The sequence below is a fragment of the Capricornis sumatraensis genome, chromosome 7, assembly GCF_032405125.1.
Source record: "Capricornis sumatraensis isolate serow.1 chromosome 7, serow.2, whole genome shotgun sequence".
In the NCBI taxonomy this organism is placed as follows: Eukaryota; Metazoa; Chordata; class Mammalia; order Artiodactyla; family Bovidae; genus Capricornis; species Capricornis sumatraensis.
This window is the reverse complement of record NC_091075.1, coordinates 100,352,897-100,424,985: the sequence shown is the minus strand read 5'-3', so window position 1 is coordinate 100,424,985 and position 72,089 is coordinate 100,352,897. Positions and strand designations below refer to the sequence as shown.

The 72,089-nt window shown below is 42.4% G+C and overlaps 1 protein-coding gene across 2 annotated transcripts; it reads left to right on the top strand.

The window, feature by feature from the left end:
* The first annotated feature begins 36,009 nt into the window (after positions 1-36,009).
* On the top strand, positions 36,010-69,618 carry LOC138082380 (placenta-specific gene 8 protein-like). 2 transcript variants are annotated; one of them, XM_068975667.1, is made up of 5 exons: positions 36,010-36,041; positions 57,176-57,303; positions 59,816-59,940; positions 67,234-67,348; positions 69,512-69,618. In XM_068975667.1, the coding sequence occupies exons 2-4, from the start codon at positions 57,204-57,206 to the stop codon at positions 67,336-67,338; spliced, it is 330 nt and encodes a 109-aa protein (XP_068831768.1). In that variant the 5' UTR covers positions 36,010-36,041; positions 57,176-57,203; the 3' UTR covers positions 67,339-67,348; positions 69,512-69,618. The 2 variants fall into 2 exon arrangements, with proteins under 2 accessions (XP_068831768.1, XP_068831767.1); XM_068975666.1 differs by lacking the exon at positions 36,010-36,041 and adding an exon at positions 39,319-39,429.
* The last annotated feature ends 2,471 nt before the right edge of the window (positions 69,619-72,089 follow it).

Below are 72,089 nucleotides of genomic sequence, written 5' to 3'. Positions count from 1 at the left end.
CTTGATTTATAGCTTTTAAATATTTAGACGTTATGTTGGCATCTCTTTACAGGCATACCTCGTTTTATTGTGCCTCACTCTATAGCACTTCACAGATATTACATTTTTTTTTAAACAATTGAAGGCTTGTGGGTTGTCAGATGATGGTTAGCATTTTTAAGCAATAAGGTATTTTTGAAGTGAGGTAAGTACTTTTTTTAGATGCAATGTTATTGGACACTTAACAGACTATAGTATAGTGTAAAAGTATCTTTTATATGCACTGGACAACTAAACAATTCATGTGACTCACTTTATGGCCGTGTTTGCTTTACTATGATGGTCTGTAACCAAAGCCACAATGTCCCCGAGGGTAGGCCTGCATATACTTGTCCCACACTCAGATGTGAGCTGTGAAATAGGCTCTTGGAGGAGGGGTGAGCTTGGTGACCCTGGTGTGCAGTGCTCACAGTGTCCTTGGAATAAATATTCGCTTCTACCACGGGTCTTCTGGCCTGAAGAATTCCATGGACAGAGGAGCCCGGTGGGCTATAGTCCATGGGGTCGCAAAGAGTCAGACACCACTAACACTTTCACCAGGGGTTATTTTAAGCTAACAACACGATGACGCAGCCAGAGTTGCACAACTGGCTTTCCTAAGCTGGCCGGGACACACCACATCCCTGCCCCAATCCACAAATATTCTGGGCTGGGCTGGCCTGCCTTGTGCCAACTTGCTTGCTCATTTTCTCTTCCTGCTCTTTCTCCCCAGCCCCTTTCTCCTTTCTCCCTCTCAGGAGTAATATAACTTCTCCTCGCTGATGGGTAATAATTTTACAGCCATCTTCTGTTGCTCAAGTCTCGCCTTGGGTCTTTACCGTTCATCCTCACTAGTTTTTCAAAGTGTTTCTTTTAACATATTTCTTGATTTTTTTAACTTCTTATTTTGTTCAGTTCAGTCGCTCAGTCATGTCTGACTCTTTGCAACTCCATGGACTGCAGCACACAGGCATCCCTGTCCGTCACTAACTCCCGGACTTTACTCAAATTCATGTCCATTGAGTCAGTGAAGCCATTCAACCATCACATCCTCTGTCATCCACTTCTCCTCCCACCTTCAATCTTTCCCAGCATCAAGGTCTTTTCCAATGAGTCAGTTATTCACATCAGGTGGCCAAAGTATTGGAGTTTCAGCTTCAGCATCAGTCCTTCCAATGAATATTCGGGATTGATTTCGTTTAGGATGGACTGGTTGGATCTGCTTGCAGTCCAAGGGACTCTCAAGAGTCTTCTCCCACACTACAGTTCAAAAGCATCAATTCTTCTGCACTCAGCTTTCTTTATAGTCCAACTCTCACATCCACACATGACCACTGGAAAAATCATAGCCTTGACTAGAAGGACCTTTGTTGACAAAGTAATGTCTCTGCTTTTTAATATGCTGTCTAGGTTGGTCATAACTTTTCTTCCAAGGCGTAAGCATCTCTTAAATTCATGGCTGCAATCACCATCTGCAGTGATTTTGCAGCCCCCCAAAATAAAGTCTGTCACTGTTTCCACTGTTTCCCCATCTATTTCCTATGAAGTGAAGGGACCAGATGCTATAATCTTAGTTTTCTGAATGTTGAGCTTTAAGCCAACTTTTCCACTCTCCTCTTTCACTTTCATCGAAAGGCTTTTTAGTCGCTCTTCTCTTTCTGCCACAAGGGTGGTGTCGTCTGCATATCTGAGGTTATTGAGATTTCTCCCAGCAATCTTGATTCCAGCTTGTGCTTCTTCCAGCCCAGCGTTTCTCATGATGTACTCTGCATAGAAGTTAAATAAGCAGGGTGACAATATACAGCCTTGACATACTCCTTTTCCTATTTGAAACCAGTCTGTTGTTCCATGTCCAGTTCTAACTGTTGCTTCCTGACCTGCATATGGATTTCTCAAGAGGCAGGTCGGGTGGTCTGGTATTCCCATCTCTTTCAGAATTTTCCACAGTTTATTGTGATCCACACAGTCAAAGGCTTTGGCATAGTCAATAAAGCAGAAATAGATGTTTTTCTGGAACTCTCTTGCTTTTTCCATGATCCAGCAGATGTCGGCAATTTGATCTCTGGCTCCTCTGCCTTTTCTAAAACCAGCTTGAACATCTGGAAGTTCACGGTTCACATATTGCTAAAGCCTGGCTGGGAGAATTTTGAGCATTACTTTACTAGCCTGTGAGATGAGTACAATTGTGTGGTAGTTTGAGCATTCTTTGGCATTGCCTTTCTTTGGGATTGGAATGAAAACTGACTTTTTCCAGTCCTGTGGCCACTGCTGAGTTTTCCAAATTTGCTGGCATAATGAGTACAGCACCTTCACAGCATCATCTTTCAGGATTTGAAATAGCTCAACCGGAATTCCATCACCTCCACTAGCTTTGTTCATAGTGATGCTTTCTAAGGCCTGCTTGACTTCACATTCCAGGATGTCTGGCTCTAGTGAGTGATCACACCATCATGATTATCTTGGTTGTAAAGATCTTTTTTGTATAATTCTGTGTGTTCTTGCCACCTCTGCTTAATATCTTCTGCTTCTGTTAGGTCCATACCATTTCTGTCCTTTATCGATCCAATCTTTGCATTAAACATTCCCTTGGTATCTCTAATTTTCTTGAAGAGATCTCTAGTCTTTCCCATTCTGTTGTTTTCCTCTATTTCTTTGCATTGATCGCTGAGGAAGGCTTTCTTATTTCTCCTTGCTATTCTTTGGAACTCTGCATTCAAATGGGTATATCTTTCCTTTTCTCCTTTGCTTTTTGCTCCTCTTCTTTTCACAGCTATTTGTAAGGCCTCCTCAGACAGATATTTTGCTCTTTTGCATTTCTTTTCCATGGGGATGGTCTTGATCCCTGTCTCCTGTACAAAGTCATGAACCTCTGTCCATAGTTCATCAGGCACTCTATCTATCAGATCTAGTCCCTTGAATCTGTTTCTCATTTCCATTGTATAATCATAAGGAATTTTATTTAGGTCATACCTGAATGGTCTAGTGATTTTCCCCACTTTCTTCAATTTAAGTCTGAATTTGGCAATAAGGAGTTCATGATCTGAGCCACAGTCAGATCCAGGTCTTGTTTTTGCTGACTGATTAGAGCTTCTCCATCTTTGGCTGCAAAGAATATGCTACTGCTGCTGCTGCTGCTGCTGCTAAGTCGCTTCAGTCGTGTCGACTCTGTGCGACCCCATGGATGGCAGCCCACCAGGCTCCCCCATCCTTGGGATTCTCCAGGCAAGAACACTGGAGTGGGTTGCTAGTTCCTTCTCCATGCAAAGAATATAATCAATCTGATTTCACTATTGACCATCTGGTGATGTTCATATGTAGAGTCTTCTCTTGTGTTATTGGAAGAAGGTATTTGCTATGACCAATGCATTCTCTTGCAAAATTCAATAGCCTTTGGCCTGCTTCATTCTGTACTCCAAGGCCAAATCTGCCTGTACTCCAGGTGTTTCTTGACTTCCTACTTTCACATTCCAGTTCCCTATAACGAAAAGGACATCTTTTTTCGGTGTTAGTTCTAGAAGGTCTTGTAGGTCTTCCTAGAACCATTCAACTTTAGCTTCTTCAGCATTACCAGTCAGGGCATAGACTTGGATTACTGTGATATTGAATGATTTGCCTTGGAAACAAACAGAGATCATTCTGTCTTTTTTGAGACTGCATCCAAGTACTGCGTTTCGGACTCTTTTGTTAACTATGATGGCTACTCCATTTCTTCTAAGGGATTCCTGTCCACAGTAGTAGATATAATGGTCATCTAGTTAAATTCACCCATTCCAGTCCATTTTAGTTCGCTGATTCCTAGAATGTCAACGTTCACTCTTGCCATCTCCTATTTGACCACTTTCAATTTGCCTTGATTCATGGACCTAACATTCCTGGTTCCTATGCAATATTGCTCTTTACAGCATCAGACTTTGCTTCTATCACCCGTCACCTCCACAGCTGGGTGTTGTTATTGCTTTGGCTCCGTCTCTTCAATCTTTCTGGAGTTATTTCTCCACTGATCTACAGTAGCATTTTGGGCACCAACCAACCTGGGGAGTTCATCTTTCCGTGTCCTATCTTTTTGCCTTTTCATACTGTTCATGGGCTTCTCAAGGCAAGAATATTGAAGTGGTTTGCCATTCCATTCTCCGGTGGACCGCATTTTATCAGAACACTCCACCATGACCCATCTGTCTTGGGTGGCCTTACAGGGAATGGCTCATAGTTTCATTGAGTTAGACAAGGCTATCTATATTGTCACCCTGCTTATTTAACTTCTATGCAGAGTACATCTTGAGAAACGCTGGACTGGAAGAAACACAAGCTGGAATCAGGATTTCTGGGAGAAATCTCAATAATCTCAGATATGCAGATGACACCACCCTTATGGCAGAAAGTGAAGAGGAGCTAAAAAGCCTGTTGATGAAAGTGAAAGAGGAGACCAAAAAAGTTGGCTTAAAGCTCAACATTCAGAAAACGAAGATCATGGCATCCGGTCCCAACAGTTCATAGGAAATAGATGGGGAAACAGTGGAAACAGTGTCAGACTTTATTTTTTTGGGCTCCAGAATCACTGCAGATGGTGACTGCAGCCATGAAATTAAAAGATGCTTACTCCTTGGAAGAAAAGTGATGACCAACCTAGATAGCATATTCAAAAGCAGAGACATTGCTTTGCCGACTAAGACCCGTCTAGTCAAGGCTATGGTTTTCCCAGTGGTCATGTAAGGATGTGAGAGTTGGACTGTGAAGAAGGCTGAGTGCTGAAGAATTGATGCTTTTGAACTGTGGTGTTGGAGAAGACTCTTGAGAGTCCCTTGGACTGCAAGGAGATCCAACCAGTCCATTCTGAAGGGGATCAGCCCTGGGATTTCTTTGGAAGGAATGATGCTAAAGCTGAAGCTCCAGTACTTTGGCCACCTCATGAGAAGAGTTGACTCATTGGAAAAGACTCTGATGCTGGGAGGGATTGGGGGCAGGAGGAGAAGGGGACGACAGAGGATGAGATGGCTGGATGGCATCACGGACTCAATGGACGTGAGTCTGAGTGAACTCCGGGAGATGGTGATGAACAGGGAGGCCTGGCGTGCTGCAATTCATGGGGTCGCAAAGAGTCGGACATGACTGAGCGACTGAACTGAACTGAAAAATAAGTCAATAATGATGTTTCTGTAAATATATCTCTTTTGAAGCAGATCTACCTATGAATTTAAACATTTTGGTACACATTTCAAAGATAGATTCTAAAAATAAGATAATTTGTTTCAATTGTCTTAAGCTACCCGAGACAAAGTCTATTATTTTCTAAGATTTAGTAGTTTGCTTTAGATTTATCTCATCCGGCTTCTTCAGATTTTTTGCTTCTAAAATGAGAGGAAAAAGAATTGCCTCTGTTAGTGTTACATTCCCCCCCAAAACTGAATGCAAATAGCTTAATTTTAGATGATTACCCACTCCAAGATGGGAGTGGAGGGAGGATAAAGATGGAAGAGACATAGGTTACTTATGTTAATCTCAGTTTGTGTCAAGTGCATATACTTTTAAAAATAGTTCCTTAGTTTTAAAAAATAAATATTTCCTTAATACTTATTGATTTTTCTGCCTGCCTTAGGTCTTAGTTTCGGCAAGCAGGATCTCCTAGTTGCAGCATGCGAACTCTTAGCTGCAGCATGTGGGATCTAGTTCCCTGACCAGTGATCGAACCTGGGCCTCTTGCATTGGGAGCACTGAGTCTTAGCCACTGGACCATCAAGGAAGTCCCAGTAGCCCCTTCATCTCATTGGATCTTTCCATTCACATCATTTCCAGTAGTGTAGCTGCTAATTTACTTAATAAATGCTTAATCCCAATCTCTTCTGATCATTACCAAATCAACTTTATCCAGTACTTAAGATTGGTATTAGGATAAATTCATGTAAGATTGGCAGTGCTTCCCTAGAAGTAGTAAATAGAGTCTAGGGATTGGTTAAAATGTTCAGTACTTATAATTTTGAAAGGAAGTTAGTAATATTGTACTTCTGTCAGTTAGTAAATCAGTTCTTAACCTGATAAACTGTTTCCATATGTATTACTATTCTAGTTGTATAAACTCCCTGGGGACAACAACAGTTATATTTATGTTTCATATCTTACCTGTCATTGTGCCATCATCCAGATTTTCTTCTTTTTCTTTTTTTTCTGAGGAGAGTTAAGAGGAAGCTTTTTTCTTTCCTTAAAGATTTGTATGCTTGGGAGATGGCAAATTGTATAAAAAGTCCACGTTTTACTGGCATTTACTGGAAGGAAAGGAGATGAGACCGAGGTCTTTGGGGGCTGGGGTGGTGCCGCTCCTCGTTGTGGCACGTGGGCTCTCAAAGGCTTTTAGTTTGCCCAACATGCGGAGTTCCCTAACCAGGGGTTGAATCTGCATCCCCTGTGTTGAGAGGTAGATTCTTAACCACTGGACTACCAGGGAAGTCCCCGATGTAGAGGTCTTAATGGCAAAATTAAAAGACAAACTAATCTCTGGGGTAATCTTTGGTGGTATCATAAAATAAGATAGTTCTCAGTAAGATAGTAAAATCCCCACCTTGCTTCTAAGAAAGACTTGAATGCTAAAGAATTGGAGTGACAGAAAAATAGTTTCATCCATGCTAAGTCTTGAGAAATCTGTATGCAGGTCAGGAAGCAATAGTTAGAACTGGGCATGGAACAACAGACTGGTTCCAAATAGGAAAAGGAGTACGTCAAGGCTGTATATTGTCACCCTGCTTATTTAACTTCTATGCAGAGTACATCATGAGAAATGCTGGACTGGAAGCAACACAAGCTGGAATCAAGATTGCTGGGAGAAATCTCAATAACCTCAGATATGCAGATGACACCACCCTTATGGCAGAAAGTGAAGAGGAACTAAAAAGCCTCTTGATGAAAGTGAAAGAGGAGAGCAAAAGAGTTGGCTTAAAGCTCAACATTCAGAAAACGAAGATCATGGCATCCGGTCCCATCACTTCATGGGAAATAGATGGGGAAACAGTGGAAACAGTGTCAGACTTTCTTTTGGGGGGCTGCAAAATCACTGCAGATGGTGACTGCAGCCATGAAATTGGAAGACTCTTACTCCTTGGAAGAAAAGTTATGACCAACCTAGATAGCATATTCAAAAGCAGAGACATTACTTGCCGACTAATGTCCGTCTAGTCAAGGCTATGGTTTTTCCAGTGGTCATGTATAGATGTGAGACTTGGACTGTGAAGAAGGCTGAGTGCTGAAGAATTGATGCTTTTGAACTGTGGTGTTGGAGAAGACTCTTGAGAGTCCCTTGGACTGCAAGGAGATCCAACCAGTCCATTCTGAAGGGGATCAGCCCTGGGATTTCTTTGGAAGGAATGATGCTAAAGTTGAAACTCCAGTATTTTGGCTACCTCATGCAAAGAGTTGACTCATTGGAAAAGACTCTGATGCTGGGAGGGATTGGGGGCAGGAGGAGAAGGGGACGACAGAGGATGAGATGGCTGGATGGCATCACTGACTCAATGGACGTGAATCTGAGTGAGCTCCGGGAGTTGGTGATGGACAGGGAGGCCTGGCGTGCTGCGATTCATGGGGTCACAAAGAGTTGGACACGACTGAGCGACTGAACTGAACTGAAGCACACTTACACACATATGAGTACTTATTGGAGGAGAAATTCTTTCTACCAAAGGACACCTTAGAGATTCCTGATCCCCAGTTATTATTCTCTTACCATTTCCTTGCAATGCTTAGTCCAGAGGTAGGTCTGGGTTCCTAAGATGGCAGGATATTCACATCACTCAAGATGGTTCATCGTGTCCTCATTGATACATTAACCACACGCTTCAAGTCAGAGGGGACAGTGAGATAAGAAGTCATGTCTCCTAATCTCAAAATAGACTTGAGACACTTAACAACGGTGACACTTTTATGAATTTCTGCTCGATGTCTGTTTATTTTTCTCCTTCAAGGAGAGTCCTCTCCTTGATATGCTATAACTTGGATAGAATATTTGGAAATTCCTGAATCTCATACTTGAAGATATTTTGACTTTTTTGATAGCAAATCCTTTATGAGGCCTTTGGTCCTGAGATCAGAGCCAGCTGTCACAGGGAGGGTCCCTGCTCCACTGCACAGGACAATAGCAGTTATTTTTGCTGAATCTCACATTGACAATCTTTGAAGTCTATTAGGGAGGTCCAGGGTCTTTTGCTACCTCAGCCAGCATCACCAGGGCTGATTATACCTTGGTTTCCTCCACTCTCAGTGTCCTTACTCTCAGAGCAGGGGACATAATACAAGATTTCTTTCCAACTTCTTAGAACACACTCATAGCAAAATAATGTCCACATTCAATTGCAGTTGATTTGGTCAAGTAGTGTAGATGAAAAAGGAAAACAGAACAAGTCAGATCTTCAAGTCTGGTGAATCTTAGGCAGCCATCTTCCTTCTATGACGTCTATAGCCAAAGCTCTCGAACCAACCCTCCAATGCCAACTTTAGCAGTTCCACCCTGTTTTTTATATAAATAATCTCTTACTTCCCCCTCCCTCTCCTTTATCATGAAGTTTATGGAGCAGAGACCATAGGCTGATGATGTGTTAAGAGGTTGAACACACTGATCACCAGTTTTAAGGTCTATGGGCTTTGCCCACATGGTTCCAAAAGTCAACATTCATTGCAGAGCATTCTAGCCTATCACAGAGGAATTCCACATTCACTCATTATTGATTTACTCAGGATCCTTCAGCTCAAGGGACAAACTCTACTCTTTCTTTGCTCGTAGTTCTTTTACATTATTCTAAGAAAACACAGGGATGCATGCAGACTGGGTTTTTTTTAATTAATTTTTTATTGGAGTATCGTTGCTTCACAATACTGTTAGTCTCTACTGTACAACAAAATGAATCACCCATACATATACATATATCCTCTCCCTTTTGGACTTCCTTCCATTCCAGTCACCCCAGCGCATTAAGTAGAATTTCCTGTGCTATACAGTACATTCTCATTAGTTACCTAGTTTATCTCAGTATGAATAGAGAATCTCCCAGTTCCTTCCACCCCCCTTTCCTCCTTGGTATCCATGTGTTTGTTCACTACATCTATGTCTTTATTTCTGCTTTGCAAATAAGATGACCTATACCATTTCAGACTGTTTGATTCTATGTATATTGAATTCTAGAATCAGCAAAATGAATCTATAATAAAAATCAGATCCATGGACACCTAAGGCAGGGTCAAGGATGACCGACTGCAATGGGGCACAAGGATACTTCTGAGGTTGTTGAAAATATTCTATATCTTGACAGGTGTGTACATTTGTTGAAGTTCATCAAGCTGTCCAATTAAGTAATATGCTTTTTTTGTATGTAGTATCTCAATAAATTTGATTTTTAATTCCTTTCCATTGCCTTTAGAAATTTTCACAAGTATCATATCATTCTGAAGATTGAGCTTCCTGAAACGTGGCTTTCAAAAAGGCCACACTTTAAATTTAACCCTCTTCCATCTTTTGTGCATGTCCTTTGATATCTGAATTAAACTCAGATTTTTGTAGAGAATTTACTAGACTGCCAGGTTTGTCTCTTTAGATAACTCTCCCTTTTCTTCCTATCCAAGATCATCCATGTTTGCAAGATTTGGAATTGGATGTCAAAGTACTTCTCCCAAACATTTGTCATCTTCCTTTTGGGGGTCTCTATCCAAGAAGTCCTACCATTTATCAAAAAAACTTAAGATCTGCCTTACCAAAGTCTAGAGTATCTATCTGACCACATCCAACTCTCCCTGACTATCATGAACTCTAGATAACTTGGTCATTCTCTTCCCATGAATTCATATCACTTCCACTTCTCTGCCCAGTTCTTTCTTGTGGCAAGCATTTGATACTTACTTCCTCTACACTCTGAGAAAACTCCCACTTGAAAACAATTGGTGGCCCCTGGAGCGTGGCATTCTTAGATAAAAAGGACCTTATAGATCAGTAATGACCCATTCATGTGTTATATGAGACATCCAAGCTTTTAAGGACTGATGTGTTTGCCCAAGTCAGGCAGTTAATAGAACTCTGCATTGAAATAGCATCTCTCTCATCTCCTGTACTGTTGGGCAGGTGTTCATTTCATGAAAGCAACCAGCTGCTGGATGGATAGGGGCTGAATTTAGCCTGTGCAATGGCACCCCACTCCTGTACTCTTGCCTGGAGAATCCCATGGATGGAGGAGCCTGGTGGGCTGCAGTCCATGGGGTCGCTAAGAGTCGGACATGACTGAGCTACTTCCCTTTCACTTTTCGCTTTTCACTTTCATGCATTGGAGAAGGAGATGGCAACCCACTCCAGTGTTCTTGCCTGGAGAATCCCAGGGATGGGGGAGCCTGGTGGGCTGCTGTCTATGAGGTCACACAGAGTCGGACACAACTGAAGCGACTTAGCAGCAGCAGCTGTTTACTTTGCTAAGAGGAGTCCTGTTTAGGGCCATACCCCTCCGTAGAAGAAAGGACTTCTCTCTAATTTTCATAAAAGTATCATTTGGCTAATAGTAGCTCTGATCTATGATTACATTTTCTTCCAAATTATTTCAAATTTAAACTTTTATTAGAAAAAATTTTTATTAAGAAGAAATTTTTATTTTGAAAGAATTAGTACCTGTAACTTTCATGTTCCTAACAATTCTTATTGCATCATTTTCAAAGGCTATTGTGTGAATTTTTAAGCAATCCAGGACATTCCCAGATTGGATGTCTTTCACTTCAACTTCTTGAGAAACAGGGGCCCAGCTGCAGACCCAGTCCAGAATCTCAGGGCCCAAGACAGCTGGAAACAAGAAGGGCTGACCCAGGGCTACAGCAGGGGAGCCAAGGAAGAATTAAGTCCCTCACCACATAAGGCAGCTTTCAGTTTGACATAAAGGGCCTAGTCCAAGGAGACCAGAACTTGATCCTAAGGGAGAGGTCTTGAGTAGAAGACAAGCAGGACAGACAGAGCAGTTTGGAAGCAGAGCCTGGAAAAGCTCCCTGAGACCATGAAATGTATCCTTGGGTAAGGTGCCTCCTTGTGCCTTGGATGAGTCAGGAATAGTACGGAAGACCTAATAGATTAGTAAGGTCAATGCAAAAATGCCGCTGGAGGCCAGGAGGATTCAGTGTGAGCAGATGCCCATGTCCTGAGCTAAGTGGGACAAGACCCTGCAACCAGAGCCCAGGAAGGGCCCACTGGGCCAGACAGAAGCTTGCTGTGGGCCTATCACCACTCCACTCAATGTTATGTGGATGCATACAGCTTCCTTCTCCCAAGCACCATTTTGGCTAGGGGAAGAGGGAGAGAGGAGCATGATTGAAAACCTGAGCTCTTACCCAAAAGAGACTGGATGAACACAAAGTTGCCTCTGGTTACCTTTAAATGGAGAGCTGATGTTTGGTGATCTACCCTCATTCCATCACACCATCTCTCAGAACGAGAGAGAATAGTTATAGAAAAGAAGGATGCCGTGTTTTTCTGACCCTTGAGTGCAGTTTACCCCAATACACTGGTCCTTCTGATTCCAGAGGACGTGCTGTGCACAATATCCAGGGATCACAGAGTCAAATTATCAGTTGCCAGTGAGTCTAGATGCTCTTGAGGTTGTTTTTTGTGTGTTAAAAAAAATTCAGAGGTTACATTTTTTTTTAATATGCGTGATCTATGGTGATCTTCATTTATTTATCGCCATGCCACACGTGGGATCGAACCAGCACCCCTTGCATTAGAAGCTCAGAGTATTAACCACTGAACTGCCAGGGAAGTCCCTACATCTGTTTATAAAATTAATAGTTAATTTACTAAAGTTGAGTCTAAGAACTTAGTTTGCCTTAGGATTTTAAGTTCAACTGAAAATTTGTATTTTTCTTTTATAAATATAGCAAATTTTAAAAACCACTATGAAAGGCCTTAAATGTTATTTGATATCATTTCTGCTGCTGCTGTTAAGTCACTTCAGTCGTATCCGACTCTGTGTGACCCCATAGACAGCAGCCCACCAGGCTCCCCCATCCCTGGGATTCTCCAGGCAAGAACACTGGAGTGGGTTGCCATCTCCTTGTCCAATGCATGAAAATGAAAAGTGAAAGGGAAGTCGCTCAGTCATATCCAACTCTTAGCGACCCCATGGACTGCAGCCTACCAGGCTCCTCCATCCATAGGATTTTCCAGGCAAGAGTACTGGAGTGGGGTGCCATTGCCTTCTCTGGAGAATGGCAGCCTACTCCAGTGTTCTTGCCTGGAGAATCCCAGGGATGGTGGAGCCTGGTGGGCTGCCATCTATGGGGTCGCACAGAGTCGGACACGACTGAAGCGACTTAGCAGCAGCAGCAGCAGGTTGGTCATAACTTTCCTTCCAAGGAGTAAGCGTCTTTTAATTTCATGGCTGCAATCACCATCTGCAGTGATTTTGGAACCCCCAAAAATAAAGTCTGACACTGTTTCCACTGTTTCCCCATCTATTTGCCATGAAGTGATGGGACCGGATGCCATGATCTTCATTTTCTGAATGTTGACCTTTAAGCCAACTTTTTCACTCTCCTCTTTCACTTTCATCAAGAGGCTTTTTAGTTCCTCTTCACTTTCTGCCATAAGGGTGTCACTAGGTCCACCCTAAACATAAGGGGAGGGGGCATGAAATACCAAGGCCAGGATCATTGAGGATTGCCCTAACAGAAAGCTACCATAATTTATAACTATGAAAGTGAAAGTGAGCTGCTCAGTCATGTCCAACTCCTGGCGACTCTGTGGACTATACCCCACCAGGCACCTCTGTCCATGGAACTGTCTAGGCAAGAATACTGGAGTGGGTTGCCACTTTCTTCTCCAGGGGATCTTCCCCACTCAGGGATCAAACCCTGGGTCTCCTGCATTGCAGGCAGATTCTTTACCATCTGAGCCAGCAGGGAAGCTCTTGAACCTAGCATAATTGATAACTATATTTCAACACAATTGTTTTTTTTTGTAATTCAGTGTGTTTTATTTTTAGCATTAAAATCATTACTCTAAGAAAGGGTCCAAAGCCTTCTCCAGCTATATGTAGCATGTATATAGGCTAAGAGATCCTACTCTAATGCCAGACAGACCAGGGTTCAATCCCTGCTTCACCTACCAGCCATGCAGACTTTCGGCAATTATTTCACCTTTGCAAGCACTGGTTGATCCAACAATAAGATAAAGATAATTATAGTGTAGGCTTCCCAGGTGGTGGTAGTGGTAAAGAATCTTCCCACCAACACAGGAGATGTAAGAGACGTAGGTTCAATCCCTGGGTTGGGAAAATCCCTTGGAGGAGGGCATGGCAACCCACTCCAGTATTTTTGCCTGAAGAATCCCATGCACAGAGGAGTCTGGTGGGCTACCACCCATAGGGTCACAAAGAGTTGGACATGACTGAAGCAACTTAGCAGGCACACAGTAATAGTAAGTATCACAGACATGTTGTGGGGATTAAATGAGATCCTGCATATAAAACATTAACATTCTGCTTGGGTATATTCAGTTCAGTTCAGTTCAGTTGCTCAGTCATGTCTGAATCTTCAACCCCATGAACCGCAGCACGCCAGGCCTCCCTGTCCACCACCAACTCCCGGAGTCCACCCAAACTCATGTCCATTGAGTCGGTGATGCCATCCAAACATCTCATCCTGTCATCCCCTTCTCCTCCTGCCTTCAATCTTTCCCAGCATCAGGGTCTTTTCAAATGAGTCAGTTCTTTGCATCAGGTGGCCAAAGTATTGGAGTTTCAGCTTCAACATCAGTCCTTCCAATGAACACCCGAGACTGATCTCCTTTAGGATAGACTAATTGGATCTCCTTGTAGTCCAAAGGACTGTCAAGAGTCTTCTCCAATATATTAAGATCCAATAAATGATAGCTACTATCAGTATAGAAAACAATGTGTCTAAACCTCACACACATGCGTAGTCTTCTATTTCACATAATTACAAAGCCCCAGGTCATGTTTATTAATGATTGTGATCCACTGTTTCCCCCTGTTATATTCTTTAAATATCTTAAGAAACATATGTGATGAAGACCAATGTCTGTACCTGCTCCTGCACCAAGAAGGCCATGTATTAACAAAACGAAGTATTATTGCACCCAGAAGTGTGACTACAAATGACATCAGTGTAAGAACCAAAAGCTGGGCCTTTGGTTCTTCCATTGGGTGAGAATGTATAACTCAGAAGCTTCTTGCTGACAGAATCTCAAGCCTGACAATTTGCATTTTCAATCAGTAGAACTCCTGCTACGCAGGACATGGGTAAATAGTGGAAGGAGAATTGAGGGAAGATGAGTCTTTCCAACCCACTCCAGTATCCTTGCCTGGAGAATCCCATGGACAGAGGAGCCTGGCAGGTACAGTCCATAGAGTCTCAAAGAGTCGGACACGACTGTAGCAACTTAGCACCCACAATTTTGCCAACTAGCTGTTCCTCCCTGCCATTGCAGTTCAGAGAGGAAGAGGCCAGGAAAGGATCGCAGCTACACTGTTATCATGTCATCTGTTTGTAAAAGTCCTTTAACAGAGGATACTGGAAACCCGAGAGAAAGTCAGGAACGGTTCTCCATGTGTTCACTCTTGGGATCTGAAAACCAGGAAGGTGAGTTTTGAAAGAAGCAGTCCCAGTGCTCTTACAAGTTCCAACCTAGAGAACCTGGTCTAGAAATTGCTGGGCTGCACTAAAGCAGTCTCTGTTCCACCTGGTGTTCTCACCTGATGTGGCCCTGATTTACCAGCATTCACTCTGATCAAGAAGGAGTATGAGTCACCACGGAGAAGAAAGCACATTTAGAAGTTAAGTTTCAATTTCCCAGCAACCAAGAGGGCAAACTGAAAATACTTTGTTCCTCTCTACTCACCACCTGTCCCCTGCAAGCTTGCTCTCATTTCCTGGGTACAGTTTTTTCAAAACCATAAGAGAATTGGATTTGAAGTACCTTGATTAATACTGGAATTAAACCACTCAGGCAAAGGGTACATGGGATCTCTCTGTATTATTTCCTACAACTGATGTGAATCAACAGTTATCTCAAAATAAAAGGTGTGATTTAAAACACCAAGCTTCTCAGAATGTACTGTGACAGGAAGAAAGAACAATCTCCACTCCTCAAAAAAAAAAAAAAAAAAGAAAAGAAAAGAAAACCGTTCTGAAAAATCACCTTTGTGTTATTCTGTTAGATGGTCTTCCTCAGTCAAGCTACACATAGATGCCATTCTGTGCCAGGTGGAAACCTGTGCAACAGAAAATGACATCTGGGCTTCCCTAGAGTCCAGTGGTTAAGATGCCATGCTTCCAACGCAAGGAGTGCGGGTTCAATCCCTGGTTGGGGAACTTAGATCTTGTATGCCATGTGGCTAGACCCCCCAAAAAAAAGGAAAGAAAACAACACCTGCACCTCTCTTCTCCTTCCCACTTACCAAACCAACAAGTTCCTTATCGACAACTGTGTGGACTATCTCCGGTGGTATAAACAAGAACTGCTAAGAGCATTTGCCCCAGAGAGGAGGACAGGGGAGGGGCCAGGAGGAAAAGGAAGATAAGCCTGTCAAGAGAGATCCTTTTAAACTTTTGAATTTTATTTCATATGTGCATAACTACTCCAAAGATGATCCCCCAATCTCACACAGCCTCCGAAGGCCCAGCACGAACATGACCAGCTCTGTGAGCCTCTCCCATCCTACTGGTTTGAACTCGGCATCCCCTTCTGTGTGTTTCATGGCACAGTAGCTCTCCAGCTGGCTGGTGGCTGAAAAACCTGAGAACTTTTAAAACAAGTGCCTCTGTTCGGGGCACTCCCCAGACCAACTGAATGAGAAGCCCGGTGGAGGGAAAGTCGGTAGGGATGTTTAAAAAAAAATTCCCCAGGAACAGCGATGCAGATGTAGAGAGTGGATATGTGGCGCAGTGTGGGAAGGGGAGTGTGGGACGAGTTGAGAGAGTACCATGTGTAAACCAGCTAGCTGGTGGGCACCTGGCGTGCAGCACACGGAGCAAGGCTTGCTGCTTTCTGATGACTTGGAGAGGTGGGATAGGGAAGTGGGGGTGGTGCTGGGAGGGAGGCTCGAGAAGGAGGGAACATATACGCACATATAGCTGATTCACTTTGTTGTTCAGCAGGAATTAAAGCAACATCGTAAAGCAATTATACTCCAATTAAAAAAATAATAAAAATGTGAAAAAACTTCCCAGGTAATGGTAATGCCTAGGATTAAGAACTTCTGCTCTGGCGCTTTATGGAGCCAAGATGCAAGCACTCGCCCTAAAAGTAAACAGTGAATAAATGGTTACAAAAATGAAAAACACTCACACACCTTTTATTTCATTTCTGTCTCCAGAGCAACTCTGTGAGCCTGGGCATCATTGCCCCAACTGCTCAGAAGAGGACGGGAAGAGTCACAGGGCTGCAAGTTGCCAAGGATCTCTATTTCTTTGTACTTCCCCTGTGTCTGACAGTCTTCCCTGAGTCTGAAACTGGATTTCATATTCTACACCCAAATCCTAGCACAGCACCTCACACACTGGTGGTGTTCAACCAGTTTCTCAGCAAAGGGGAAAGGAACAGTCCAGCAGCAGGAAGCGTCTCAGCCATGCAGGGCTCCACTGGCAGCTCACCTGAGAGGCTTCCCGGAATTGGAATAAGTGTTGATTTTCCTGTACCTTACCTGTTTGTGTGTGTCTGTGCTAAGTTGCTTCAGTCGTGTCCGACTCTATAAGACCGTATGGACTGCAGCCCACTAGGCTCCTCTGTCCAAGGGATTCTCCAGGCAAGAATACAGGAGAGGGTTGCCATGTCCTCCTCCAGGGGATCTTCCCGACCCAGGGATTGAACCTGTGTCTCTTACATCTAACCTGCAGTGGCAGGAGGGTTCTTTACTGCCAGCGCCACCTGGGAATCCCAGCAGCTTGTTGCTGCTGCTAAGTTGCTGCTAAGTCGCTTCAGTCATGTCCAACTCTGTGCGACCCCATAGACGGCAGCCCACCAGGCTCCCCCGTCCCTGGGATTCTCCAGGCAAGAACACTGGAGTGGGTTGCCATTTCCTTCTCCAATGCATTAAAGCGAAAGGTGAAAGTGAAGTTGCTCAGTCGTGTCCAACTCTTAGCGACCCCATGGACTGCCGCCCACCAGGCTCCTCCGTCCATGGGATTCTCCAGGCAAGAGTACTGGAGTGGGGTGTCTTGCTTGTTAACATGTATCAAATCACCACAGTTGCATGTTCAAAATGTGTATTCCTGGGCCCTGGATTTACTGAACCAGGATTTCTCAGGATGATATTTAGGGATATCTAATTTTTCAAATATATATTTCTGTTTGTGTGTGCATTGTTTAAATACACATAAAATTCATCGCTGTCACCATTTTTAAGTGCACGGTTCAGTGGCATTAAGTATATCCATCCTTACCATCTATCTCTCAGAACTGTCCATCTTCCTAGACGGAAATTCTGTACCCATTAAACAATAATTTCCCAAGCCCCTGGCGACCTCCATTCTACTTACTGTCTCTGTGGATTTGGCCACAATAGATACCTCATCAACTCAATGGACATGAGTTTGACCAAACTCTGGGAGATAGCGAAGGACAGGGAAGCCTGGCATGTGCAGTCAATGGGGTCACAAAGAGTCAGACGTGACTTAGCAACGGAACAATAACAAAAAAGTAGAATGACACAGGATTTGTCTTTTTGTGGCTGGTCTGTTTCACTTAGCATAATATCTTTAAGGCTCATCCACACTGTATCATATGACAGAAGTTACTTTTTTTTAAGGCTGAGTAATATTTCATTTTACATATATGACATATTTTCTTTATGTCTTCACCCCTCAGAGGACATTGGGACTGCTTCTCCTTCCACTTCTTGGCTATTGTAAATACTCCACAATGAACATGGATGTGTAAATATCTCTTTGAGTTCCTGTTTTCAGGGGTTTTTTTGTTATACATATACACAGAAGCAGAATTGCTGAGTTACATAGTAATTCTATTTTTAATTTTTTGAGGAACTTTCATACTGGTTTCCATAGCGGCTGGATCACTTTAGATTCCCATCAACAACATGCAAGGATTCCAGTTTCTCTACATCCTGGCCCACACTTGTTATGTCCTTTATTTTTTTTTTTTTTCTTTTGGTGGTGGCCTTCCTAATAGATGAGAGGTGATATCTCATCGTGGTTTATATTTGCGTTTCCATGATGGTTAGTAATCTTGAGTATCTTTTCATACACTTGTTGGCTGTCTATACATCTTCTTTGGAGACATGTCTATTGAAGTCCTTTGCCCATTTTTGAATTGGGTTTTGTGGGGGTTGTTGTTGTTGTTGAGTCTTTTTTTTCCCCTGTTTTTATTTATTTATTTATTTTACTTTACAATATTGTATTGGTTTTGCCATACATCAACATGAATCCACCATGGGTATACACGTGTTCCCCATCCTGAACCCCCCTCCCACCTCCCTCCTTGTACCATCCCTCTGGGTCACCAGCCCTAAGCATCCTGTATCCTGCATCGAACCTGGACTGGTGATTCATTTCATATATGATATTATACATGTTTCAATGCCATTCTCCCAAATTATCCCTCTCCCTCTCCCACAGAGCCCAAAAGACTGTTGTATATATCTGTGTCTTTTTTGCTGTCTCGCATACAGGGTTATCATTACCATTTTTCTAAATTCCATATATATGCGTTGGTATACTGTATTGGTGTTTTTCTTTCTGGCTTACTTCACTCTGTATAATAGGCTCCAATTTCATCCACCTCATTAGAACTGATTCAAATGTATTCTTTTTCATGGCTGAGTAATACTCCATTGTGTATATGTACCACAGCTTTCTTATCCATTCATCTGCTGATGGACATCTAGGTTGCTTCCATGTCCTGGCTATTATAAACAGTGCTGCGATGAACATCGGGGTACATGTGTCTTTTTCAATTCTGGTTTCCTCGGTGTGTATGCCCAGCAGTGGGATTGCTGGGTCATAAGGCAGTTCTATTTTGTTGTTGAGCCTTAATGTTCTAAATATTAACCCCTTATCAGATATATGATTTGCAAATGTTTTCTCCCAACCCTGTATGTTGCCTTTTTACTCTGCTGATTGTTGTCTCTGCTGAACAGAACCGAACAGACATTTTAACACTTGATGTATTTGCATTTGTCTATTTTTACTTTTGTTGCCTGTGCTTTTGGCATCATACCCAGAAATCATTCTGAAATACAATATCATAATGTATGACAGGTTTTCTTCTAGGATATTTATAGCTTTAAGTCTTATATCTAGGTCTTTAATACATTTTGAGTTACTTTTTGTATATAGCATAATGTTAGGGTCCAATTTCATTTTTGTGCCTGTGGGTATCCAGTTTTCTCAGTATCATTTACTGAAGAGACTCTCCTTTTCCCATTGTGGTTTTGAAGATAATTTGACCATATATTATATATGATGGTTTATTTCTGGGCTGTCTATTCTATTCCACTGGTCTATGTGTCTATTTTTATGCCAGTACTATATGATTTTGCTTAATATAGCTTTGTAATATGTTTTGAAATCAGAAAGTATAAGGCCTACAGCTTTATTTTTCTTTCTCAAGAATGTTTTGAATACAAGGTGTTGAGATTTTATATGAATTTTAGGATGGACTTTTCTATTTCTACCATTGGGATTTTGATGAGGATTACATTAAATCTGTGGATTGATTTGGACAGTGTTCAGTTTTAACAATGTTAAGTCTTCCAGTCTAAGACCATGGGATATCTTTTTATTTACCTACGTATTTTTAAGTTTGTTTCACAGTGTTTTGTAGTTTACAGTGCATGTCTTTTGACTCCTTCAGTTCAGTTCAGTTCAGTCACTCAGTCCTGTCTGACTCTTTGCGAACCCATGGGCTGTAGCATGCCAGGCTTCCCTGTCCTTCACCGACTCCCTGAGTTTGCTCAAACCCATGTCCATCGAGTCAGTGATGCCATCCAACCATCTCATGCTCTGTCGTCCCCTGCTCCTCCTGCCTTCAATCTTGCCCAGCATCAGGGTCTTTTCCAATGAGTCGGTTCTTCACATCAGGTGGCCAAAGATTGGAGCTTCAGCTTCAGCATTAGTCCTTCCAATGAATGTTTAGGATTGATTTCCTTTAGGATGGACTAGTTTGATCTCCTTGCAGTCCAAGAGACTCTCAAGAGTCTTCTCCAACACCACAGTTCAAAGGCATCAATTCTTTAGAGCTCAGCCTTCTTCATGTTCCAGCTCTTACCTCCATACATGACTACTGGAAAAACCACAGCTTTGACTAGATGGACTTTTGTTGGCAAAGTAATGTGTCTGCTTTTTAATATGCTGTCTAGGTTTGTCACAGCTTTTCTTCCAAGGAGCAAGCATCTTTTAATTTCATGTCTGCAGTCACTATCAGCAGTGATTTTGGAGCCCTAGTTAAATTTTGACTCCTTAGTTAAATTTATTTCCAAGTATTTTAATATTTTTGATGCTATTAATATTTCAGTGGAATTCCTTTTTAAATTTCATTTTCAGATTGTTCATTGTTGGTGCATAGAAATGCAACTGATATTTGTGTGTTAATTTTGTATCCCACAATTCTGTTGGGCTTTTTTTATTGGAATATAGTTGCTTTACAATGTTGTGTTAGTTTCCATTGTACAGTGAAATAATTCACTTCACATTCACAGTGAAGTGAATATATGTATACATATATCCCCTCCCTGGTGGAGTCTTTACAGTTTTCTACATATAAGATAATGACTATAAATAGAAATATTTTATTTCTTCCTTTCCAATTTGAATGCCTTTTATTTCTTTATCTTGCTTAATTGTCTGGCTAGGACATCCAGTATTATTTTAAATAGAAATGGTTAGAATGGGCATTTTTGCCTTGTTTCTGATTTTAGAGGAAAGGCTTTCAGTTTTTCACCATTGGAGTGTGATATTAGCTACGGACTTTTCACATATAGCCTTTATTATGTTCAGGTAATTTCCTTCTAAGGCTGATTTGTTGAGTTCATGAAATGGTATTGCTACTGCTGCTGCTGATGCTAAGTCACTTCAGTCATGCTCAACTCTGTGCAGCCCCACAGATGGCAGCCCACCAGGCTCCCCTGTTCCTGGGATTCTCCAGGCAAGAATACTGCAGCCGCCATTTCATTCTCCAATGCACGAAAGTGAAAAGCGAAAGTGAAGTCGCTCAGTCATGTCCAACTCTTCAAGACCCCATGGACTGTAGCCCACCAGGCTCCTCCATCCATGGGATTCTTCTGGCAAGAGTACTGGAATGGGTTGTCATTTCCTTCTCCCGAAAAGGTATTGGATTTTGTCAAATACTTTTCCTGCATCAGTTGAGGTAATCTTGTGAGTTTTTCCTTCTTCTGTTAATATAGTGTATTGGATTGACTGATTTGTGTAATTTTAACTATCCTTGCATTCCAGAGATAAATCTCACTTAGACATGGTGCATAATCCTTTCAGTGTGCTGTTTAATTCAGTTTGCTGGTATGTTGCTGAGAATTCTTACCTCAATATTCATCAGAGATATCAGTCTGTAATTTTTTTTTTCTTTTAGTATGTTTGTTTAATTTTGGCATCTGGGTAATGCTAAACTCATAAGGTGAATTTAGAAGGGTTCCCTTCCCTTTCTTTTGGAGAAGAATTTGAAAACTAGTGTTAATTCTTCTTTAAATATTCGGTAGCATTCTCCAGCCATTTAGTCCTGAGCTTTTCTTTGTTGGGAGGTTTATGATTGCTAATTCAATTCTCGTACTAATTATAAGTCTGTTTAGGTTTTTTATTTCGTCATGATTCAGTCTTGCTGGGTTGTATGTTTCCAGAAGTTGATCTCTTTTCTTAGATTATCCAATTTGTTAGCGTATAATTGTTGCAAGTAGTCTCATATAATCCATTTTATTTCTGTGATACCAGTTATAGTGTCTCCTTTTTCATTTCTGACTCTTGTTTTTTGAGTCTTCTCTTTTTTCTCTTAGTCTAACTAAAGGTTTGACAATTTAATGGGCTTAAAAAAAACCCAACTCTTAATTTTGTCATTTTTTTCTTTTGTTTTTCTATTTTCTATTTCATTTATTTTTGCTCTAGTCTTTATTAGTCATTCCTTCTGGTAATTTGGGGTTTTGCTTTTTCTTATTATTCTAGTTTCTTGAGGTATAAATTTAGGTTTTTGATTTGTGATTTTTCTACCCACGCCGGTATTCTTGGGCTTCCCTTATGGCTTAGCTGGTAAAGAATCCGCCTGCAATGTGGGAGACCTTGGTTCGATCCCTGGGTTAGGAAGATCCCCTGGAGAAGGGAAAGGCTACCCACTCCAGTATTCTGGCCTGGAGAATTCCATGGACTGTATAGTCCATGGGGTCGCAAAGAGTCGGACACGACTGAGTGACTTTCACTTTCACTTCATTTTTAGCAGATAGGCATTTCCCTCTCAGCTGTGTTAGCTGCATCCCATAGGTATTGCAATGCTGGGCTTTCGTTTTCATTTGTCTCAATATATTTCCTAATGTCTCTTGTGATTTACTCTTTGACCCATTGGTTCAGTGCTAACTTCCTAGTTTTATGGGGGAAATTTTCTATCTGAGTGAGATCAGGAACAAGGCAGGGCAGAGCTCTGCTTACACATGGCATGGACTTGGAAGACTCAGGCACTGAGATGCCTACAATCTGGGGAAGGGTCATTAGAACCAGCCATGGAGACCATGTGGCTTGTTGAGCATCTTGACATTATGTGTGTATTTCTGGCTCTGTCCAGACAAATCTTTGGTTTGTGGTACAGTGGCTATTCCCAGAGCGCAACACAGCTGTGTTGGTACCTAATTTTGTTCCCACACTCAGAGAGAATCAACCATAGGCAGAGAGACGGTCTGGAGACAGGCACATCAAACAAGTCACAGTCATCAGTGGTTTCTGATGCTGGTAAATTATCCATCTGGTATCCTTATCACTTCCTCTACCCACCTCTTCTTTAGAAATCACTGTTCACCTTTCTTCTCTCCTCTCTCCTCTCATTCAAACAGGATGAGAGAAAGAGTGAATAATACACCACGTGTTTTATAGGCATTACCTCACTGATATCTCACTAAGTATTATTATCCTCATTTTATAGCTGAGAGAACTGAAGCTCACAAAGCTTTAGTAATTTGCTCAATCAATGCTGAATAAGTAGACAGTAGGAGGAAGAGATTGGATCTGAAAATAGGTCTTTTTGGGTCTAACACCCAGACTCTTCTCTCTCTTATTTATTCAACAGATACCTAGTATGCGTTTCCCTGTACTAGGCACTCAGAAGGCTACAAAGAAAAACAAAATATGATTCCTGGAACCCAAGAAAACCACGGCCAGTAGAAGAGATAGATACCAAACCTGTAATTACAAGAGGCTTTTTTTAAAAGTGCTGCGATGGGTAAATACTATGGGAGCACAGAGAAGCAGGAATTATAGGGTGTAAATAGAGAGACATCTCACATTAGGGCAGGGTTTTACAAGGGGAAAATGAGGAGGAAGAATTTTTTTTAATTTAATAAAATGCCGGAGAGTAAACATTTTAGGCTCTGCAGGCCAGACAATTTCTGCTGCAGCTCCTGAACTCTGCTACGGCAGCACGAAAGCAGACAAAGTCCAAATGAAAATGAATGAATGTGGTTGTATTCCAGAAACCTAATTTACAAAAACAAGAAGGCAGCTGGATTTTGCCTGGGTCAGAGTTTGCAGATCCCTACAAAATCAATGATTAAAGCAGGGAAAGGATCAAATCTTTGATCTAGAAAGAACACTCTGGGCAAGGTAAAAGAAAAAGTTCATGTTGTCATTATCTTTTTCCTTGGAGTAGTTCAGGAAAATTTGCACCGTGATTGACCTAAAGGAGGCATCTCTGGTAGTTCAGCTGGTAAAGAATCTGCCTGCAATGCAGGAGACCCCAGTTCGATTCCTGGGCCAGAAAGATCTCCTGGAGAAGGGATAGGCTACTGACTCCAGTATTCTTGGACTTCCCTGGTGGCTCAGACGGTAAAGACTCTGCCTGCAATGTGGGAGACCTGGGTTCGATCCCTGGGTTGGGAAGATTCCTGGAGGAGGACATGGCAGCCCACTCCAGTATTCTGGCCTGGAGAATCCCATGGACAGAGGAGCCTGATGGGCTACCGTCCATGGAGTCGGCCTGGGATTTTGTGAGATGAGGAAGGTAGTATTTAGGGTGTTTTCACACAGTTCTCTCACTCCCTTCTCACTTGCCCTCCCGGTCCCATTTCCTCCTGTATATTTTTACCTGTTCCCCTTTTGAAGGGGTGTAGAGTTGCTAGATTTGGCAAATAAAAATACAGGACACCTAGTTAAATTTGAATTTCAGATATACAAAACATAATTGATAGTGTAAGTATGTCTCATGCAATATTTGGGACACACTTTTACTAAAAGTGTATTCATTGTTTATCCAAAATTCAGACTTAACTAGGAACCCTGTATTTGTTTTATTCTTCTCACTTTATGTTTTTATTTTTTTGGCTATGCTGGGTCTTCATTGTTGCAGGGAGTCTTCATTGCAGTACACGGGCTTCTCAAGTTATGGCACACCAGGGGCTCCAGAGCACATGGGTTCAGTAGTTGCAGAACAAAGGTTTCTCTTGTTGCAGCATATAGGCTTAGTTACCCCACCTCATGTGGGATCTTAGTTCCCAGTGAAGTGAAGTGCAAGTTGCTCAGGCGTGTCCAAGCAACCCCATGGACTATACAGTCCATGGAATTCTCCAGGCCAGAATACTGGAGTGGGTAGCGTTTCCCTTCTCCAGGGGATCTTCCCAACCCAGGGATAAAACCCAGGTCTCCCACATTGCAGGCAGATTCTTCACCAGCCAAGCCACAAGGGCCCAAGAATCCTGGAATGGGTAGCCTATCCCTTCTCCAGGAGATCTTCCTGACCCAGGAATCAAACAGGGGTCTCCTGCATTGCAGGTGGATTCTTTACCAATTGAGCTATCAGGGAAGCCCCTAGTTCCCAGACCAGGGATCAAATCCATGTCCCATGCATTAAAAGGCAGATTCTTATCTACTGGATCACCAGGGAAGTCCCGGGACCCTGTATTTTATCTGGCAATGCTCCTGGCAATGCTCCTTCAGTCACAGTTCCTCAAAATTTTGAAGAAATGTAAGAGGACAGGCTCAGCATAACGTGATGTCTAGATTGGGTTGTGACTGATGGGGACACGTGAACAGCAGGTAGGTTTGGGTAGGACAGTAGAGTGAAGCCTTGTAAAGTGAATATGAAGTGGATTCCAGCAAAGTCCAAAGGCTGAAGGAAGTGGGTGGGGGGACTGCTGATGAGAGGTTTCTGAGAAGCCTGTGAAACACAGCCCGGGCTCAGAAGTGGAGCAAGGGTAAGAGTAGGGCGTTTTAGAATTCCTTCCGTCTGAACAGAGCTTTACAACTTCACACTGGTTATCTCCATTGACTCTTGCAGGAACCTTTCAGAGAGAGTGCATGACTCATTGATCTCAGTGAAAAATGAGGAAACAAAAGACTCAGTATAGGTCAGGCAAGTTCCCTTGGATAACCTTGGTGAATGGCCCTGCTGAGACTCAAACAAGGCCTTTGACTACACTTCACTTCCTGTGCTTTCTGAATGTTTGTTCTACGGTCAAAGGAGTTAATCAGAGTGGTAAGAAGAAGCAACACCAGCATCAGCAGCTAACATTTATTGACCACTTACCTGGTGCCAGTTCTAAGCGCCTTGTATATTTAATCGCTTCTCACAGTATCCTGAAGAGGTAGGTATTATTACCATCATCAATGTATAACTGGCACAGAGAGATAGAGCAAATTGTTCAAGATGATATAGAATGAGAATTCAAGTCCAGTTATTCTAGTTCAAGAGCCCAAGTAGCTGATGGGTTGCCATTTCCTTCTCCAGGGGATCTTCCCAACCCAGGGATTGAACCCAGGTCTCCCACATTGCAGGCAGATGCTTTAACTTCTGAGCCACCAGGGAAGCCTGATGAAGACTCAGTTCTGTAAGGCTCCTCTGAGACATCTTCCCCACCAGGTCTCAACCTTGTCCCTGACCTGTCCTTGCTGAGGCCAATGCAGCAAGAATCTTGCTAAGTCCGTTTAGAGAGAATTCCTCACCCTTAATATCTATATGACTTTTGACTACACTGTGTGGCATGTGAGATTTTAGTTCTCTGACCAGGGATTGAACCCATGCCCCTTGCAGTGGAGGCTCAGAATCTTAACCACTGGACTACCAGGGAATTCCTCCCTGACCTTTATATCTGATCAAATTCCTCATCCCCCTCGTCCCCCACAGTTATCTCATCACTCTGGTCTGTCTTCAGCAAGAATCTTATTAAGTCAGTTTAGCAAGAACCTTATTAAGTCAGTTTAGCAAGAATCCCCCTACCCGTAATGTCTTCCCTTACTACCTCTCCATTTACTACTGACCTCCTCAGACTGCTTGCCAGCTGTAAATGCCCAGCTGTGTTTTCTGTGTTCAGAATTTTTGTTGTTTAGTTGTAAAGTCATGTCCGACTCTTTTGTGACCTGATGGACTGTAGCTTCCTCTGTCCGTGGGATTTCCCAAGCAAGAATACTGGAGTGCGTTGCCATTTTCTTCTCCAGGAGATCTTCCTGACCCAGGGATCAGACTTACGTCTCCTGCGTTGGCAGGTGGATTCTTTACCACTAAGCCACCAGGAAGCCCAAGAGATAATTCTTATTTGAACTGCGTGGCAGGACAGACACCTAATAACAAGAATATCTGCTTTTCTTACCATTCCATAAATCACCACCTCTTTTTGAAGTCCCAGGGCCATCCCATTCCTTGGCCATAATTACCTAACTTGTCCTTGGATCTCATTGTCTTTGTGGGGCTCCCGTACAAACATAACTAGCTTTGTTTTTCTCCTGTTAATTATCTTATGTCAATTTCATTAACAGACCAGCCACAAGAACCTAGAAGGGTAGAGGAAAATATTTCCTCTCCTACACAAGTAATCCATTGATCTTGTGTAATATGCAAACACTCTATTGGAAACAGATACACAATAACAGATAAGACAAGGGAGTCCCTTGTCTCCAAGGAGCTGTGGTTTGACCAGGAACTGAACAATCTGAAACTGGGACAGGTCCAGAAAGTCCGGAAAGCAAGATTCCTGTAGTCTTAGACTATAATCTATAGAAGAGCAGCAAGAATAAAGTCTTTGGTGCATCTTTGTAACCCAGGGACCAACGCAATGATCCACTCAGTTTGTTGAGCCTAGTGTATTCAGAGCTCTGGAACATCCAATGACAGTGGTTAAGTTCATACAGTGTGTTAAAATGAATGTTAATTACAAGGATGCAAGTAACTGAAGAAACATGTTTTTTTTTTTCTTTTAAGCAGAAGTGAGTTCTTTCAAATGTTACTGTTAATTTTTGCAATTGTGTCTTGAAAGCACTTTCCTGTCAACTTTTTCCATGATTGTGTCAACTTGGGGGAAGAGAGCAATGCAGCAGTCTCTTTTTCAAAATTTGTATCAAGTCAAACAACACTTTTCATCCCCACAAAGATGAGAGGCTCCTCCCTTGCTTAGAGTAGAATAGGTGATGAGCCAGGTGCTACTTTCTCATCCAGGATCTAATTTTAGTTTTTGCTCCAAAATAGTGTATTTAAACAAAATTTTTCATAGAGTGTGTATTTCACAGGATGTGAAAACCCAAACCAGCTTCACTGGTCTGGGTGGGGTTGAACCTTCTACCCGCAATTCGATTGAACCCACCTGTGCAGTAACTGAATCATCCCACAAGGCAAAACAAGCATGAATGTGTTTGGCTGTGTAGGCAATAGAAATTAAGGGCTGGGTCCTGAAGCTTTGTTTTCAGAAGGAAAATACTTGTTTGTGATTCCCTTCCTACTATGATTCTTCCACCCCCTACCTCACTTCAGCCCAGGTGGGGTTCCCTTGTTTTACTCTCCCAAAGCCCCCTTTTGCAATGCATTTGTGAGCTCACCCTTGAGCTGGCCCGCTGTTCTAACAGTGTCTCCCACTCTAATAAACTTTATTTCCCTCTCATTCTGTCTCATGTCAGGAAATTCTTTTCCAACCAGTGCCTGGACCATGAAAAATCAGTAAGTTTTATGTTATGCATATTTTTACCACAGTATTTAAAAATGTAATCATTGGAGGTCTCCACCATACACTCAAGAAAAAGGGTGAGACCTCCAAGGTATAAGGATACTACATTTTATTTTATGACAGATTATATTTAAAGCTTAGGTGTTCTTATCACCTCCTGGAATTGTTATAGCTACAGAGAAACATCGATCTGTAGGGTCAACCGGGAATAAAACATCATTCAAATATTTCACATTCCCAGACAAAAATGGAGCTTAGGAAAATTAGTGTCCACCCTATAAAACAGCGTGTGAAAGTTATTGAATGCACAAAATACATGGACCCAAATTAGCTATAATATTATAGCCATGCGTTCCGGAAACACTCACTCAGAAGGACAATGCAGATAGTGGAGTGCAGTTTATTACACCGGCGGGCCCAAGGCAGAGTCTCCTCTTAACCAAGGACCCCGACCAGTTTTTGTGAAAACCTTATATACCCTAAGTGTATGTGCTCAGACCCACCTCCCCAAATTCCTTGAAACTAGTCTGGACAAAGTAACAGAGAGATACAATCAAAGTTAACCCATGATTCATGTGTCATAAGCCTAGATAGTTAAATAGTGGACATTTATCAATAGGCCTGTGGTCATACCCCATAAGCATAATGGGATTTACGACTTTGTTCTGTTACAGAAATAATTAGCACATTCTTTTAGGCGAAGGAGAGTCTAGGTACAAGTCCTGAGGCTCCTTCATCGGGGGATCTGGTTTTCTAGTTAGTATCTCGTTTCCATAGATACCGGGCATATAGCTCAAAGTCCACAGTCCGGCCCAAGATGGAGTCCTGCTTTCAAGATGGAACCTGTTCTGTCTGTTTCCTCCTTCAATAACACTTATGGGATTTTCCCCAGCCTTATTGACATATCACTGACATATAACATTCAGTGAGTGTAAGGTTTGCAAACTGTTGAGCTGATACACTTACCTATTGGCAAAGATTACCACCTGCTGCTAACACTTCCATCAAGTCACACAATTACAGCTTCTTTTCTGTGCTGAAAACATACAAGATCTACTCTCTTAACAGCTTTGAAGTATGTCACACAGTATTAACAGTGTTTGGGTTTTGAACAAAAGTTGGTTAACTGGAAACTTCTCTAGCAACAACTACAGACCTGTGGGGTAGAATATACACACCTGGTTTTCCAGCGTTACTATTCAACATCTCCATTCAAGTCTCTCTGCTGAATTTGCATGCCTTGCGTCTTCTTGCTTCACAGAGCAAGGTTACCTAGAGCTAACGGAAATAGGAAAAGTTTCAGTGTTTACATTTCCCTTCTGTAGAAACCCAAAGACTTTCATCCATCAGCTTTGCCACTTTTCATAGTTACACAATTGTTTCAGTGGCAGCCACACTGTAACCAGAGCAATTTACAGTTAATCCAGGGCTTTCTCGCATTCCTCTCTGTTTTGCTTCTTAAAGCATACAGCATCATTGCCCTGCCTCCTTTACAAAAATGTTCTCTACAACTTGTCTCCAGCTGTGGTTTGTTGTTTGTTTTTTTTTCTGGAGGGGGTTTCCTCCTCCTTCTCTGGCTCTATCCCTCCTGTTACCTTTCTCACTTGGTTTTCTCCTCTATTCACTCAGTGAATATTTCCAAAGGGGCTGCAATGTGCTCCCAAGAGGGAGCAAAATGGATGTACAGCCTGCTCCCTTGGGGGTACCCCTGAGACCAGAGAGACAGGTGTGAATCAAATCAACACAGGAACAAAGGTGGGCTTGCAATGGCAGTTCATGATGGGGCACTGGGCCAAGGGGAGATCAGGGAAGGCCACTGGGTCTGAGATCTGAAGGATGGGTAGGTGTCTGTGGACCAGGTGAAAGGGTGAGGCCAGAACCCCAGTGCTCAGCTTCAGGCAGCACCACCTTCACCTACATCCTTAATTTGCATCGTGCTTGCTGGTCCACAACCACTCAGACATCATGCTTATGTTCTGTGGAGTGGAGGGCAGACGTTAATATTAATAGCTCTTCGTGTAACTGAGGACACATACAAGGTTCATTAAAGCCATTGAATGGTGTGCCCAGAATGACGTGGTCTGGAGGTAGCACTGGAGTGACCACTGGACTGGCCTCAGGTCTCCAACCATAACTCCTGGGAATATCATTTTCTCTTCCTTGGTGACTCAGCCATTCATAAGATCTCAACAGAAAGTTCTCAGACTCACTTCTCTGGTCCTACCAGAGAATGAAAATCGCATTTTCTCACATTAGCAGCTGGATGTTTCTACATGGGCATCCCCCAAAAGATGTCACATAAATAAAACATCAAAAACTATTTGTTGTTGTTCAGTTACTAAGTCATGTCTGACTCTGTGATTCCATGGGCTGCAGCATTCCAGGCTTCCCTGTCCTTCACTGTCTCCTGGAATTTCCTCAGACTCATGCCCATTGAGACAGTGATGCCATCCAACCATCTCATCTTGTCGTCCCCTTCTCCTCCTGCCTTCAATCTTTCCTAGCATCAGGGTCTTTTCCAATGAGTTGGCTCTTCACATCAGGTAGCCAAAGTACTGGAGGTTCAGCTTTAGATACTATTTCCCTTTTTCATAGTTTTCTTAACCTAATATTGTACATTTATCTTCCCCAATGAACTATATGATTATTTTATCTAATTCAAAGAAAGAAAAAAAAAACCCTTGTTTTCATTCTAATGGAACTGCATGAAATCAATTTTAAAAGAATTGACTTTGTTATAAGATTTCTCATCCAAAAACATGAAAATCTTCCAGCTGTTCAGATTTTTTTTGTTGTTTTAACAAGACAGTAAGATTTTGTTCTCTATATTTTCTCTTACATTCTTACTAAAATTATTCCTAAGTAGTTTATAGTTTTCATCACTATTATAAATGGAAAAAATACGTTCCCATTTTTACTTTTTGCTGGTTCTTGTTAGAGCAGAAACCTAAAGGAGATCAGTCCTGGGTATTCATTGGAAGGACTGATGCCGAAGCTGAAACTCCAATACTTTGGCCACCTCATGCGAAGAGTTGACTCATTGGAAAAGACCCTGATGCTGGGAGGGACTGGGGGCAGGAGGAGAAGGGGACGACAGAGGATGAGATGGCTGGATGGCATCACCAACTCAATGGACATGAGTTTGGGTGAACTCTAGGAGTTGGTGATGGACAGGGAGGCCTGGCTTGCTGCGACTCAAAGAGTCGGACACGACTGAGTGACTGAACTGAACCGATTAGAGCAGAAAAAGATCTTTTGATTTCTGTATGTTCATCTAGTATCCATCCATTTTATCATAGTCTCTTAAGATAATATTTGTTATTGGTTTGGAATATAGTCTTTTTGCCTGTTTAAATCATTTTCTTTTATACCTACCTGCTTCAAATTTTTATTCAGATTGAATGGTGGTTGAATTTAAGCAAGTGTTGTTAGAATATCTGCTGATGTTTTCTCTTAGTTTATCAGTGTAATAAATTATGGTGATGGATTTAGAGACTGACCCACTCATGCAGTTGTGGAATAAACCTTGCTTATTAATTGCCTTTTATTCTTTTGATATAATGTATAAAGAAGTCTTCTATAATTTTCCTCTCTAAATCATCAGTGATATTAATCTATAATTATAATTAGTACTTAAAAATAATCTATACATTTTTTTCTTTCTTAAATTTTGGCAATAAAATTACACTGGCTTCAAAACATCATTTTAAAAGACTTTTCTATGGCTTGGAGGAGTGGCTGAATTTCCATTTCTAACCAGCTCCCAGGTGATACTAATACTACCAGTCCATGAGCACACTGTGAGGAGCAAGGGTCTAAATTACTTGGCACTGGAATTGTCGGCATTTAGAGGTAGATTAAAGCACAACTCTGAGGCCATCGGGCCCTAGAATCTTTTCAGTATTGACCTCCAAGCACATTATTGTTCTTCTGCTTTTGTTTTTTCTGTCTTCTTGGGTCTGTTTTAATAGCTTGTGTTTTGCCAGGAAATCACACATTTCTGTAGGCTTTCATAAGCATTGCTGTAGAGTTGCCTATAATGAGTCTCTCAAATTTTTAAATTTCTCACATACCTATGGTCATGCCTTTTTTTCTCATTCCTACCCTCTTTTATTTCCTTCTCTTTTTTGACCTGGTCAACTTTGCGCATTTTTTTGGTCTGTTTTATATATAGTTTATTAATCTATTCACTAACTTTTGGAGTTATTTCCAGCAGATTCTAATTCGTCCTTCTTACTAATACTATTTTAATCTATTATTTTTCTATATCATTAATTTCAACTTTTACCTTTGTTGATTGATTTCAGTTTCATGTTTTCTTTTTCTATCTTTTTTAAGATGAATATTTAGTTCCTTTTTTTTTGGTTTTACTTTTAAATTATGAAGGCATTTTAGAGCTCTAAATGTTCCTTTTAGTACTGTTTTCAGGGTCCTATTAATCTCAGTAAAAGTGGAATCTTTTTCATTGGTTTCTAGAGAGTTTTTCCTACCTACATCATTCTTGTGAAAATTACAAGTGTCAATATATATAAAAAGAGTAGTTGCCCTGCTCTTTTTGGTGTAAGCAAATGTGGGTGTTAACTACTGTTATTATTTCCCTACTTATTATAGACGATCTGAGAGGACAAGTCTGGAGCTGTTGGTGGCCCCTGTACCTCCATGTGATGTTTGAGATGGAATGAAGTTGGCATGAAGCAGAGCAGAACTAAGACCACTGAGCCTTGATCACATGGGTGGACCTGGAGCAAGTTGGTCCCAAAACTGGTTGCACCCAAGATTTTTCAGATACGAGGCAATAAATTTCCTTTTTTGCTTAATATGGTCTTCTCTGGTAGCTCGGGCATAAAGAATCCACCTGCAATTCAGGAGACCCCGGTTCAATCCCAGCGTCAGGAAGATCCCCTGGAGAAGGGACAGGCTACCCACTCCAGGATTCTTGGGCTCCTGGTGGCTCAGACAGTAAAGAATCCACCTCATGTTGGACTTTTGTGACTCCATGAACTGTAGTCTGCCAGGCTCCTCTGTCCATGGGATTTTCCAGGCAAGAATACTGGAGTGGGTTGCAATTTCCTTCTCCAGGGGATCTTCCTGACCCAGAAATCGACTCTGGGTCTCCTGCATTGCAAGCAGATTCTTTACCAACTGAGCTATGAGGGAAGCCCATGACTGACACTTAATATTTACAGTTAATATTCTGTGACTGGAGTCAGAAAGAGTCTTAAACAATACAACTGCCAAGCAGTGTCCCAGGATAGAAACTTGAGATCCATTTCAATTTTGCTGTCTCACTGTCCACATTCCATATAGCAAGTCTGCGGATTCTACTTCTTAAATTTCTTTTCGTTATGATTCCTTTTCCCCACTTCCTTAATTCAAGGGAGAGGGGGGAAAAAAGGAGTATTTGCTGAATACTAACCTGCCTTTTGAGAAATCTGTATGCAGGTCAGGAAGCAACAGTTAGAACTGGACATGGAACAACAGACCGGTTCCAAATAGGAAAAGGAGTACGTCAAGGCTGTATATTGTCACCCTGCTTATTTAACTTCTATGCAGAGTACATCATGAGAAATGCTGGACTGGAAGAAACACAAGCTGGAATCAAGATTGCCGGGAGAAATCTCAATAACCTCAGATATGCAGATGACACCACCCTTATGGCAGAAAGTGAAGAGAACTAAAAAGCCTCTTGATGAAAGTGAAAGAGGAGAGTGACAAAGTTGGCTTAAAGCTCAACATTCAGAAAACGAAGACCATGGCATCTGGTCCCATCACTTCATGGGAAATAGATGGGGAAACAGTAGAAACAATGTCAGACTTTCTTTTGGGGGGCTGCAAAATCACTGCAGATGGTGACTGCAGCCATGAAATTAAAAGACGCTTACTCCTTGGAAGGAAAGTTATGACCAACCTAGATAGTATATTCAAAAGCAGAGAGATTACTTTGCCGACTAAGGTCCGTCTAGTCAAGGCTATGGTTTTTCCAGTGGTCATGTATGGATGTGAGAGTTGGACTGTGAAGAAGGCTGAGCGCCGACAAATTGATGCTTTTGAACTGTGGTGTTGGAGAAGACTCTTGAGAGTCCCTTGGACTGCAAGGAGATCCAACCAGTCCATTCTGAAGGAGATCAACCCTGGGATTTCTTTGGAAGGAATGATGCTAAAGCTGAAGCTCCGGTACTTTGGCCACCTCATGCGAAGAGTTGACTCGTTGGAAAAGACTCTGATGCTGGGAGGGATTGGGGGCAGGAGGAGAAGGGGACGACCGAGGATGAGATGGCTAGATGGCATCACGGACTCGATGGATGTGAGTCTGAGTGAACTCCGGGAGATGGTGATGAACAGGGAGGCCTGGCGTGCTGCGATTCATGGGGTCGCAAAGAGTCGGACATGACTGAGCGACTGAACTGAACTGAACTATATACATACTTATAGATTGCTAGGTGGTGGCGGTATGACTACATGACTTTAGTCACAAAGTCAAGCCTGACCCTTGTGACCCTTCAGACTGTAGCCCACAGGCTCCTCTGTCCATAGGATTTCCCAGCAAGAATACTGGAGTGGGTTGCCATTTCCTTCTCCAGGGATCTGACTCAAGGATTGAACCCAAGTCTCCTGCATTGGCAAACGGGTTCTTTACCACTGAGCCACCAGGGAAGCTCAGACTGCTAGGACACGTTCACTGTCTAATCCCAACAGTAACCCTATGAAGAATTTGAAGAATTTGAAGCAGAGATGGTGACTAGCTAGGCCGAGGTCACACAGTGAGCCAGCAGTGATTCTAACTCCAGAAGCCATACTGGGCACCCCTATGCCAGACTGTCTTGATAAACATTTACTCAGTGACTAACCCCAGAAGCAATAGTTATAGAACTCCACCCCAGGCAGTGCCCATATGACACAGGCCAGCAGCTACTTAGTCCTTTTTGAAAACGGCAATGACTCTCCAAAGCAGTCTAGTCAATACCCAACCTGATCACTTTTCTCAGAGAATTTATTATCAACCACTAAATCTCCACATTCTCAGCCCCAGAGCTTGTGGAACCTGTTTGCAAAGAAAAGAGTAACACCAGCCAGGTTGTGGCCAGGCCACATCTTTTGATCAAAGAAAGACCAAAAAAAAAAAAATGGCCTGGTGATTTTCTCAGCAGGAGTTCACACACACACACACACACACACACACACACACACACACACCTGTTCACAAGTCTGTCTCCTTGAAAATATAGTTCTTGGACTTCCCTGGTTGTCCAGTGCTTAAGAAGCTTTCTGTCAGTGCAGGGGACATGGGTTCAAGTCCTGGTCCGGGAAGATTCCACATGCTGCAGGTCAACTAAGCCTGTACATTGCAAATACTGAAGCCCAAGCACCCTAGATCCCATGCTGTGCAACAAGAGAAGCCAGTGCAATGAGAAGCCGTGCACCACAGCTAGGGAGTAGCCCCCGCTTGTTGCAACTAGAGAAAGCCTACACAGTAATGAAGACCCAACACAGCCATAAATAAACAAGTTTTAATATATATATAGTTCTTCATGGAGTCTTTTCTGTTGTTTCTGTTTTTAATCTTTTTAGTGTTTGGCCACACAGCGCGTAGGATCCCTGACCAGGGATCGAACCCACACCCCCTGCAGTAGGAACTCGGCGTCTTAACCACTGGACCACCACAGAAGTTCCCATGGAGCCTTTCCTGAATAGTCCTATAAACCTCTCCCTGCTGCCATTCCAGGACTCCTCACATAGACCATCTGAACACTTCCTACTTCTACAGATGCTCCTTTCACTTCCTCAAATCCACTGAGCTCACGCCGGGACTTTTGCCCTCTCTTGGAATGCTCCTCCCACCCATCCACACAGCCACCTCCCGATCCTCTTCAGGTGTCTGCTCCAGGGAGGCCTCCCCTGCCCATCCTGTCTGAGGTAGGTCCTGCCTTCCCCGACTCCCTCTTTCAGAACCACAGCTCCTTGATGACTGTCTTTACAACCCTTAGAACAATATGCAACCGTTTTATTCACTTGGATGTTGGCTTGGGGTTTGTTTGCGTTTGCGTGTGTTTTTCTTTCCTCTTCCTCCCTTACTAGGATAAAACCAAAGGGGCATCTTGAGAGCAGGAACCCTGTTTGTTGCTCTAATATCGCTGGTACCTCACACAGTCCTGTTGTATAGCAAGGACTCAGTATATATGTATATGTTTGTTGAGTGAATGAATAAAAAAGAATCAGAGATTAGAATATAGAACCTGGGGGGGCCTGATTTAACTCCAATCACAGATGACCTGGTAGGTCCCTTTTTAAAGTTTTCAATTGGTATAACTGGGCAGAACGCATGAAGTTCCCAAATCCTGGATCCTTCCCCACTTGATGGAATTCAATTAATCCCTGGGTGGTTCTTTTCCTATTTCCGTGTGACTGGCTCAGTGAGTGAGTGAGTCAGTGCTCAGTCATGTCCACCTCTGTGACCCCATGCACTATAGCCCACCAGGCTCCTCTGTCCCTGGGATTTTCCAGGCAAGAATGATGGAGTCGGTTGCCATCTCCTCCACTAGGGCATCTTCCTGACCCAGGGATTGAACCCATGTCTCCTGAATTGGCAGGTGGATTCTCTACTACTGTGACACCTGTGGCTGGCTTGGACCATAACTCTAAAGACATTTCAATGTGATCCCAAGGGTCCCTGAATTTCACTCATGCCAGTGACAGAGGCCTTCCCCTGTCCTTCAAAGGGCTCAGTGTCCAGCTGGAGAATGGGGCAGGTGAGATGTCCTACTGTGGAGGAGAGGGGTACACAGATGGCTTTGAAAGAACCTTAAAAAGGGGCCTCATCTTGGGAAAGGGTAGGGGTAAGAGGGGAGGGAAACGCAACTCTATTGCATATCATTCATGTATCCAGGCTCTCCCATATTATCTTATTTAATCCTCACCAGGGTCCTGAGATGTGGATGTTTTCACCACTGTTATGTAGTTGAGAGTCATAGTGGAAAAATACAGACTTTTATGTCAGATAAGCCTGGATTCACATTCCGCTCTTTCAGATTAGCTGCTGTAGGGCCCTTGGAAACTACTTGACTTCTCTGGACTTAGTTTCCTTATTAGTGGTAGTAGTAGTAGTAACAATGACAGTTGCTATGAATGTCAAATGAGGAAGATATATGACACATTAGTCGAAATGATTTTGTGCTTTAAGCACATGCTGGAGATTTAATACATTACAGCCTTTTTTGTTAAGAGATTTGCCAAAGATCCACAGAATAAGTGGCCTAGAACTTGATGACCTCTTGCTTTGACTCTTAGGAGTCACTTGGACAGCAAGGAGATCAAACTAGTCAATTCTAAAGGAAATCAACCCTGAATATTCATTGGAAGGAGTGATGCTGAAGCTGAAATTCTACTACTTAGGCCACCTGATTTGAAGAGTCAACTCATTGGGAAAGACTCTGGTGCTGGGAAAGATTGAAGGCAGGAGGAGAAGGGGGTGATGGAGGATGAGATGGTTGGATGGCATCACCAACTCAATGGACATGAGTTTGAGAAAACTGAGAGATAGTGAAGGACAGGGTAGCCTGGTGTGCTGCAGTCCATGGGGTCCCAAAGAGTCAGACATGACTGATCGTCTGAACTGAACTGAACTGAAGGAACAACAAAAGTATATTTTCTTTCTTTCTTTCTTTCTTTCTTTTAATACTGGAGTAGGTTGCCATTTCCTCCTCCACAGGGTCTTCCTCATCCAGGGGTGGGACCTGAGTCTCCTACACTGGCAGGCAGATTCTTTACCACTGAGCCACCAGGGAAGGATATTTTCTCTATGGGCCATATGGTGTGTCTCACCTCCCAGGTCATAAACTCTCCTAGGACGGGAATGATATCACCACCCATTTTGGCTGAGTGCTATGGTTTTGGCTCACACTCCAGTCTTCTACAATAAGGTCGTATGATTGTGCTGATACCTGGGTTTTCTACTCAGTGGTATGTGTGAATGTCAGTAGACTCGACGAAGGTCGCCCTAAAATCAGTGAGTGCCCAGGTATTTCTTTCCCCTTATTTTCCGCCTCCAAGAACAACTTCTGTACATACAACTAACCAAGGAGAACATAAAGTAATTTCAGTGATAAAACTCATTCAAGTTTTATATTCAAACACCGTGGGAAAATCTCTACAACTTAGAGTCACATCGAAAAGGATAATGTTTTAACCTCCGCTAAATGAACACATTTTAAATCAGCAACCAGGAAACAATTGAAGTGTTCGTATTCAGTATTGCGTATCCATGTACCTAGCTACTGATTCATGAAGTGATTCAGCTCCCTCATCGCTGTGCCCGTTCTCTAAGAACTGCCCATTCCTGTTGTGATTAAACAATAGGAATGCTGGCTTCCGTTAAAGCTGCGCTTCTGTTTGCCATCCTTGCTGAGGTCCTCTGCATTCTTCATGGTTGTTGTTTAGTCACTAAGTCGTGTCCAACTCTTTGCGACCCCATGGGTTATAGCCCACCAGGCTCCTCTGTCCGTGAGATTTCGCAGGCAAGTGTACCAGAGTGGGTAGCCATGCTGTTCTCCAGGGGATCTTCCTGACCAGGGATGGAACCCGAGTCTCCTGCTTTGCAGGCAGTCTTTACTGCGGAGCCACCAGGGAAACCCTGCACCTTCTCTTTCTATGAAATTGTCCCTGCAGTGATCTCCATGATGACAGTCTTGCCTTCTAGAATCTAGGCTCCACACCAGCACCAGACGGGTGACTCCAAAATTGCCACTGTCCCTCTCTGCACTCCTAACCTTCAATATCTTCTCTTGTCTCTCATTGGCCATACAGCACGTTAGCTTAGAAAACAATCTGACAAGAAGGAAATCAAATATGTCTTTAGCATTTTTGAATCGTAAGGCCAGCTGCTCAATTCTCACTTTTAAACATGTGTCAAGACCCTTAAATGCCTTAGGAAATAGATGAATTCTAAAAATTCTAAGTAAATAAAACTTGGACCCTCATAAGATGTGTTGTTTGCCCAATCATAGATAAATCTTGCTGTCTAAGGAAGCAGTATTATCAGGCAAATGTCACATAAAATTAATGGAATCAGATGAACGGAGTGTCCACTTTCTTAAATGGAGAAACACTGACCACCCCACCCCACCCCAAGCAGTAAAGACAGGCTTGCTTTCTTTCCTCCAGTCCCACCTCCTAACTTTCCACACCTCCCTCCCACCCAACCCCGCCTTAACTGATGACAGCCCTGGGCTGCACAACAAAATAGTCGTGTTCCAAAGGTTTTTCCTGCTGATCTGAGCTGCTGTCCTCTGCAGTCAGCCTGTGTGTGGTGAGTATTTTTGCAATAACTTTAATGTTGCAAACTTCTTGTCTTTCTCTTTCATCCTATTTCAAAAGAAAATAATTTTAATAAATTATTGAACCAGTAAATTCTTATCATATAACTAATATAAGGTAGAATTGAATAATAGTGAATTTTTGTTAAAACCCACATGTCTGCAACATGTAATTGTCTTTTAAATTAAATTTGACAGCGGCGGTTCATAAGATCCTGTGTATAGACTGTTTCCTAAAGATGAAGAGATATTTTTTAAGTGAAAAAATATTCTTAGTTATAAAGAAGAAATTAAGACTGGTGTGTTTAGGCAGATTATTCTAAATTCCTTCTAGAAACTTTGTTATTTTATAATTAGTTTCAAGATTTGCTGTGGAAATTACCATTGCTAGAGTTTGCAGTTTATTATTACTTTACTGTCTGACATTAATTCTGTCTGTTTTTATATAACAAAAACAAATTTTTGAGATCATCACAGTCTGGCCATTTGTCACCTTTCCTGATTTGTATTGTTGTTATTATGGGCAATATTACCCAGGCAAATCTTAGTATTTTCACTGTTGAGGGAATGATTCATTCTTCTCACGTGTATGATTTAAAGAAAGGGGTCAGGGAGAAAAGATTTTTTTTTAATTCTTAAAGATGATTGATAAAAGGCATGACATCTAGATGGATGTCTGGTCTCGAGACTTTGAAATTGTGCGTATGAGACTTACTGTTTCTGTATCCGTACATTTGTTCACTGAGCCTCTACTCTGCCCCAGGCATCATGTTAGGATAAAAAGATGAGTGGCCAGAATCCATAGAGCTCAGACTCCAGTAGAGGCAAGGGACCTGAAAACAGCTGATCTTAAAAATATCAGGTCAGACGCTCACACTCAGCCACACAGTCGTGTCTGACTCTGTGGCCCCATGGACTGCAGCCCGCCAGGCTCCTCTGTCCATGGGATTCTCCAGGCAAGAACACTGGAGCAGGTTGCCATTCCTTTTTCAGGGCATCTTCCCAACCCAGGGATCGAAACTGCATCTCCTGCTTCTCCTGCATTTGCAGGCAGATTCTTTACCATTTGAGCCACCTGGGAAGCCTTGAGAGGCCTTGTGTGTGTGTGTGTCACACAGTCATGTCTAACTGTTTGCGACCTCATGGACTATAACCCGCCAGGCTCCTCTAAAAATTGAATTCTCCAGGCAAGAATACAGAAGTGGGTTGCCATTCCCTTCTCCAGGAGATCTTCCCCACCCAGGGACTGAGCCCAGTTCTCCTGCACTGTGGGCAGATTCTTTACTGTCTGAGCCACCAGGGAAGCCCTCTGAGAGGCCTTTTGTTGTCATTCAGCCACTCAGTCATGTCCGACTCTGCGACCCCATGGACCACAGCACACCCAAACTGAAGGCTTCCATGTCCTTCGTCATCTCCCGGAGTTTGCTCAGACTCATGTCCACTGAGTCAGTGATGAGGTCTTAAACACACTGAAAAACGTGTGGTATGCTATTCATCTACATTCCTCCATATGTAAAGAAGTCCAGTGTAATTGTGATTATTTCCCTCAAAGGTTACCTTTATTTGAGGAAGGAGAATAAATATTTTTCCTTTATTTTAGTTCACTTTATTGCCCAAACTTTATTGCAGCCCTGAGGACATGCTTAGTTTAGCTCTTTCGAAGCCATCCAAGCAATCCATCGGAAGTGCACTTCCATGTATTAGCACAATGCAGAGGAAGCCAAGAGTACTGAGCAAGCATCATTGTTCAGCCATCAGCTTTATTGAGAAATTAGCACTTAACACTACTTTTAAACTCATTTGGGTTTTATGGGGGTGGGATGGGAGGCAGTGAGAATGGAGATAAACGTACATGTGCGTTTTTAGCATCTGCCCCTCTTAGTGCAGATATGTAGGGAGGTAAGAACAGAGATAAACGTGTGCACGCAGAAAAATGTGTGGGTCCGTTTAATGGCTCCCCCTCCTAGCGCATAGATCATCTTCTGGAAGACCACATCCAGAGGCTTTTAGGAGAACAAAAGTTTGGTAATTAAGTGTATTGGCTCCTGCTTTTTTTCCTGAGTTAAATTTGTCAACATTTAAGTGTTTTGTGGCCACCAGCTAATCATATTTTCACTGAAGTTTTGAGATCCATTTATACTGACTACAGCACCCAGAAATGGTTTTAGTTATCGTCGTAGAAAGTATTGGATAGGACTTGCTCAAGTTTTGGATTTCAGCTGTTGCTGCTGTTGTTTAGCTGCTAAGTCGTGTCCAACTCTTTGGAAAACCCATTGTAGCCCATCAGACTCCTCTGTCCATGGAATTTTCCAGGCAAGAATACTGGAGTGGGTTGCCATTTCCTTCTCTAGGGGATCTTCCCAACCCAGGGATCAAACCTGTGTCCCCTGCATTGGCAGGTAGATTCTTTACCACTGAGCCACCACGGAAGCCCCTGGATTACGGACACCACCCAAATTCACCATTCTGTAACTTTTGACCTTTGATTTTATGGCTAATGACCAGCACTATCTTAACCCTCTTTTCTTCCGTCACCAATGCAATTTGTGGGCATTGAGTGGGGAGGACGGCTCTTCCTGCTGCCTCCCCCCACAACCCCATCCCATGCTAATAGCACAAAATCTAAAACTATTTAGCAAAGTTGATTGTTGACCAAAAAAAGACTTTTTTAAAAGTCAGCTAAGTCCCTTCAAGATGTTTGTGCTGAAGTGAATGGAGCTATTAGCTGTAAGTGATCTTCAACCCACAGAACTCAAAGGACTGATGATTCCAGTTCTAATTTAAGTTGCAGCAAGTTTTAAATTACAGTCCTGTACTTCTTAGGTCTTCTGGTTCTTTTAGCCAAGATATTAAATCTGAGACAGTTACAGGTTTGCTATGCTGATAAGACCAGATAATAGATATTCCAAACATGGGTGGAGACAAGCCCTCTGCAAGTCCAGGAACTGGTGATCCCCTCTTCTCTTCCTGGGATTCTCCCCTGCTGAGTTCCTATTGGAGACAAAGATTTCCAAGAAAGAAGTGAAGAGACAACAGATAGAAGAAAGGCAAGACATGAGTCTGAGAAAATAATAGCCTAAGGGAGGAATCTGATTTTAGTTGAGAGTTTTCATAGCTGTATATGACTTAAAACTTCTAACTCAAGGATTCATTCACTCAACCAATAATATTTCAGCCTTTTATTCTGCAGACAGAAATAAATTGGGGGATGAGCTGGAAGAACACAAACTCTTTCTTAGAAAGACTTTCTTTTCCCTTACACCAACTCAAGAGTCACGGTAGAAGTTTTAACTAATAATTCTGAGCTAGAGCCCAATGATTGGATCCCAATTCTAAAAGAGATAAATGCTCACTCTCCAGTTACAACAAAAAAGAAAACAGCCTTCTTTTCCCTGTAGGAAAAATGTTTTATTGCCACAGTTGGGAGTAAACTCATTAAAATGTGTTCCTACACACACAAAACAAATTTTTATTGGATTAAATGGAAGGACATACATCACAGATGTCAACAATAGTTAATCTTTGGACTTCCCTGGCAATCCAGTGGTTAAGACTCCGTGCTTTCACTGACAGAATACAGGTTTGATCCCTGGTCAGGGAACTAAAGATCCCACATGCCATGTGCCCCCCTAAAAAAAATAGTGGTTAGCCTTGTATGCTGGATTTAAAAGAAACATTTTCTTTTGACATGTTTGTGATATTTAGATTTATGTTCATTGACTGTACTATTTGAACTAAGTTTTAAAAATTATACATGTTTGGGGTGAAAAATTAAGTAGGAGGGGAATTTGAGATTAGAGAGGAAATGTGTGTTTTATCTTTGTGTAAAAGATGTACGCACCATTACTTCAGTACTCAAATCATCATTTTGGATAGACATCCTATAATAATTATGATAACTTAATTCTCAGCCCTCCCTGTACACTGGAATCACCTAGGAAGCTTTAAAAATATCAATTCCAAAGCCTCCTTCACTTAGACCAATGGGGCCAGAATCAGAATGAAGCCAAGTGGCCAACTTATTATAAAATCTAAGGCTCCATGTTGTAATTTTTGTCTTCATAGCATTGACCAGGAAGTTTATTGTTGTTGCCTAGTCGCTAAGTCATATTGACTCTTTTGGGACCCCATAGACTGTAACCTGCCAGGCTTCTCTGTCTGTGGGATTTCTCGAGCAAGTATACTGGGGTGGGTTGTCATGTCCTTCTCCAAGTAATCTTCCCAAACCAGGGATCGAACCTGTGTCTCCTGCATTGGCCGGTGGATTCTTCACCGCTGAGCCATCAGGGAAGCCCAGCCAGGAAGTCATATTACGTAAGATGAGAGTCCATGAGCATTTTACTGCTTTCTTCTATCATCACAATGGGTGGGTTTTGGTAACACCCGGTGTAAAAGTTTTCCAGCTCTCTGGTGTAGAACTTGGACTTTGATCAGTTGTACAGTCAGATGTGATTCATTGGCGTGTGCGAAAGATGCCCTGCTCAATAAAACACCAGCTTGTTTTAAATGGATGTTTAAATGCCAGTCGTAGCCCATGTTGGCCAAGTCTCCTTTCTAAGCTTCCCCACTGGTCACTTGCTAAAGCAGTTTTATTAATAGAAAGGATTTATAAAAGGAAAACACATTCTTTCCTGCAGGTATGCCTTTAGCTTATCTCCATGTTGAATCAGGATGACCATCAACTCACCTCCACACTTCTATTCAGGTGCATGTCCTGTTTGCATCTTTCAATTTTTATAACACTACATTTGCTTTATATGCCTTTTCTTCTGCATACCTGTTGCTACGTGTAATAGGCAGCCCTCGATGGGTATCTGAACTCAGACTCTTGGCAAAGACTTCCAATTTAGCCTCAGTGCTGCACAAATCTTAACAAACCCCAGGTGGTGAAAATACTATTCATGGAGGAATATTCAAGAATATCCATCCATGTTTTTCACTGAACAATCTAAAAAATCTGATTTTTAATCTTGAATCATCGCAAATTATCGGAGAGGTAGATACTCGGATGGGATCATTTTAGCTTTTTGCTTTCACTGATTCTACCCCAGAATTGTGCTATAACTGTGTATTAGGGAATAGGTTCGGGAAAGTCACTGCTCTTTCTTTTGTAGAGTTCTTGAGATAGGCTATGGCCACTGCATTTTATGTATCATCTCCTTGTTGAGGAAATTGAAAAATCTGTCTAGGTCTCAATCTCTTTTTATTTTATGGGTGTGATCAATCTCCTAAATGTTTGTATTCCCTCTTTGCTTTGCCTAGTGGGAAGCTCAGAGACTAGTTTTCAGCCCATACCAAGCACTGTACAGGAACCTTAGAGTAAGTGCCAAATTTACTCCTGGCTTTATTTTCCCTGATCTCTTTATTTTTGTGTCTAGTTTTATATGTAATTTAGTAGATGGTTCAAATCTTTTTAAAAACAGGGCAAGACTATGAATCAAAATTTCTCAGCCTTCATGCTAGTGAGTGAAAGAATTTCTTGTTTGTGGGAATGGGTACAAAGTGGAAGAGAAGGGAAGGGACAGAGAGAGAGGAAGCACCTCCCTGGCCTCTACCTACCAGGTGCCAATAAGCCGTCGTCACCCTGAGAGGTGACAACCAAAATAACACCAGACATTGCCAAATGTCCCCTGTGGGCAAAATCACCCCTGATTGAAACTCACTGGTATAAATGAATCAATAAACTTAGTACTGAATATGTAGGGGAAGAAAAGCTTTCCTCGACCCTCTTAGGGTCCCTGGCTGGGTCTGAAAATTAAACTAAGTTTGACAGGGGAAATCCAGGCAAATGTTATTAAATTTTAACAGGTTCATGGGAACTTTCGCAAGAAAATTAGACTCAAAGAAGTGACCAGAGCAGGAAATTTTTATACTTTTAGACAGAGAAACCATAAATTTTTGGAGTTGACAAGATAAGAGGGTTTGCCCGAGGGGTACTAAATGGTGAAAAAGTAATAAGGTTTGCTTATTCTTAGCCCTAAATTCCATCTCTGGTGCTAAGGATGTCTGCCTTCCTTCTGGTTCAGAGAGGGTACCTTTCTCTTACTTACCTCTTGCTTTCTGGGAAGACATGTGAAGGGAGAGACCTTCCTGCTTTTGCTATTTTCTCAAACCCCTTCAGGAGCTTCCCCGAAGGTGGCACTAGTGGTAAAGAACCCGCCTGCCAATGCAGGAGACTCAGGAGACCCAGGTTCGATCCCTGGGTCGGGAAGATGCCCTGGAGAAGGAAATAGCTACCCACTCTAGTATTCTTGCCTGGAGAATCCCATGGACAGAGGAGTCTGGTGGGCTACGGTCCATGGGGTCGCAAAGAGTCAGACGTGACTGAGGCAACTTAACATGCCTGCAAACTCCTTCAGCTTCAGTATGCCAAGGTGTCATATTTTAGGGTACTGGGTCCTGAACCCCACCAAGAACTTAGTAATTTCTAAGCTATGTGGAGGCCACTGTCTCTGAGGGACACAAGGATCACTGAAACCCACTGACCACACTCAGCAAAGCCAAAAATAAGCCAAAAAAAAAAAGGAAGTTCTCAGAGTATGCATAATTAGATTTGGCTTATATCTGAAGTTATTATAGCTACTGTAGCTCTCCTAATGACTCTGGGGAGAAGGAAGTGAAGGTACTATCACTGTCATTTAGAGAAAAGGCACAGAGGTAGCCAAGTATCGATAGTTAGAGCTATGGTTAGAGCCCAGCAGCCTGACCCCCAGGTCCAGGGGGCTCTTCACCACACCACCCAAGTGTCGTTGAGCAAGTTCAAAGGAGGGAGAGAGGCAACCCCAACTTGGAGGATTTGGAGTGGCTTCCTGGAGGAGATAGCGTTTGAGATGAGATGTTTGTTGACTGGTCAGTAGAGAAAGTGGAGGTATAAACTCACAGCAGGAATGGCATAGATGGAAAGCTTACAGAATGGTGAGGAAGCTGACCAGATACGGGAGGGAGAGGGTCAGGGAAGGACTAGGAAAACAGAGTGCGTTGTGCTGTAAAGAGCTTCTGAGGGCAAGCTTATGGGGTTTGGCTGTGAAAAGGCAGTCGTTCCCTAGAACCATGTATGCCTGACAGCCCTTCATAACTTAGATAAAAGTAGAGACGAAGCTTAATGAATTAGGTCACCAAAGAGATTACTAATGGTACAATGATAGTGTGGGCCTGGAGGGATCCAGTTTATCAAGTGATCATTATTCTCTACCCTGTCCCCAAATTAAAGGCTTTAGTGAGCCAAGTCCCCTTCACCATCTTGATGAAAGGAGGGTAACTGAACTTTCCTGGTGTCCGAAAATTTCCCAGTCTTGCACTATCAAAAACGCAAGAGGTGGGTGGGACAGAGAGGGGAGTGGAGGGAGGCTCCAGAGGAAGGGGCCATATGTATACTTAAGGCTGACCCACGTTGTTGCATGGCAGAAACCAGCATAACATTGTAAAGCAGTTATCCTCCAATTAACAAAAAAATACAAGAGGGCTCCCCATTTAAGCGTTAGCAGGCATGAGCACCATTTTAACCATGAGGAGAAATGTTTTCGAGTGACCTTTTAAAAATAAAAAGATTTAGCTTCCATTAGAAAATGCCATACCATCAATTGCGCGTAATCATTTTAAAATTACCTTATGACTGAGAGTTCTCATTGTTCTGGCTAAGATTTCAGAAATGACATAATTGGGAGGACATTAGGCAGCATCCTTCTAGGATACAGACAACAGGGATTCTTATGAGATCCAGATAATTGGCTCCAGATGCAGATTCGGGCCTGCCATGGGGGGCTGGGTGCTGGAAAAGATCAAGAAAGGAGATGTCTTCCTAGGTGCAGGGGCTGACGGTCTTTGGGGCTGGCTACAGGGGGTTGGAGGTCAGATAGCGATGTGAGACTAATCATCTCTTTTCACTCCCAGTCTATAAACCAAAAGGGACCATTTCCTCCTCTGTCTCCTAACATCACAGTCCAGTGGTTAAGACTCTGCTTCTGATGCAGGGGCATAGGATCAATCCTCGGTCAGGGAACTAGAATTCCACATGCCCTGCAGCACAGCCAAAAAAAAAAAAAAAGTTTAAAGAAAAGAAATGACACTGTAGGGGAAGAAAAATAATTTTCCATCCATCTCCTCAGCTGGAGCCCTGTAACAGAAGATAAAGAGAAAAGCAGAAATTGATTAACACCTATATCTCATATACATGGGAGAAAAGAAGGAAAACTGTAACTCTCAGCAGTGGCTCAGACTTCAGGCTTAAATATCATCTTCTGCTAAAAGCAAAAGAGAAGCTGGGAATGGACCAGTTATGGGGAGGAGGCTAGGTCAACAAGAATAAGGTTTGTTATGCAGAAAAGGGCCTGGTCCATCCAAGAGTTTCTTATGATTTATATCTTATTAGAGTCATTCTTCTTTTCTTGGTAGGGCAGGGAGACCACCTTACAAATGGTGATCTTCTTTCTAAATATACATTTCCCTTAAAGCATGACTTCTACTCTCTTTCCTATCTTCTCCCGAGTCTGCTGTTTCTCAAAATAATCAGCTCAAAATAACTTCCCTGGTGGCTCAGTAATCTGCCTGCAGTTTGGGAGACCCAGGTTCAAGCCCTGGGTCAGGGAAGATCCCCTGGAGAAAGAACTGGCAACCCACTCCAGTATTCTTGCCTGGAGAATCCCATGGACAGAGGAGGCTGGTGGGCTACAGTCCATAGGGTCACAAAGAGACTCTTTGTGACCGACTCTTTGTGACCCCATGAATTCACACTCACGACTGAGCAACAAACACACACACAGACACACACACATATACACACACATACTCCTGTAATCCTAACAAGGCCAAAATGGCATTTGGGGATGCCATTTTCTGGTTAACACTATAACTGGTCCAGTGTGACGTGGAGGCTGCAGAATTCTGCTAAAGACACATTGGAGCTGGGGGAGCGGTGTGCGACGCAGACTTAGACCAGGGACTAGAAGACAGGCCTGCTGTGGGTTGCTAAGTGCTACGGAATCTCAAAGTGATCAAAAGCAAGGCCTTCTCAGCTGCCTTTATGTAACTTCCTTGATCCGGAAATGGGTGGCATAGAACCCATGGAATGATCTGGCAGGAAGCTGAAAGCCAGAAGGAGGTGGACAGAGGAGAAAAGAGGGGGAAACCAAGGGAATGAAGAGCCCTGGGAAGCCCTAGTGAATGAATGATAGGCAACAATCACCCAACCCCATCAAGACAGATCAGACTGGCTGAGAGAAATAGAGCCCATGTGAGACCCAGGCAAGTCAATGAAACTCCTTCCACGAGACAGAGGGCTTTAGCTGGCCTGGCATTGAACCAGGCTGAGCCACTTTTCTTCTCGAAGTATCAGATTTCAACACACGAAGCAAGATTGTTGCAAGGCCAATATCACACATCAGATTGCCAAACATGGAAACTGGCAATAGAAACTGCTCAATAAATTTCAGTTTTCCTTCCTCTATCCATGAATAAACAATTATACGTTCCCAGAGGAAATGCTCTTAAATAATTAAGCTAGAAATCAAATAAACTATTGTCCTTTGGGGCATTATGGCAGGGGCGGCAGGGGTGGGGCAGGTGGTAGTGGAGAAAAGGGCCTACTGCACAACCTAGAAAAGCCCACTGTTTTCACCTCCTCACCATCACTTCCCATTCCTGTAAGTGTGGGGAGCAGTAACTGCCCCTACACTGGTATTCAGTTCAGTTCAGTCACTCGGTCATGTCCGACTCTTTGTGACACCATGAATTCACAGCATGCCAGGCCTCCCTGTCCATCACCAACTCCCAGAGTCTACCCAAACCCATGTCCATTGAGTTAGTGATGCCATCCAGCCATCTCATCCTCTGTCGTCCCCTTCTCCTCCTGCCCCAAATCCTTCCCAGCATTAGGGTCTTTTCGATATTACCTCATACCAAAATCCTTCTCCAACCCTCCAGATAAAATATAGGATGCCCAGTTAAATTTGAATTTCAAATAACAAATAATTTTTTTTCAGTTCAGTTCAGTTCAGTCGCCTAGTCGTGTCCAACTCTGCGACCCCGTGAATCGCAGCACACCAGGCTTCCCTGTCCATCACCAACTCCCGGAGTTCACTCAAACTCATGCCCGTTGAGTTGGTGATGCCATCTAGCCATCTCATCCTCTGTCGTCCCCTTCTCCTCCTGCCCCCAATCCCTCCCAGCATCAGAGTCTTTTCCAATGAGTCAACTCTTCTCATGAGGTGGCCAAAGTATTGGAGTTTCAGCTTTAGCATCAGTCCTTCCAGTGAACACCCAGAATTCATCTCCTTTAGAATGGACTGGTTGGATCTCCTTACACTCCAAGGGACTCTCAAGAGTCTTCTCCAACACCACAGTTCAGTGTTGCTTGGGACATAATTTTCAAATTTAACCGAATAATATGTATTTTTGTTTTCATAAATGTGATGACTCTGTTTAATCATTTAACCCTAGTTTCTGTTTTTCTCAATTTTAAACCTAGGTGTCTGGTTCCCAGATTCTTTAGAAGCCTATGAGTAAAAAGAAAGATAGTGGCATTTCCAGATATGAGCTAGGATGTGGAGCAACTGGAACTCTCATATTGATTACTCATTACTGATGAGTAATCAGTTCTCATACTAGAACTCATTACTGATGGAGGTAGTGCCACTACTTTGGAATACTGTTTGGCACTATTTACAAACCTTGGGACCCAACAATTGCACTCCTAGATATACATATAACAGAGATGCATACATAGTCCCCCTAAAGATATGTACAGGAATGTTCATAGTAGTATTGTATTATCAGTAACAGTCCAGACTGGAAACAATACAATGGTAGCATGGGTCAAGAAATTGTGGTATGTCTATAAAATGGGATATTATACAGCAATGAGCAAAAGAAGCAAGAAATAGAAGAATAAATAATGTTTATAATTCAACAAATATGAGGCTCAGACACAGGCAGAATGAGCTTCTGATGTTAGAAGAAAGGAGAGAGGTTGCCTCTGGGTGGAGGGCTAGACTCCCTGTAAGAGTAAGGAGGGCTTCTGGGGTTCCATAATATCCTAGTTCTCGATTCAGGCTGTGGTTTCAAGAATTCACTTGATGAAAATTCATCAGTCATGTTTACAATTGCTATCCTTTACTGTATATAAAGAGAAGGGAACGGCTACCCACTCCAGTATTCTGGCCTAGAGAATTTCATGGACAGAGGAGGCTCGCAGGCTACAATCCATATGGTCACAAAGATTAGGACATGACTGAGCAACTTTATATTACATTTCAATTAAAGGGCTATTTAAAGAAAACAGTATAACTGGAGAGATTAAACTGTCAACTAGGAAAAATAAGCAGAAGGAAGAGACAAGAGGCAGGTTTGGGGACAAGTCCCAACAGGACTTGCCACACAGGAGAAGCATTACTGAATAGGATGTAAACACACCTGTGAGGGGACCAAGATCCTGTCCTGATCCTTGAGTTCCAGCACATGCATTTTGAACTTTTTTTAAAAAATATTTATTTATTTGGCTGCACAGGGCCTTAGTTGCGGCTTATGGGACCTAGCTCCCAGACCAGGGATGGAACCGAGGCCCCCTGCACGGGAGCACTGGACCAACCACCAGGGGAGTCCCCACTTTGGACATTTCTGAACTCAGAAGCAAGGAGCAAGGTTTCATTCCTCATGAGGATTGCTGGTCATTGTCTGCTAGGAGACTGCATTCAACAGGCTTCAGGCTCATGTTTCCGCCCCATTTTTCTTAAAACAAAATGTGCTTTCAGGATGTTTAGAAATATCCTTGGCCTCTATACAGTTGTCCCCCAGCTGGGACAACCCAAAATGTCTCCAGATGTTGCCCAATGTCCCCCAGGAGTTGAAATCATCTCTGGTTGAGAACCAGTTCTATACACATGTATTGTAAACTCCAGGTCAAGTTTTCATTGACTGATTTCAAGATATTAAAAATACATACATATATACATGCATACATTAAAAAGTAAAAAAGCAGTTAGTCACAAACTGTCTAGCTTCCTGAGACCCCAAAATTCACCTGAGAAGGGACCCTCTAGGAAAATACTGAACAGGGTTTGCTCATTTCAAGTGGTCCCTGATTGACAGAGGTCAGTGGGAAGAAGAATGAAGTTTCTGGAATCCCTTAGAACTGAATTCAAATCGCAGCCCTGCCAGTCTGTCACTTTGGACATGTGGCTTCTTTCCCTTATTAAGACCAATTTTTAAAAATATTTATTTATTCATTTGGCTGTGTTGGGTCTTAGTTGAGGCTCCTGAGATCTTTTTAGTTGCAGCATGTGGGATCTAGTTCCCTGACTGGGGATCGAACCTGGGTCTCTTACTTTGGGAGGATATGCTTTTGGCCATCGGACCACCAGGGCTTATTTTCTGTGTGGCTTATTTTCTGTTTCCTCTATCAGTGCTCTTTTTCTGCAGCCCTGTGGGAAAACTACACACACTTTACAATTCCTACAAGTATAAAAGAAGCATGGGACGGGGGAAGTATTGTCTCCTCCAGGGCCCAGTACCACTGTTTTTATTTAACTAACATTCATGAAGTATTTACTCTGCCAAAATTCCTTCGAAGGACTTTTCAAACATCAACTCATTTAATCTTCATGACAACTTTGTGACCTGGGTGCTATTGATATCGTCCATTTCACAGATGAGGAAACTGAGGCACAGAGAGGTGAAGTAACTCACCCAAGGTCATGTAGCTAGTCACTGGGAGAGCTGGAGCCTGGGGCCAGAGTCCACGACCTTAACCACTTGATCATGCTTCTCGGTCCACTTTCTCATCTTTTGGTTCCTATAACATTTCCCATAAGATGCTCCCCATATCTTTTCCCTGATGAGACTAAGAAGAGCATGTGGAGCCAACATGCAATCTTTGAGACAAGCTACATTTTCTCGTCTATAAATTAAAGAAGTTTGACTAGCGATCATGATTTTTCCTTGGCCTTGGCACTTACTCTCCTTGCTTCAGTTTTCTTGTCTGCAGTGAAAAGAGTCTTAACAGCCTAATCCCCTGAGTGCTCTGGCCTGCTGTGAATATTAAATAGAGACCAATGTGAAGTAGGAGCCAGACATGAGAAGCATAGCACTCTATATAAGCATCAGCTATGACTGAAGTGACTTAGCAGTAGCAGTAGCATGGTCGTATCTACAACACACCACGTTCAGATGTTTTCCATCAACGTCCACTGGCGCTTAGATGCTCTCCCATGTGTATGGTGATTTGCAGCTTTCAAAATGTCTTCATGTATGTATTCTTATTTGAGCTTCCCAAACACTAGCAATGACTAAAATCCAAGCTTTCTGACTTCTAACCCATTGATCCCAGGTGCTTTTCTGTATCAATAAGTCATGCATGGACACTGCTACTTGGCAGCATTTAGTTTAAAACAATGTCAGGTCACTGACACACAGGGAACATGGGGTTTAACAGACATAGTCTCATCACATTAAAACGACAAAGAAGAAAGTCAGATTATACTCATTTTAAAGATGCTAAAACTGACTCTCAGAGAATTTAGTTTAATTGTCTCAGAACACAGCGCAGGTGGAAAATAGATTTGAAACCAGTTTCATTTGTCTCCACCGGTTCCTAACCATGATCGAGGCCCTAGCAAGTCAGAGTGTGGGCCAGATGCCAATAGCATTGACACCACCCACGAGCTTGTTAAAAAGGCGAATCTTGGGTCTCACTCTGGATCTACTGAATAAGGATCTGCTTTCTAAAAGGACTCCTTGGTGAGTCCTGTGCACATCATAATTTAAGAATCACTGATCTCTATTGCCCCTCGGTGAAGGTCTGTCTCTGATATTCAGAAATGCAAAATCTGTAAATAAGCACATATATGCACACATACACATCCATACACACATATATTGTAGGGTGTTTTTAAAATACACCTCTTCCCTGGTAGCTCAGACTGTAAAGAATCTGCCTCCAATGCAGGAGACTCAGGTTCAATTCCTGGGTTGGGAAAATCCCCTGGAGAAGGGTATGGCAACCCACTCCAGTATTCTTGCCTAGAGAATTCTATGGACAGAGGAGCCTGGCGGGCTACAGTCCATGGGGTCGCAAAAAGTTGGACATGACTAAGAAGCTAACACTTTCACTTTTTCTAAAAATTTTACTTTAAGAAAGGGAATTTAGGGATTTTAAAGCAAGTGGCATGAGTCCCTGTGTTAGACTGGGAATTGAATTAATAGATATTTAATACATACCAGGACAGATGTTTTCATATATAGCAATGGCAGCATTTGCCCATTCCAGGTTCTGGGGTTTTTTTTATCAATACTTCTTATTCAGGAAATTATTCACTTTTTTTTTTTAAGCAAACACAGAAAATTTTATCCTTACCCTAAACGACTCAACACAACAAATATATGAAGCGCTAGAAGAATATTTAAGATACAATTTTTGCCCTGGAGTAATTTTTAGCTTTGGGGTCTCTAGGGAAGTACTTAAGGACAGTTTTCCTTTTTGATATATTGGCTAAACTGATTTTGGTTACCTATACTGATAACCAAAACATTGGTTTTTTATTATAAAGCAGTTCTCTGTCAAGAACGTAGTCTTACTTGTACATTGCTCTTTCTTTAATAGTATACACACACCCAGTAGCAGAAGCAGCTTTCTGTATATGTTAACTATACTGATTTTCCCAGTAAATAATTTTTAAAGTAATGGATAATTCTTTCATGAGGCCAGGGGTATATCTGTAACATTCAGAGCTGAACCACACATTACCTATACAACTTACTCTTATTTGTTAACTATGTCTTACGTATCGTGTGACAACTCTGATCAAAGAGTAGGAGCATCTGATACCCTGTCTTGTGAAGATACGTCCAGCAGGAACATTCTAGGATTGATTAGCAATGTCTGCTGCGAGTATAAGAAACAGAGCCTGAAGTACCCTTGTCATGTACTCTGACCCCGTTTTCCTACTCCAAAAAGCAAATGTCTTTACTGTTCCTCATGCCTTCCACACTCTTTTTGCCCCCTAGGCATGTCCTCACGTTATTTTCACTGTCTAGAATGTCTATTATCTTGCCTACACAAGAATCACATGCTCTCCAGTGAGCCTTCCCAAGTTTCTCCAGTACAAATGATGAAAAAAAAAAAAAACCAAGAAACCTGTTCCCAAATCATATGTTCAGACTTCAGCTCAGGTCCCTGGGTCAGATGTTTATCTTACACCCCCCATGGGATCAAAGAGATTCACAGAATAGACTTGTTTTTTTGCCTTTTTTTTTTTTTTACACTTTTATTTGTTATAATAGTTTCAGGCGAACAGCGAAGGGACTCAGCCATACATATACATGTATCCATTCTCCCCCAAACTCCCCTCTGTCCAGGTTGCCACGTAACATTGAGCAGCGTTCCCTGTGCTATATAGTAGGACCTTACTTGTACCCATTTTAAATATCACAGTGTGTACGTGTCCATCCCAACTCCCTAACTGTCCTTTCCCCCACCTTCCCTCCTGCCCCCACCCCCACCCCCTGGGCAACCACACGCTCGTTCTCTAATTCTGTGAATCTCTTTCTAGAACAAACTTGTTTTGATTGACGATAAATGCCACCACTTCCTCTGTGAACTATTATACCTGTCCTTCCGGGGCTATGCAAGTGTCTCTGCAGTTTCAGACCTTTTATTTCACTACTGGAGAGTCCTACGTGATGAGTTCTCTTCTTCATTTCTCCTCCTTATTCAAAGTTCTGATACCTCCCTTCTGGCTTTGTACCTACACCCAATACCAAAACAAGGCCAGACTTGCTGGAGAGAAAGATTTTGAATGAATTATTCTTTTCTTTTCTTATACTCTTTTGATTTGGTTCTCAGAAAAATCAGCGGTTGGGAAAGCAGTCAAACAAATATGATGTAGATTTAAAAGCAGTCAGATTAGGCAATAAAACAGCTGGTCCCCTTCATCACTCTTACATTTTTTTTATCAGCCCCTCTCCCTTAAGAAGCACTGTGGTACTTATTGAATACATAGATTCCTCAATCCCTTTCTAGACTTTTTAAGTTAAATCCAAATTTCTAGGGATGTATAATTTTAAAACCCCCCTCAACTGGTTCTTACCCCCAGTAAATTTTTTAAAAGTAAAAGAAAACTTTGTCGATTATAAGCAAGTTTTCTATTGTATTTAAGTAAGTTATATCACAAATGTTAGCTAACAAGGTGACAGTGATTTTCTAAGACAGGATATCTGTAAACAAACCAGTGGAAAATAACTTCTATGTAGAATATCGTGTCCAACTTTGTGCGACCCTATGGACAGCATCCCACCAGGCTCCTCTGTCCACGAGACTTTCTAGGCAAGAATACTGGAGTGGGTTGCCATTTCCTTCTCCCATTTTAATTAATAAGACTCCTTTATAAATACAAAACACTTCTACATAAAAACTGAAGAGTTGTGTCTTACCCTTCATGAATTTAAATTCACTACGTTAGACAAGGGAATATTATCCATTCTCATGACTTTTAACCATCACCGCTCTGCTAATTAGTTCAGCAATATCCTATTGCATATCCGCTGTATCTACCTGTAACCGAGCATGAGGATGAACGTGGTGCAGAGTCAGGACTGGGAAGCACAGCGGTAGAATCTCTGACTGGAGACTTCCTTAGCAGCATAGGGGAGGAAGACTGAAGGCAGCGAAGCAGCGGGAAGTGCGGGTAGAGGCTGCCCTCCAACTAGTCAAGGGAAGTATTGACAGTGACCCGGGACCAAACCGCAGAGCACGCGGACTTCCCTGGTGATCCAGTGGCTAAAACTCCTCCCTCCAAAGGCAGGGGTCCCAGGTTCGATCCCTGGTCAGGGAACCAGATCCCACATGCGCATCTAAAAATTCTGTATGCTGCAACAAAGATCAAAGATCCCGTGTGCCTCAACTAAACCCAGCACAGCCAAATAAATAAATAAATACCAAAAAATAAAATTAAAACTATAGAGCACGGCATAGTTAGATTCAATACAAGAAAAGAGAAAGTTTTTTAGCATTAGTCATTAATGAAATCAAGGACATTTTCTCTCTTGAGAGCTGTTACTGGGTAACAGCTCATAAGACTTAACTTGATCACTGGATTAAATGTGAAAAGTATGGGGGGACACCCTATCCTAGTGGTTTTGCAACCACTGGGTTTTTCTGCGGGACTTAAAGCCTCTTTTCTCGGAGAAGCATTCAGAAGAGAAATTCATCTTTTTCCAAGTAAACTTTAGCTTTCAGGATACCACTGGTATTAGTTGGCTAATGCTGACATTAGCCAGAAATATCTGCTTTCATAACACCAATTTTATGGAGAAGTAAACAGCTTCATCTCACAGAGTTCTCCTACAGAGCAACTGAGAGAATGCCTGTGAACTTGCTTTGTAAAAACTGATTATAATGACCATTAAATGAAAATACTTCAAATGCAAAATAGCTGTCTTGAAAACAGCACACACACACACAAAAATCATCTTGCTGATAAAAGAGGAATCGGTGAATGGGGAAAACACACACACACACACACACAACCAGACAACCTGAGGATGGAATCCTCATCCCTTCTCCTTTATGCTGCTTTTCTATCTTTTATATTTTTAATTCTCAACTATCAGCAATGGTCTGGAAATGTTATGCTAAGTTAGTTGAATGTGACTGACTCCAACCAAAGGAGGAGGGAAATGCTTTCTGAATTGAATGTTATATCCAACCAAAACAGTTAAGTGTTAAATAATTTTTTGGTTTTGTTTTCACAGGCAGTCCCTTTTGAACTCAGTCTTGAAAATGAACCCAGTTGTTTCGCAGCCAGGATATGGCTCGGTGGTCTCGGGGTCTAGTGACTGGCAAACCGGCACCTTTGACTGCTTTGATGACATAGGGATCTGTAAGTAAACGTAGCTGTTGCTTTCTCCTGGGCTACAATCACGCAGTCACTGCCATAACAAAAATCGCTTGCTTATCCTCTCACTGAAATCCTTGTGTTATTCTAGAGATCAGCGGTCACAAGGTGGAACACCTGGGCAGACTTTACTACTGGGTGTGTTTTGTTTGTCCTGTACATAAAGACCCCTCTTGCTGTATTAACTTTAAAACAGTAGAAACCATACAAAAGTCAGATTCCGGGCACCTCCTTGGCAGTCCAGTGGTTAGGACCCTTCGCTTCCAGTACAGGGGGCCCCGGTCAGGGAACTAAGATCCCGCATGCCACAGGACATGGTGCCCTCCCCGCTCAGATCAGATTCCACACAAAACTGTAGCTTTCTAATCTAGATTTCCAGCTTCTCTTGAAAATTTGGAAAATCTGGAAAGAGGAGTCCTCATTCTCAACTGGCAGAAGTAGCTGCTGCCAAGCTGACTTGTTGTTGTTCAGTCGCAAAGTCATGTCCGACTCTTTGGGACTCCATGAACTGCAGCACACCAGGCTTCCCTGTCCTTCACTATCTCCCGGAGTTTGCTCAAACTCATGTCCATTGAGTTCGTGATGCTATGCAATCTTCTCAGTCTCTGCAACCCCCTTCTGTTGCCTTCAATCTTTCCCAGCCTCAGGGTCATTTACAAGGAGTCAGCTCTTCACATTAGGTGGCCAAAGTTCTGGAGCTTCAGCTTCAGCTTCAGCATCAGTCCTTCCAATGAATACTCAGGACTGATTTCCTTTAGGACTGAGTGGTTTGATCTTGCGGTCCAGGGGACTCTTGAGTCTTCTAACCCGCTTAGTTAACCCTATTCAAAGGGACCTTCACTCTACACTTTGCCATATTCATGTCCATCATCCACTGTTGGCTAGTTTGTGTTTTTTTCAACCAGTTTTATTCATTCGTTTTACCTGCCTGCCTTGAATTTATTATCCTTACGCAGATCGACCATCCGGCTGTATATCTCCCACCTCGTTAGCTCCCGGTGTTCTTGATGTGTTTCTCCACTCTTCTCTTTACTTCCTCTTCTCCCTACAGGGCTGAGTCTGTGCTTCCAGATTTCACTATTCTTGTGACTCTTGTGGTCGGTCCATCTCAGGAAGCTTTCAGGTTTTTAGCTTTCCTAACCTTAAATTCTTTCACAGCACCAAACACACCTTGGTGTAAGACAATTTCCTGTTTCAGAGTCTATTGCCCAAGGGAATGTAGGCATTCTCTGGGTGGCTAGTCTTTCCACTATCTTGAGAAAGAGCCTCTTTTGTGTGTGTGTGTATACGATGGAAGTTCCAAGTTCTGTGCAAATAGCCTTTTGCTGAAAACCATCAATCAAAAAATAAGAGTTTTCTTATCTCATCTAGGGTAGAGCCATGACAAAACTCCACCCTAGAGTTTCTCAAAATAAGCTTGAGCTCGGCCCGTTTGAGAACAGTTTCCTGTTTGTCACTATTTCCTTTGGTCCTTTTTTGTCTCACACAGACTCTTAAAAGTGAAATTTCAGTATGTTTTTTAAGTTTTTTTAAGTTTTTATGTCAATATCCCTTAACTTTTACTTGCTTTGATCCTCACAACAATGATAAAACTTTCCTCTTTGCCAGAATGAGCATCTAGAATCTGTTTCCTACCGCTTTTCTCATTTTTCCAATTATTTCTTTACTCACTGCTTTCTGATCCTAAGCATTCTCCCACAGTTTCCAGAGGGTCGCTCAGACATTCCGACGCCACAAACTTCCTATGCCAGTATGCTCCATATGTAAACAAAGATAAGGAAGAAAGATACTTTGGACAGGCTCAGATCAACAAGGCAGGAACTTTTATTTTTTGGATGACTATTTTGATGATTTAATGAGTTAAGGTTGTCGGGGGAGAAGTTAGCAATTATTTTTAAGGCAAATTTTTTTCTAAACTTTTTATTTTGTATTGGGGTATAGCCGATTGACAAACAATGTTGTGATAGTTTTCAGGTGAACAGTGAAGGGACTCAGCCATATGTATACATGTATCCATTCTCACCCAGACTCCCCTCCCATCCTGGCAAGGCAGGCATTTTTGCCATTAAATCTGACCTGGCATATGACAAGCAAGTTTCCCCAGTGTGTGTAGGCTCTAGAAGCAAGACATAAAGAGCCAGGTGACCCCACTGTTTTCACCAAGTGTCCATTAGGGCCATTTCCTGAGTGTGTATTTTCTTGAAAGCGGTGTGTGTGTTTGCGGGTTCAGTTGTGTTCGACCCTGCAACTCCATTGACTGTAGCCCACCAGGCTCCTCCGTCCATGGGATTCTCCAGCAAGAATACTGGAGTGGGTTGCCATGACCTCCTCCAGGGGATCTTCCCAACCCAGGGACTGAACCCATATCTCTTATGTCTCCTACACTGGCAGATGGGTTCTTCACCACTGAGCCCCCCGGGAAGCCTGTGGAAGAGTTATGATTAAGTCAACCTCCTTACAGTCTTGACTGATTTCTGTGATTTCACCCTGCTCTCAGGTCTCTGTGGGGCTTTCTTTCCCCTGTGCCTTTCGTGTCAGATTGCCTCTGACATGAACGAATTCTGCCTGTGCGGATCAAGTGTCGCCATGAGGACAATGTATCGGACCCGATACGGCATCCCGGTGAGTCACCCACGTCCACCGGGAAGTAATCACCCAGACAGCCCAAAGGCCTTCCTTCAGTCTGAGCGCGTCTCCATGATTGCCCTCCTCACCATCATGACTTGACCCTAGCCTTTTCTCCACTGCCATCCTAAACATTTTCCCTTTAAACTTTAAACTTTTTATTTTGTATTGGGGTATAGGTGATAAACAATATTGTGACAGTTTCAGGTGTCCAGCGAATGGACTCAGTCATACATATAAAAGTATCCATTCTCTCCCAAACCCTGCTCCCATCCAGGTTGCAACATAACATTGAGCAGAATCCCATGTGCTGCACAGTTTGCAGTGTGTACATGACTTTCTTGAACTTCCTAACTATACCTTACCCCTGCATCTTAAACTTTTTAAATGATTTATAGAGACTATCTATCTATCCCTTAGGATATATTCACAATAAAACTTTTTATTGATCCAATAGATGTGTCTCTGAAAAAGCTGCTGGAGATGAGCAAGTCAGCACAGAGTCTCTCCTGGCTTTACTCAGAGTCAGACAGTGGACTCTGCAGGGTGGGTGGCTGTTGCTTAGAAAGTCTTAGGTGAAAAATGGGTGTATATAGATCCCCCCAGAGCTGGCACATTTTGGGAGCCAGTTACCTCACTGAAAACTCGTAAAACAGTGTTCATTCACTCAAAAGATACTATTGAGCACCTAGAACCTTGTTAAGTCATAAGCTAGTGTTCACTCATTCAATGGGGATTTCCTGAATATGCAGAACATACCAAGGACTATTACAGATGCTAAAGACACACCAGCGAACAAAGGAAATAAAAATTCCTGTCTTCATGGAGCTCACTTCAATTTTTTTGAGATTTTTATTTTAACATAATTTCAGACTTAAAGTCACAGAAATGGTACAAAGACTTCCTAAATACTCTTCACCCAGATTCCCCCAATATTTAAAAATGTACCAGATTTGATTGATTTTCTCTCTTTCTTGTCTCTATTTATCTATTCTAATTTTTTTTCTGAATCATTTGAGAGTAAATTATATACTTGATACCCTATTATCTCTATTTCAGTGTGTATTTCCTAAAAACAAGGACAATCTCTTATTTTATCACAATGTGATTATCAAAAGGAATTTAACATTGATACAGTACTATTAGCTAATCCGTGGGTATTATTTAAACTTTACCAATTATCCCAATAACTTTCTTTAGATGAAAAAAAAAAAAAAATCAGTTGTCTGGACCAGCTTCTGCCAGCCCCTGGCCTTTACTTTCTTTCTTGACTATCCAGGGCAACAAAAATGTGAAATTCTGCCCTCAGCTGAGCTGAGTAAGGGCCCCTGGGGGTTGACTGGAGATGTCTGTGGCATCTGTCTGTCCCTAGAACTGCCTCAAGGGAGTGGTGGCAAAGCTGCAGAGATGAGATGGAGATGTTGAGGAGTTAAGCCAGCTGATTGCCCTCTCTTGAAGAAGATAGGGTAACATGGGTGTGTGTGCCCATATCACTTGAGGCACAGAGCGCCTGTGGACAGTATTAGAGGGTGTGGGTGGGGAATAATCTGAAGGGAGCTCTAATGATGGAAGCAGGCAGAGCCTGGCAAGTGATCCTGTCAATGGAAAGTTGCAATCACGCAGGGGCTGGGAGGGTTAAGATGAACTGGGGCCACTGGAACTGAAGGACAACTGTTTGTCTTCTATAATATGGAAGATTTTCTCAGTCTTTGTCTTTTTTTTTTTAATGAATACAGATCAGTTATTTCGTAGACGCAGTTTGGTTGGTCACATGTTTCCTCATGATAAGACTTTGGTTATATACTTTTGGTATCAACTCTACAAAAGTGATGCTATGGTCATCTTGCACCACATGACATCAAGTTATCTCATTGTGTGTAATGTTCACTTTGATTCCTTAATTAAGATAGTGTCTGTCAAGATTCTCCACCACAAAGTTGCTATTTTCCCCTTTATAATGGATAAGGATCTTGTAGAGAGAGGTAAATCAAACTTTCACCCACTAGTTCTAACATCTGTGATAGATTCTTGCCTCCATCAGTTATTACTGTGATGGTTGTCAATGGGAGAGCTTAGACACGAATGGAAGAAAACAGTTACAATATAACTAAGAATGCTGCTGCTGCTGCTGCTAAGTCACTTCAGTCGTGTCCGACTTTGTGCGACCCCATAGACGGCAGCCCACCAGGCTCCCCCGTCCCTGGGATTCTCCAGGCAAGAACACTGGAGTGGGTTGCCATTTCCTTCTCCAATGCATGAAAGTGAAAAGGGAAAGTGAAGTCACTCAATCGTGTCCGGCTCCTAGCGACCCCATGGACTGCAGCCTACCAGGCTCCTCCATCCACGGGATTTTCCAGGCAAGAGTACTGGAGTGGGTTGCCATTGCCTTCTCTGATAACTAAGAATAAGTAAAAATATAATGTATAGGTTGGTGATACATACAACAGAGAAAAGTGAAGCAAGGAAGAGGAATTTAGTGTTGAAAGGTTGTAATTTTAAATCGCATTATCAGGAAAGACTCAGTAAGAAGGTAAAGACCTAGTCTATGCCTCAGTTCAGTCACTCAGTCATGTCCAACTCTTTGCGACCCCATAAATTGCAGCACATCAGGCCTCCCTGTCCATCATCAACTCCCGTAGTTCACTCAAATTCACGTCCATCGAGTCAGTGATGCCATCCAGCCATCTTATCCTCTGTCATCCCCTTCTCCTCCTGCCCTCAATCCCTCCCAGAATCAGAGTCTTTTCCAATGACTCAACTCTTCGCATCAGGTGGCCAAAGTACTGGAGTTTCAGCTTTAGCATCAGTCCTTCCAAAGAACACCCAGGACTGATCTCCTTTAGAATGGACTGGTTGGATCTCCTTTCAGTCCAAGGGACTCTCAAGAGTCTTCTCCAACACCACAGTTCAAAAGCATCAATTCTTCGGCGCTCAGCCTTCTTCCCAGTCCAACTCTCACATCCATACATGACCACAGGAAAAACCATAGCCTTGACCAGACGCACCTTTGTTGGGAAAGTAATGTCTCCGCTTCTGAATATGCTATCTAGGTTGGTCATAACTTTCCTTCCAAGGAGTAAGCGACTTTTAATTTCATGGCTGCAGTCACCATCTGCAGCAATTTTGGAGCCCCAAAAAATAAAGTCAGCCACTGTTTCCGCCTATACCACCCTAAATATGCTCAGTATCTAAACAGTGTCGGGCCTGGTTAGTGCTTGGATGGGGGAGAAAGTAAAGACCTAAAAGGATGGGAGGATGACTCATCTGTGAAAGGTCCAGGCAGAGGAATGAGCTAGAGCCAAAGTCCAGAAGTAGAGCTTACCTGGAAGGTCCGAGACATAGCAAGCAGCCAGAGAGATGGAGAGGCTGGAGGTGGGGTGGGAGATGGGGAGCGGTAATAGAAGAAGATGATATCGCAGCAAGACCTTGCAGACCATTTTAAGAAATCTAGCTTTCATTTTCGGAGAAGGCAATGGCACCCCACTCCAGCACTCTTGCCTGGAAAATCCCATGGATGGAGGAGCCTGGTGGGCTGCAGTCCATGAGGTCGCTAGGAGTTGGACACGACTGACAACTTCACTTTCCCTTTTCACTTTCACGCGTTGGAGAAGGAAATGGCAACCCACTCCAGTGTTCTTGCCTGGAGAATCCCAGGGACGGGGAAGCCTGGTGGGCTGCCTTCTCTGGGGTCGCACAGAGTCGGACACGACTGACGCAACTTAGCAGTAGCAGCTTTCATTTTAAGTGATCTGGAAAGTGTTTAAAATGCTTTTAAACACAGAAGTAACCTGAAAACTTAGCCTCTTACTCACTGTAACCAATAACAATTCATCTCCCTAAGCCTTGGCTCTCTGATAAAATGGTACCAATGATACCTCCCATAAGGTGGTGCAGTAAGAGTCACAGCAGATAATGCAGGGAAAGGACTTCGCACAGGATCTGGCAAGTAATAAGTGCTCAGTGACTAACTATTACAATTTTTGTCTTAGCTCAGCTGTCTTCGAGCAGCCTGCATTCCTCCCATGGGCTTGCTCAGCTGCCTCAGCACTCCCTGTGCTCTCATTTACATCCCTCAAAAGGCAGCAGAACTTAACACGAGGGTTCTTAACTTCGTGACCGTTCCATAAACTTCCCAAAACCATACGCTAAGTGTCGGGTGTATGTACTTGTGTACATAGTTGTGTACATGGATGTATTTAGTGAGTATGGGAGTGAGATTCTCAAAATGGTCCCTAAGGGAGTAGAGAAAGGAGAGCTTAGCTGAATTCTGGAGACAAGCTTCTGGAAACAGCTCAGCAAATAGCTCACTTTGGGGCTCTCTGACAAGTCATTTGTTAGCATCAATTTTCTCATCTTTCATGAGAAATTCGTGCAAGGTGATTTCTAAGGTCTTCCTAGGGTCTAGGATTCTATAATAAGTTTTCTTGGTGTCTATTATATGTGTATTTATAGACAGTGTATCTCTAGCTTCTTTCTTAGAACAAAACTCTAAAATGGCTAATAAACCCCAGGACTGATTTGCATAGTTCAGGTTCTCTGCTTTGTTCCCCCTTTACATCTCTGCAAACATTTATAAGGCTGCCCCAGCACAGCCTCTCTGACCTCCCCCTCCCTTCATGGACACAGACAGGCAAGAGAGCATCCCCTTGGCCAGGGCCACAACCTGCACAGCAGAGGAAAAAGAGAAGAAACAACCAATTGAACTCCTATGTGCTGGAATACTGCCTGGACATATATTTGCTCATATACTGCTTCAAACGCTCTGCGGTACAGGCAGTGGTATCTCCACTTCATGGACATGAAAAGCAGGAATGAGAAAGCCTTAAGGTCATAGAACATGGAAGTGCTGAAATTTGGGCTCAAGTTTGTTTTTTTTTAATTATTACTTAATTTTTTAAAATGGAAATGTAAACAAAATTTAGTGTTGTGTTCATTTCTATACAGCAACATGAATCAGTTCTATGTATATATATAAAAATCCCTCCTTCTTGGACCTCCCACCCACCATGCTTCATCCCACGCCTCTAGGTCATCACAGGGCACTGAGCTGACCTCCCAGTGCGGTACAGCAGCTTCCCGCTAGCTATTTTATACATGGTAGTGTATATATGTCTATGCCACTCTCTCAATCCACCCCACCCCATGGGCTCATGTTTATTCTGACTTACAGTCAGGCCTGGTTCTTCCCACTTGACCGTCTTGTCTTCTCAAGTCCATGTGTATTGAGTCACGTACCACAACTCATTCATTTGCTCAGCGATTCTGTAACCAGTCCTCATGACCAGATTTCTTTTTTTTTTTTTAAACAGCTTCCAAATGAGCGAAGCACCAGTTCCCTTTTCCAAACAGAGTGATGAAAGCAAAAATCTTTGTTTCTGGTACCATTTCCCAAGAAGCTATTCTGGGCAAGGCATTTATGTCCCTTGCTAACTTCAGCATGGTTTAAACCCATAGTTCATGTCCTCTCATTTGAAAGAGGAATTTTTTTCTTCTCAATATTCTTTATATCTGTATTATGAAACAGACTTAGAATTAGGGTGTGTTTTCTAAAGGTTTCCCTAGGTTTCTCAGCAAATAATAGTGGGACTTTTTCTCCTACAAACTTCCTGAGATAAAGACAGGCATAGACATGCTGGAACAGAAAACTAGTTACATCCTTGATGAATATTTTATTTTTTGTATTAATAACATATTATGTATATTCAATAAATGTTGGTTTAATGGAGGCTTAAAAGATGAATAAATATAAATAATGAATTGAAGCATGGAAAAAAATCAAGCACTTTGAGGAAGGATTAAAGGATTTGGATTATTTTTCAGGGAAAAAGAAATGGCCAAGGGACCAAATTGTCTTCAAACTGAGTATCCGTTCCTCTGTCTGATGAGGGTCAAGACTTTAGATTTCTAACATGGTTATCTCATTGTCCAGTCTTTGTCCCACACACTTTCTCCATTAGATAAAAATCAAAATCACTACAGCAAGGAAAAAAAGTTATGAAAAGTAAATCACTTTTCTTACCACTTAGGAACTCCCAAACTTTATAGGCTAAATCTACTCTCTTTCTCTTTCCTGCTCTCTCTCTGGGTCTTTCTGTTCACACTGGAAATTGGGAATTGTACTAAATTTAAAAAAAAAATTTAATTTTTAAATTTTAAAAAATAAGTGACATCCAAAAATGGAGTGCAAAATATTTCAGTTGGTCAAGACACACAGTCACATAACCTGCTCATCAGATTAGACCCCTCAGATGAGCCAGTGCTGACTATACAGAGCAGGAATCCCTTCTAGGGCATCTCTACCCATAGGCCATCGAAGACTCAACTGCATGAAGAAGGCCTTCAAAACTCTGCAAAGCAGCTCATTCTACAGGTTTTCTAGCCACTCTTCATTCTCTGATTTCTTCTTTTGCCCATAAGGTTTATGTCCTCTTTAACTATGGATTGCCTCCCTTGCAGAACATGAGGGATGTCAATGAAAAAGATTAGAGGGATATAGGGTGGCATGTGATCTAGCACTCCACTCACAATCAATTGGAAAAATTGGTGCATTGCACAACTGGCTTTAAAGGGAACCATTCCACATCAGTAAAAAATAGTAAGTAAATCAAAAGATTTTTAAAAAGGAAAAAAAAATAGAGAACTCTTCTAGAACAGATAACAGAGGACTGTGGCTATGATTGTAACCTGCAGATCATTTGAAACATGTTATTATGAAAAGGGTACTGACTTGAGAGGAGAAGGACCAGTCGCTACCACCAGTCTACATGATTTAGTTAGCAAGTCAGTTAACTTCACTTGGTCATAAAAAAAATAGGGATGTGCTTCCCTGATGGCTCAGTGGTGAAGAATCCACACGCCAACGCAGGAGACATGGGTTCTATCCCTGATCCTGGAAGATCCCACAGGCCATGGAGCAACTAAGCCCGTGCATCACAACTATTCAGCCTGTGCTCTAGAGCCCAGGAGCCAAGACTACTGGAGCGCACATACCTAGAGCCCAGGCTCTGCAACAAGAGAAGCCACTGAAATGAAAAGCCTGTACGCCACAGCTAGAGTAGCTGCCGCTCACCACAACTAAAGAAAATGACAAAGGCAATGACAAAGGCCCAGCACAGCCAAAAATAAATGAATGAATAAATAAATGATTTTTTATTAAAAGAAATATAGAGATGTGATAAACAAGTGACATAAAACGTATGTTTTAAAGAGGTTTAAAAAGTGAAACAAGGGCAGGGAATTGTGTGACTATTCACAGGCTACCTGTTGATCCATTTGTTTGTTTTTTAACAGGGATCCATTTGCAAGGATTTCCTGTGTCTGGCATTTTTACCGCACTGTGCCCTTTGTCAACTCAAGCGAGATATTGAAAAGAGAAAAGCAATGAATGCTTTATAAAAGATGCTTGGTAAGTTGGCGGGACTTCTTTGATTTGTGAGTAGCAAAAGAAAGTCTCAAAGGTATCTTTGATTTCTTTGGTTCTCTATCTCACAGATCCATGAGATGGCCCTTGACAAAGGGAGGGCAAATGACTTTCAATGTCTAGCCTGCACCAATCAGTTGGGACTCAGCTTCCCAGAGAGCCTGGGAAGAGAGGGCTAGCCCTGATTGGATGGGAAAGAATTCTGGGATTTCTTAGGATGTCTGCCATAGGTGGAGTGGCCATATGATGTACCAGATAAACATGCCACATATCCTCCATGTGTATCTTCACAGCATCATGACTGAAGGTACCAGAGATATGTGTACAACCGAACATTCATTTCCCAAAGCCTACAGCTCAGGCCCACTGCTGTCAACAGTAACCCACTGAGACATCACACTAACCGTGACTGTGTAATGTATCTAGTGACATGTTCTTGTCACCACCACAATATTAAAAGAGTAATTCATTCTCCAAAGTGGTAGAAAGCTACCTTAGTCTCTATGAATGAAGTGTGGACAATTCAACCAGTTATCTAAAATGCCCAAAGCTCCCGTTTAGGAAGAAGAGTACTGCCTTTTGGTGGTGATATCATCAAAGCCGGCCAGCTGCTCATATGCCTAGTTTCCTAAGCTCTCCTGGTCACATTTTTAATCTTCTTAGTTCTTCCTATTTTTCTTAGGCAAGAGGACGATGGCTTACTCAGTCCTGTCTTTCCATCTCTTACTGCCAATCCCATGGAATTTATCATCCAAGTTTTATTTTCACCTGGAAAAGGCTATTCTCTAAAAGTCCTATCTCCCGAGAGGTCTTTGAGAGCATTTGATCAGGATACTGCATTCAGCTGTGTGAACGGTTGGCATGGGCACAATCTGTCTCTCTCTCAGCTCTTTCGCCACATGCAGCACAAAATTGTGTCCTCTTCGTGAACGTTTTAGCTCATTTCTTTTAGTGCCATTTTAGTATCTTAGTATTTGTCTTCTGACTGCTTTCCTCAATGACTGATGTGCTTAACCCATTTACAAGCAGAGTCAAGATGGTGAGATTTCTTATTCTTTTTCTCCCTTGTACCCCTGCCTCCTGAGACACAACTGTTGTTTCTCTTCCCAAGCAGTGATGTTTCTTTAAAGCCATCTGTTACCAATGCAATTCAGAATTTTGCCAAAGTAACCCTAGTCCCCTACATCAGTTCAGTTCAGTCGCTCAGTCGTGTCTGATTCTGTGACCCCATGGACTGCAGCATGCCAGGCTTCCTGTCCATCACCAACTCCCAGAGCCTGCTCATACCCATGTCCATCAAGTCGGTGATGCCATCCCACCGTGTCATCCTCTGTCGTCCCCTTCTCCTCCTGCCTTCAATCTTGCCCAGCATCAGGGTCTTTTCTAGTGAGTCAGTTCTTCGCAGCAGGTGGCCAAATTATTAGAGCTTCAGCTTCAGCATCAGTCCTTCCAATGAATATGTGTGTAGTCCCCTACATAGAATGTGGTAATTTACTGGTCCAGTCATCCAATTAATGAAAAAGATTGTTCTGGGGTCTCTGCCTTTTAGAGTCTCTTACCTTAGTGTGAATGATGATTCACTGACATTTGATAAGAGAAATTATCTCTGGCATTCTGTTGGTTTACCTAACAACGTAGCAACAGTACCTGACATAGCAGTCACTTAATAACTATTTTGGATGAATAAATAGATGCAACTTTCAGGAAAGGAAGCATAGTAAGCTTCCCAGATGACTCATTGAATCTTAGCCAGTGGTTGTGACTTGTTCAAATATTGGGTTGATCAAAATGTTCATAAAATCTTATGGAAAAACCTGAATGAACTTCTTGGCCAACTGAGTAAATTGTACTGAACCAGGGGTCATGATTTGATATAGATTTTAAATATGTAGTGATTTGGGGGCTTCCCTGGAAGTCCAGTGGTTAAGACTCTGTACTTTCATTGCAGAGGGTGTGGGTTCAATCCCTGGTGAAAGAACCAAGAGTCCATATGCCATATGGCCAAATAAATAAATATTTAAAATAAATAAATATGTAGCAATTTGGCAGTAAGATAGCAGTGGGATGAAAGTTTTGATACTTGGAACAAGGATAATGTAAAATGGAATTCTTTCATTGATTTGGTCTTTCTTTTTCTGATTTCTACAGGTCAAATTCACATGGTAGTGAAAGAAAATGCTGCAATGAAATACTGCATCTATTCAGTGCTATCTCACCTTAAATCTTAGAAACTAATTCAGCTAATCATATAGCTTCAAATGGCTTCAAAACATTTTTAATTTTTGATTTGCTTTGAAAGAAATATATTTCTAGTGCTCTTCTCTAAGATGACTGCCATTAAAAATTAATTTCTTCAACAATTCTTGTGTCTTTAAGTACTTCATCATGGAATTAATATTCCCTTATGCTTCTGTTTTTGTTGTTATTGTTGTTGTTTGTATTAGGGTATAGCCAAGTAGAGGCTTCCCAGGTGACATGAGTTTGATCCCTGGATTGGGAAGGTCCCCTGGAGGAGGGCACAGCAACCCACTCCTGTTCTTTTGCCTAGAGAATCCCATGGACAGAGGAGCCTGGCAGGCTACAGTCCATAGAGTTGCAAAGAATCAGACACAACTGAAGTGACTTAGCATGCACGCAGGTGACTCAATGGTAAAGAATCCACCTGCCAATTTAGGAGATACAAGAGACACAGGTTTGATCCCTGGAATGGGAAGATTCTCTGGAGGAGGAAATGGCAACTCACTCCAGTATTCTTGCTGTGATAATCCCATGGACAGTGTAGCCTGGTGGGCTATAGTCCACGGGTCTCCGAGGTCAGACATGACTGAGCAACTGAGCGTGTCATAGCTGATTAACAATGTTGTGATGGTACCAAGTGAACAGCAAAAGGACTTACCCACACATGTACATGTAACTATTCTCCCCCAGACTGCCCTGTCATCCAGGCTGCCACGTAGCATACAATAGGTTTCTTTTAAAAAATGAGCCGTTTGTCAAAATGTCAAAGTTGAATGATGAGTATGTACAGATGCTTCATTCTACTTTTCTATCTTTACACAAGTTTGAAAATGTCCAGTACGAAAAGTATTTTAAGTGTTGTCAAAATGCTTTTGTTATTTTGGATTTTCCTTGCACCCGGAGACCAGGTGTTACCCTGCAAGGCTCCTCACCCCAGGAAAGTGTGGTTTCCTCCCCCAGGGAGTTTCATCGGCCTTGGCAGGTCTTCACAGTAAATCATTTCCAGGAATTAATTGCCTAACAATGCAGAGTTTACTGTAGATTTTATACACACAGGGAGGATTTGTGCCATAAACCCCACGGCAAACCACCTAATTAAAATTCCCCTTGCACATCTCTGTCCTCTCCCAAGTCGTCTCTGGTAGCAAGCCAGCCACAGGGACTCCACTTTATTTTTCTTTTATTTTTTCCCCCAGGTTAACTTGGCATTTTATTTCATTTGGTAATTGAGATATAGTTGACATATAACATTGCATTAGGGGTGTGTATGTGTGGGTGTGTGCACTTAGTTGCTCAATCATGTCCAACTCCTTGTGACCCATGGACTGTGTAGCCCTCCAGGCTCCTCTGTCCACGGGTATACAACAAAACAATTTGATACATGTGTATATTGCAAAATGGTCACCACAATCATTTTAGTTCACATCCATCACGGCACAGTTACAAGATTTTTTCTTGTGATGAGAACTTTCAAAATCTACTCTCTCAGCAACTTTCAAATATGCAATAAAGAAAAGTGAAATGGCATTTACAAGGTCACCAGTATATACAGGATGGCAGTGCTGGGTCCAGAGAGCAGGGCTTTGAGTCCTATTTTGTTGTTCATGACAGTACACTAAAGTTTTGGTTTTTTTTTTTTTCTTATAAAAATTAACCCTACGACTTCCCTGGTGGTCCAGTGGTTAAGAATCCGCCTGCAATGCAGGAAATACAGATTCTATACCTGGTCAGGGAACTAAGATTCCACAGGCCACGGGGCAACTAAGCTCATGCTCCACAGCTACTGAGCCTGTGGGAAACGGACCCTGTATTCTGCAACAAGAGAAGCCTCTGCAGTGAGAAGCCCACGCGTCACAGCTAGAGAGTAGCCCCCGCTCGCCATAGCTAGAGAAAACCCGCATGCAGAAACAAGGACCCAGTGCAGCCAAAAATTAATAAATAAAATTTAAAAAACGGGCCCCAGTGCTCAGGCTTCCAAGGATTGCTATTATAAACTTATAGAATACCCTGTCTTTTGCCTTCCTAGCAGTCTTCATCTTTCTGTGTTTTGGTTTAACACCTGCACCGATGGTAATTGATAAGCATCATGAAAACAGAGACAGACCATATTTGTCCTAATTTCTTTCTTACTCACCCAGCACACGGAAAATATTGTGTCAAGAAGTCACTAGATTAGGTTCAAAGGTATAAAAGGTGGCAAGAATTGTAATCAGATAAGACATTTGTGCAAAATGAAACTATTTGGAGTTTTTTCCTAGTCATTTTCCTTATGAAAATATGGGGTGATGTGCATGCTAGTTTATAAATTGTCTTGTTTTATGGCTTAACCACAAATTATGAAAGATTTCTCATATTAGTAAATATCAAAAATAAGCAATACAATGTTACTGACTATAGTCAGCATGTTGTACTTTGTACCCCCATGACTTATTCACTAGAAGTTTGTATCTTTGGACCACCCTCATTTGCCCACCTCCCACCTCTGGCA

Excerpts from the sequence above, each read along its gene's own strand:
- LOC138082380 (XM_068975667.1), top strand. The coding sequence starts at position 57,204 with ATGAACCCAGTTGTTTCGCAGCCAGGATATGGCTCGGTGGTCTCGGGG. Across the intron at positions 57,304-59,815 it reads CTTTGATGACATAGGGATCT|GTCTCTGTGGGGCTTTCTTT; the intron begins GTAAGTAAACGT and ends CCCTGCTCTCAG. Across the intron at positions 59,941-67,233 it reads GGACCCGATACGGCATCCCG|GGATCCATTTGCAAGGATTT; the intron begins GTGAGTCACCCA and ends GTTTTTTAACAG.